At 35.4% G+C, this 72,089-nt stretch overlaps 2 protein-coding genes across 5 annotated transcripts; both read right to left on the bottom strand.

Moving 5' to 3' along the window:
• Positions 1-30,063: 30,063 nt before the first annotated feature.
• On the bottom strand, positions 30,064-51,495 carry LOC111062094 (fanconi-associated nuclease 1). Its single transcript, XM_039422096.1, has 10 exons — positions 51,362-51,495; positions 48,177-48,305; positions 43,737-43,977; positions 41,566-41,777; positions 39,020-39,129; positions 37,830-38,008; positions 36,351-36,491; positions 34,169-34,291; positions 32,069-32,180; positions 30,064-31,504 (listed from the first exon to the last, which is right to left on the bottom strand). The coding sequence occupies exons 2-10, from the start codon at positions 48,269-48,271 to the stop codon at positions 31,470-31,472; spliced, it is 1,248 nt and encodes a 415-aa protein (XP_039278030.1). The 5' UTR covers positions 48,272-48,305; positions 51,362-51,495; the 3' UTR covers positions 30,064-31,469.
• Positions 51,496-51,915: 420 nt separating this feature from the next.
• LOC120350046 (fanconi-associated nuclease 1-like) lies at positions 51,916-65,295 on the bottom strand. 4 transcript variants are annotated; one of them, XM_039422094.1, is made up of 5 exons: positions 65,138-65,295; positions 56,959-58,060; positions 56,164-56,928; positions 54,389-54,578; positions 51,916-52,010 (listed from the first exon to the last, which is right to left on the bottom strand). In XM_039422094.1, the coding sequence occupies exons 2-5, from the start codon at positions 57,932-57,934 to the stop codon at positions 51,992-51,994; spliced, it is 1,950 nt and encodes a 649-aa protein (XP_039278028.1). In that variant the 5' UTR covers positions 57,935-58,060; positions 65,138-65,295; the 3' UTR covers positions 51,916-51,991. The 4 variants fall into 4 exon arrangements, with proteins under 4 accessions (XP_039278028.1, XP_039278029.1, XP_039278026.1 ...); XM_039422095.1 differs by having other exon boundaries at positions 56,164-57,705; positions 57,754-58,060; XM_039422092.1 differs by having other exon boundaries at positions 51,918-52,010; positions 56,164-58,060.
• Between the last annotated feature and the right edge of the window lie 6,794 nt (positions 65,296-72,089).

Here is a 72,089-nt window from a genome sequence, read left to right as displayed (position 1 = left end):
CTATGTATGTGGGCTTCTTCTTGTAGAACTCAAGTCTATGGCTTTGCAAATGTAGAAGTTTATCTCTGTTTCTAGTGCTGTACCTATGATTATGTCCTAACGTCAAAATATTTCCAAGATTTTCTATCACACACATAATTTTCTCAAAGATGTAAAGACTGTAAACTGTCATTATATTTAAGTGAGCGAAATGCTCTTTAACTGATGCTATGGGGTCTAGGTGTAAAAATATTCTTATAGCTTGTTTTTGTGCTTTGAGAATTGAATCCATGTTCTGATTTGAAGTAGATCCATAAAGACTTATACCAATAGAGTGTATGTAGGCAAAATGAATAAATCATTTTCCGCGTTTCCATTTTACAAAAGGGAGACATTTTTCTAAGAGCATAATATAATCCACTCGATACCCGTGACAAAAACCTTGTGACATGTTCTGTCCAATTCAAGTTTTGATCTACTGTTAATCCCAAGAACTTGGTAGAGGTGGACTGAGAAATGACTTTGTTATTTCTTATAACATTACTAGCAAGAACCCGTGCTTCGCAAGGATCTATTTTAAAACTTGACAAAATGAAAACTTGACGTAATGAAATTTTTAACTGCTCAGGAAATATTCCGGTAATAAAAGAAGAGTTTATCAGATGTAGCAGTGGCTTCAACAAAACTTTTTGGCCTTTTAATGATGATTGGTACATCATCGTATCCTGCACTGTACTTACATTTCAACTAAGCGTCATCATAAACCTACTATGTTCCAAATTTCGTGAAAATCGTTAGAGCCGTTTTCGAGATCCGTTGAACATAAATAACCAGATATAAGAATACAGAAATTGCTCGCTTAATATAATAGGATATTGAGGATGATACCCACCATAAAATTTTTGGTTGTGCATGAGTAATGGAAAATGCGTGGATGAATTGATGAGATGATCTAACGTCCATGCCACCGATGGGATTCGAACCCACGAGCCAGGCGGTGCTAGCAGACGGAAGTTTGTTAACGCTCCTGACCACTAGACCATAAGATGAAAGTGATTATGGAAGTCAATACATTTTCCAGGTAATACAGCCGACAATAATAAATTGATGCAACCCGAAACGTTATGGAAAAACAAGGATAACAATGAATAATTAAAAGATAATAGATATCTCAGTTCATTATTACTCGTTTTAACTATATTCAATTCACTATAATTATTCATATTTACGAACTATTGAAGAATTATGCTCATGATTCTCGTTCATCGCATTATATTCTTTATCAACTCTTCTCATCCAAACGATTTGACTCTTCAGTACTTACAACATAAAATTTTGAATGCGATAAAACGATTTTCAGCTAGCTAAGTAGATAAATAATGTTTGAACCAACCAATACAAGTTCGTATATTTCAATCTTGCAGTTGGATGTTGGAAAGTGTTTCCAATTTTCGATGGTTTGGGACACGCTCCAGTAGAACGACAATACAAGGCCAGCGGTCGGAAATGTCAAAACATCAACTGCTCAATGAAAAGTGCAAAATACTCATGGGAATCTATAACGTTGAAATATAAAATATGCAGCGTTCATACTCTCAGTGGAACACATTTTTTCTCTCGTCGAACAACTTATTCGCAGCGTAATTTAATTCTGGAAAAGTCTCATGTGACTCTTTTCCAGTGTCGTCAGTCTTTGAAGAGAGCAAAAAGAATGAGAGTGGTGGGTGGAGGGGGTGGGGGTTGATGGTAGGTTAGAGGCAGCAACCCATCTCGAGAGGGCTTACATTACAACGGTATGGTGATTTTATGACTCGTTTTAATAGCTTTTAGATGCATCTCGCTCTGTGGCAGGCAGACTCCCTGAATTACGAGGTTCCCCGTCGACGTGTTTGTAGAGGTGACGGCTTTGTGGTAGTTAATTTCTGGAAAGGGAGAGAGACAGAGAGATAAACTCTTCAAAAGGGACTTGCGAAACAGGGATGTCATGCGAGAGAGACAGAGAGAATCTCTTTTCAGAGACTTGCGAAACAGGGATGTCATGCGAGAGAGACAGAGAGAGAATCTCTTTTCAGAGACTTGCGAAACAGGGATGTCATACGAGAGAGAACCCTTTTTAATGTTGCCTTCCACACGTTCTACTTTGATCATAAAAGCCACATCTAATTAAATGACCCAGTCTAGGCGGAAAACGATGGACCTAAATGTTTTATACCCACCAACTTTGAACAGACACCGAGAAAAGTTTGAGCTCTCTTCAAACTTTCCAGTCATCGAAGTGGGCTTCCTTCCGTGCAAACTGACAAATAACACACCTGAACACACCTCTTAACAAACGTGTGGAAATATGTCAACTTTTACAGATTTTGTTCAGTCTAGTTTCGCAAAAGAAACTCCACACTGCAACAATAACAGAAAAGAATGTTTTCGTACAGAAAATGATCTAGTAGTGAAGCTTCCAGTAGCAGAAGGGATCTTGGTACAGTAGAACTCCAATTATCCGAATTAATGGGGACCGGGACCCATTCGGATAATCGGAGTTTTTTTAAAAATTTCCATTGGAAAGAAAAAAGCCACGTTTTGATATTGCACTATTTTTTTATTGAATTAAATGAGAGAAACATGATATTTTCACATGTTGTCTATATAAATAAAAGCGAAATGGCACTCACTCACTGACTGACTGACTCACTCACTCACTCGCAGAACTAAAAATCTACCGGACCAAAAACGTTCAAATTTGGTAGGTATGTTCAGTTGGCTCTTTAGAGGCGCACTAAGAAATCTTTTGGCAATATTTTAACTCTAAAGGTGGTTTTTAAGGATTTAAAGTTCGTCTTTTACCATGTATATTCTTCTTATTCTCTTAATTATAATTGAAAAAAGGCCATACCATATGTTAATATAGAACTATAATCTAGAGAGAGTACCTCTTCGGAACAGTTGTTAACTGGTAACTAAATTAATAATTCCGTCAGGTTGGCATTAAGTTGAGTTGACTTTGTTAGGTTGGCACCAAGTTGAAGATTGAAATGCATTTATCGCGGAAAAATTGATTGGGCACTGCTACTTCAATCAGAGCTATTCCTGGTAATATTATATTACTAGCCGTCAGGCTCGCTTCGCTCGCCATATCCGTTTAGCCAGACGTTTAGTCTGTACCCCCGACTGGATCGTCCTAACATAATGATAAAAATGCTCAAATGAAAAGTGCAGGCGAGCGAAGCAAGCCTGCTGATCTCATTGTTGGATAATCCAGTCGGGGGTCCAGGGGGCGGAGCCCCCTGGCTAGACGGATATGGCGAGCGAAGCGAGCCTGACGGTTAGTTTTAAATATAAATAAAATGTACCTATGTACAAGGGAAGGACAATAGTGAGCGAACGCGCAAACACTGGCATCGCAGGGGGAAGGATTATAATGCACTAAGACTTTTTTTGGACAAATGTTTTTCTAAAAGTGACTCGGATGATCGGCGATTCGGATAGTCAGAGTTCGGATAATTGGAGTTCTACTGTAGTAGATCTCTCCTAACTAAAATGTTCTGATTACCGGTACGCGTAAATTTGGTGTAGTCTCCGTCTTCGACTGAGCAAATGAATTCTTTGCTTGTAACTAACCAAAGGAAAGTGTTATCTATAGGCCCACTCTATTTTGAACAGTAACTATAGTGGATCTATACTGTGATGTTTGCACAGTTTCCACAATGAATACTTTGCTAGTAACTAACCAAATAAGAGTGTTATCTATACTATATACTGAGCCGTATATATAGTGGATCTATACTATGATGTTTGCACAGTTTCAGTTTAAACAAAATATCGTTTTGAACTGGATCATATCAATATCAAGATTTGTATGTTATAAGGTTGAATTTCATCTCATGATTAATTTTGAGTTTAAGCTACTATAGCTAATCCAATTCAGTTCAATCTTTCACCAAACAAAAATGCCGAAAATAAAACAAGTTGAGACTTGGACATTGAGGACACAGTCGATGCAGATTTGTCAATTTGAATTTATTCATTCACAAGACTTATGAGAGGTGAGAAGATTGGAATTTTGCACAGTTTCAACAACACAGATGTGCTGTAATTTGACCGGAATTTTTATCTAGAGAGAAATCTTCACAAAGTTTTGGCTAGTGAAGATGCATTTTTTGAGAGACCAGTAAAATACTGAGTTGAATAGGCAAATGCTTACGGAATTAGCTCAATCAATACATAGTTTTATGTAGAGAAAAAGTGAACTGGACTAGGCCACTGATTGAAGATTTGAGCCTCACTCCGATCAAAACTAATACGTCAAAGCCACTCTGACCGCAGTTTTTTATAAAGAGAAAAATCTTCACAAAGTTATGGCTGGTGAAGATGCATTTTTTTAGAGACAAGTAAAATACTGAGTTGACTAGGCAAATGCTTACGGAACTAGCTCAATCAATACACAGTTTTATGTAGAGAAAAAGTGAACTGGACTAGGCCACTGATTGAAGATTTGAGCCTCACTCCGATCAAAACTAATTACTTCAAAGCCATTCTGACTGCAGTTTTTTATCAAGAGAAAAATCTTCAAATTTATGGCTGGTAAAGATTCTTTTGTTGAGAGATATGAACTGGACTAAACCACTGATTGACGATTTGAATCCCACTTTCGATCAAAACCTATTGCTTCAAAGCCACTCTGACCGCAGTTTTTTATCTAGAGAGAAATCTTCACAGAGTTATGGCTGGTAAAGATTCTTTTGTTGAGAGATATGAACTGGTCTAAACCACTGATTGACGATTTGAACCCCACTTTCGATCAAAACTAATTGCTTCAAAGCCACCCTGACCGCAGTTTTTTATCAAGAGAGAAATCTTCACAAAGTTATGGCTGGTGAAGATGCTTTTGTTGAGGGGGGTTGCTCAAGTGGCAAAGGGTTGGTAGGATTGCAGCAGCAGTCAGACGCACTCACATTTGTCGAGTGAAAGAAGAAAGCGTGGTGCGTTGCTGTGTGCCGCACCGTTGCCTGTTCTCTTAAATAATTGAGCAAGTCGCTCGAGTGCAAAATCGTGTTCCACACACTGGAGCAGGAAACAGGGATGAGGGTTCAAGGGACAGGGATGAGGGCAGTCCTGGACCTGACCTTATCTTCTGGATGCGTTCTCACGTACCGGTGCGTTGGTAGGACTACAACTCTACGGTAGCTTGGCACTTCCAACGGTGGCGTTTCCCACGAACCCATCAAGCGTGGCGTTTCCTATACGAACCAAAATTCAATCGTGAAATTTCCTACAAAGGACTACTACCTGTACTCTGTTACGGTTAAGAGACATATTGAGGGTCGCTTTTTCTCCAGAAGTTTTTTCTACGAAGTACTTATCTGTTACGGTTACTTGTATGTAGAAGTATCTATTACTGCTATTTTGTCTAATATTGCATCTGTATAGATGTTTATTTCTGCTACTATTCTGCGTATATAAGTGGTAGTGAGAGAGACAGAAGTAAATGAGGGTGGCTTATCTTACAAACACTAAATCATTCTTTAAATAACTGTTCTGTCACCTTTACTACCAGTGGCAGCCTCCTTTTTGAGGAATAGACTAGTTGTGATATTTAAATGAAAATAAAAAAGACGAAAACCAATACAAGCGTGGCTAACATTAAAGTACAAGTACATTAATGATACTGATATAGGCCAGTAGACTATACTATAGTGGCTAGTAGACTATTTCATAATGCTAATATTAGCTTTCCTATTGAGAGTAGAACTAGAAAATGATTTCCTAAATTGAGCTTTGGTATGTCTTGAGCTTTGGCATTAAGTTATCAAATCTCACGATCCACGGACTTCCCAACTTCAGTGACTCCATAAACATTTCAACATGGACAGGATGTTCTAAAAATACTTATGGACTTCTCAACCAACTCTCTCACACCCACCCATAGAGATGCAGAATAGTGGCAGAGAAGTAAACTCTATACAGATGCAATATTGGGCAAAAAATAACTGTAACAGATACTTCAATACACAAGTAACCGTAACAGATAGAAGTTGAGTACAGGTAGCAGTTCTTCGTAGGAAAGTACTCGATTGAATTTTAGTTCGTATGAAACGCCACACTTGATGTGTTCATAGGAGACGCCACCGTAGTAAGTGCCACGTAGCCTACTCTACTACTGTACTCCACTCCGCTCCAAAACTGTCCTTTGTACCACGTTCATGATTGACGTTGCTACCGCTCTAGTGCATCCTCTCCATACAAAACGGGCAGAAAGGTCACCGCTTCAATTCACTCTTTCCTGCATTCCTGATTGATCGGAAATAACAGAGATATGACGATTCAACGTTTCCTCGTTGAATGAGATGTGCTCTATCGACAACTGAGTAGACATGCTGAGTCTATCATTTTCGTTAGCGTGTCGATGGAAAACTCTCTACATCTTTATGAATAGAATAGAATTTAACGTTTCTCATGAACTATATAACATGTAAAAATGAGAAAAATGTACGAAATTTTCTAATAATTCTCTTCTATACCGAAAGTTATAGATTCAGCATCCAGCATTTCTACTCAAGGATAACGGTTTTAACACAAATTTTTCATCAGCTTTCTCAAGAATGGACGAATTAACCATTATCTTTGAGTAGAGATGCTGAATGCTGAATCTATAACTCTCGATATAGTAGAGTATTAATAGAAAATTCTGTACATTTTTCTCATCCATCCTTTTCAAGAAAAGACTGTGATCTTTTCAAACTTAGCCGATTCAGTATATTAGACCAGCAACTCAATATTGTACAGAGATGAACAATGAAGTATTGATAATAATTTTAAATTGATTGATTGCAGTTACATACTCATTTTTCAACAAAACTGAAATTTTATCCTTGTTTTACCTTTAATAATTCCATTCTGATAATTGGAGATGGAAAATATTGTAACATTGATAACGTAAGAGAAGTAACAACTGTAAAATCGCGTCCGTTTTTTCCATGAAGAATGTTGTAAAGAGTTTTGTCCATACTCCTCTGAACTCTGAAGCGTTGCATGTGAATTACACACACTCCAAAACTCTCATCTCTCCAATTATTATATCACTCTGGGCTTCAAATGTACGTGTTTTTTGTGCTCTCAGGTAACTTATTAGAAATAGTATTTATCTACGTATCTTTCATAATCAATTATTCTGTTGTACTTTTCTGTAAGTTGTGTAATTCTGAATTAAATAATTATTTATGAGTAATTCATCTATTGATCAATAATACACAATAATTCATCAAAATGATTGGGGGAGGACCATCAGGCACAGCCCAAAACTTTTCTCCCACCAAATTTTGACTTATACTGGTTAGAAATTATTATATACAGGCCCGACAGTAGGTTATGTATCTTCCACACATGAATTTTCATTCAGTACTTTGTAATATTCATTGATTATATAACTGGATTAGCTGGGAAGTTCCATCGGAGGTCCTCTCTTTTTCCCCTTGAACTTTGTTTGCTATTCATTTTTTCGCTTGAAATGCATCTCAATTTCGTATACCAACAAATACAACAGTCAATAATCCTCTTAAATAATCCTCAAGAACAGTAACTGATATGATAATATATGGTGATGTTGTCTCATTGGTGATGTTGTCTTGTTGGTGATGTTGTCTCATTGGTGATGTTGTCTCATTGGTGATGTTGTCATCATACATATCAATATATAGCCAATATAACCGTATTTTTCCCAAATTACCATGTATAGCCAAAATTACCATATTTAGTCACAATTACCAGATGAATGATTAATACGGTAACAATTTGTTTCAACCTATTAATTGCTCATGTCAGGCTTTTATTACATCATTATCAGACCAAAAGGGAAACTCGTTTTGTCAAGCAATCTCATCAACCGAAGTGAATTGTGAGCTATTCCCATCTTGTAAGCTGTCATCTATTTCCAGCGACTGTAATTTCATCTCAGATAGTTACATCCCATAGGAGTTGGGGCTGCCCCTCCCCGCCACTAGCATCAGCCCCCACAAAATGACCAGCATCAATCATAACGCATTTTCTATTTTCATAGCTGCAAGCAAGTTTGGGGTCATCTGAATACATGACCACGACTTGTGTATGGTATCAATTTCGTAAACTCATTAATTCACAGTTTCAGAATCGTCATCTACATAGTATTCAATTCAATTCAATCCAATTTATTTATTCCAATACAAAAACAATGTACAATATAGAACAGAATAATAATTATGGAATAATTATTTCCCCGCATGGACTGTTGATCCGTGCGCGGGGAAAGAGTACACAATCTATGCAGGTAATACAAGTGCAAAAAAAACAGTCAATAATTTATATTGATTCAAGCTTAACCTATAAATAAAAAAAAATATGTTAAATCCTGTAATGTATAAAATACAAACTGTATGAATGATGATTGATGATCATATTTCATATTGATGATATTGAAACTCTATTCACTATCAACTATTTTCGAGATGACATCTTGATCATCTAAAGACAAAATACGGATTTGAGTGCCGACATTGGAAGGATAGACTCACCAGAAAAGCCGACGAAAATAATCTCAACAATGCAAGTCTTATGGAGAAACTGATCAATGGAAATGAAGATTAGAACTAGATTCTAGATAATAGAATACATGAAATCATAAATCAGTATTTCTATATTGTTGGATCAAATACATTTTGTAACCTCATTGATTCACAATTTAAAGTTTACCTGCCGGTACATCTCTATTAAATTCTATTTATATTATTACTACTACTCATTGAATCTACGGCCCTTGAAGAGCCTTGACCTCCTCCACAAGCCTTTTTCATGAATCTGTGTCCTGTGCTCGCTGTCTCCACCTTCTGACGCCCAATGATTGAAGGTCTGCCTCCACGTTGTCCAACCATCTCCTGTGTGGTCGGCCACGCTTTCTTTGTCCCCCTGGTTGCTGATACAGAGACATACGTGCTGTACGGGTTTGCGGCATCCGTTGCACATGGCCCAACCAACCAATTCTTGCTATTTATATTATTATCAATCTCAAATCTCGACTCGTCGATTCCCTATTATATTAAGCGAGCAATTTCTGTACATATTCATATGGTTATTTACATTAATATTTATATGGTTATTTATTTATGGCCAACGGATCTTGAAAACGGCTCTAACGATTTTCACGAAATTTGGAACATAGTAGGTTTATGATATAAAAATTCGATTGCACTAGGTCTCATCCCTGGGAAAACTCGCTGAAGGTCATGAAAAGGATATTAATTATTCATCCTTGGAAAAACCCATGATAATTTCGTCGTCTGTCGATAACAGAAGATGCCTGTCTGGGAGAGAGACAGAATTATTATGTTCAGCTGTGTAATCATTCAGCTTATCTCACGAGAAATATTATCTAGAAATTTTAATCGACTTGATCGAAATAAACTTATTTGTTGACATTACATGGTATATTATTCTTAATTAGAGTTATCATAATTTTACAGTTTTAAGTGATTAGTGAGTGTTATTTTGTTATTCAATTTGGTTTGTAAACAATCTAAATAAGAACTTTTCTGTTTTCAAATGTTTGGACTAAAAATTTGGTGTGGCGCACTCACACAACTTTCCTTGCCGTTATGAGAATTGATCACCTGACGCTAGTGTTCCCGCGCATCTCAAGTCTACTTTTCAAAGATTTGAGCCAGCTGGTGACAGGGCAATAACGCTGAAGACACTCGAGGCGTGCTATCTCTTCATAGTGAATCATTTAATAGAATCAACAGTTGCCAACAGTTTGCAATTGGATAATCACATTTTCTCGAATTTCGAGCTTATTTTTAATTTTAGTTGAAAGTGTTTCTGAACATTAGTTGTAGAGATTCTCATGCTGAATCTTTTCCACTCGAAATATTCGTTTAAATTGTATCTGAAGCCTGATAATTGAGAATCTAGAATCAATCTTTGCATAGATGAGGCGGAGCTCCTGAAATTTTTACAGATATGGGACTTGTGGCAGTTGATAGAGCTTATCGATGACTATTCCAGGTATTACTTTAATCAAAATCGTTGGAGCCGTTTTCGAGAAAATCGCGAAAAACCCTGTTTTTGACAACATTTTCGCCATTTTAGCCGCCATCTTGAATCGCATTTGATCGAAATTGTTCTTGTCGGATCCTTATATTGTAAGAGCCTTACGTTCCAAATTTCAAGTCATTCCGTTAATTGGATGAGATATCGTGTACACAGACGCACATACACTCATATACACACACACACACACACACACACACACACACACACACACACACACACACACACACACACCACACACACACACACACACACACACACACACATTTTTGGACTCAGGGGACCTTGAAACGTATAGAAATTTAGAAATTCGGGTACCTCAATTTTTTACTTTCCTTGCCCTACTACCATAGGTAAGGAAAGTATTGCTTTCCAAAAAAAATTAAGGTACCCCAATTTCAAGTTTTCTATACGTTTCAAGGTCCCCTGAGTCCAAAAACATGATTTTTGGGTGTTGGTCTGTGTGTGTGTATGTGTGTATGTGTGTGTGTGTGTATGTCTGTGAACACGATAACTCCATTCCTAATTAACCGATCGACTTGAAATTCTAAACTTAAGGTCCCTATACCATGAGGACCCGACAATAAGAAATTCAATAAAATTCAATCCAAGATGGCGGAAAAAATGGCGGATAATTACTAAAAAACCATGTTTTTCACGTTTTTCTCGAAAATGGCTCTAACGATTTTCTTCAAATTCATATCATGGATAGCTATTTATAAGCCCTATCAACTAGCATAAGTCTCATTTCTGGGAAAATTCCATGAGCTCCGTAATATTCTTGAGAAAAATGGCGGATAATGACCAAAAACCAGGTTTTTCACGGTTTTCTCTAAAACGGCTCTAACGATTTTCTTCAAATTCAAGCTATGCGTAGTCCTATCAAATGACATGAGTTTTTTCCTTGGAAAATTGCAGGAACTCCGTGATATTCTTGAGAAAAATGGCGGAAAATTACTAAAAAACCATGTTTTTCACGATTTTTTCAAAATAACTTGACCGATTTTTTTCAAATTCATACTCTGTATAGTTATTTATCAGCTCTATTAACTGGCATGAGTCTCCTTTCTGGGAAACTAATGGGGGGTCCACCCCATCCTTGAGAAATGGACTTTGTAACCTCCTTCTCGTGCATGAGGTAGGTAAGTAGAGCAGTTCATAAAAAGAACACATAGTCGAGATATTTCATCTGTAGAACAGCTGTTTTGACGACTTTAAAAAAATGACGACTAAAAAAATCATTGAATTTCACAATTTACACAAAGGAAAAAGTACTCTGAAAACAATTATATATACACATATACAAAAGTCTGATCGTAGTTTCGAATATGAGCAAGGAAAGTTGTGTGAGTGTACCACACCAGATTTTTTCGGAAAGCAATACTTTCCTTACCTATAGTAATAGGGCAAGGAAAGTAAAAATTGGACCTGAATCAAAAGTATGTAACATAACCTACTTTTTGGACTATTTATAGTAAATAAATCAAAATTCGGGGAAGAAACAGTTTTGGGCTGTGCCTGTTAGTCCTTCCCCAATCATTTTAAAGAATTGTGTTCTGTTTATCAAAAGTCAATAAATAAATAACGAGCGAAGCTCCGTGCCCCGATATTGTTTCTTATTGGAGGAGAAGGTGAATGGATAAAATCATTGCTACTCAGTTATTCGTATATTTATAATCAATCTTGTTTTCAAGACTCTGATGTGTTCTCTAACTTATTTTGAGGGGGATTTTCCGAGACAAAAATCCGTATTGGCTGTGAATTTTTTTAATTTGCAGCTTTAATGTAATAAAGACTCATGATTAACATCAAGCAATGTTGACTTGTGGTTTCAGAGGACTGCCGATGTAATTTTAATGAAATCCTCATAAATTACAATCCGATTATTCTTTTGTTAAGCGCCGACTCAGAATTCAAAAGCCATTTCTTCTTCATTAAATACTCACTTTATTTTCGCCGTTATTACTTAGCTAGTTGGTCTCATTCACCGCTTTTGCAAATCCGCTTACGATGGAGGGTTAATCTTCTATGCCCTAACGAGCTAGGCATTACATTCAAGATAAGCCAAATCATACCTGCCAGGAGGATCAGGTTGTTAGGGCGGCCGAAGGACAGAGTTATCACTGCGAGAATATGAATGAAGGTTGAGATGAAAACGGTTTTCAATTAATTATATTTGAACTTATGAACGCGCTCAGTTTAGTCTACAGTTGGATGAAAAGGATCTATCAAGTCAAGTTTTGTGGTCGACTCTCGCAAGGCCTTAAGATTACTAAAGTAATTAACAAAATTAATGTTAGTTTGAAAGGAAGGTGAAGTGAAGATATCTCTCTTTCTCTCGCCGCCTAGAATAATGAAGAGATAGGTCACTCTGTGAACAGGTCTGGGCCCGCAATATATACGAACTAGATATTGTGTTGGTAATAGATAGGGCGTTCGAAAGATGAGAAGATCGCAGGAATCATGTGACTGCTTTCTCGGCGAAGGGGAGCATTAATCTGCCAAGGTAGAATTTCAAATGGACAAGTAATTTGATTTTCAGATTAGCGCGCCTGGTTGAGCCATGGAAACCGCGTACTCCTTCACCTCCTCCTCCTCCAAACATCCCCTCCTCCTCCCTCATCCCTCCACCTCACTAGTCCCCTGTCCTGATTGCTCTCCTGATAATTATTCAATTTGGATGTAACAGCAGTGGATAATCAATGAGCTGCATATGTGACACACACACCTCCATCCACGATTAAAATACAACCAGCCATTAATTATTATTAACTACGATAATTGTATTCTTGCAAAAAGCCTAGACATATCAGATGATCTTATGAGAGAAATGATAAATTTTCATTAATATACCTTGTATCAACACATTTCAGACACACAATTAATCTTTAGATAAAATTCGAGAGGAATACCTTTATCCTTAATATTGGAGCACTTATTTCCATAAAATCAAATGAATTAAGGGATCACTTCATGCAAATCTTCTTCAGACTTTGATGAATTCGCGGCGCAGAGAAATGGAGGGAGATCAGCCAATTGCAGTGATGGATCGAGTCATAGGTGGAAGCGTAGTTGTCAATTTGTCGAATAGAGTCAGTCGAGTCTGTGATTGCAGAGAGGAAACTTCCTAAGTTTAACATGAGAGCTTGAATACTCACTGGAAATTAGAGAACGCTGGCCGGTACATAACGGCAACATAGCCGCTGTTGTATCCCTGCCGCTGTATGCCTTCTCTGCTGCGCATGTCCATCCCAAGTCGGAAGTTAATTTGAACAAAGTTATAGTAGTCTACTTCTTGAAACGATTATGTTAATTCACTTACTTTGACAATGAGATCATCCAGCTGGGTTGTTATCCTTGGGTTGTCAAAGTAAATACATTTTGAAAACAGATTTTTTTAGAAAATTAACTGTGAAGAACATTACAAACGAATAGTCAAGTAAAAGAGAACAAAGAATAGACGGGGTAGAGATCATTTCCTATTCGCTGCAATGTGCTGTTGGTCTCCAATTTATCAAATTTCAGGTGAATTAATAATCGCGATTCGTGATGAAATTCAAAATAAAATAATTTTACTTTTTGTGTACCTAGTTGAGAAGTTGATATTGTGGTAATTATTCATATTAAATGAAAAGACTAAGACATTGTCAAAACCACAGATTTATTGATAGTTAGAAAGACCGGTTTCGGTTGTTACACCACTGTCAACCTCTGATAAACTGAGACTAAAGTTTAGTATAGACTAAAACTAAAGCTTATCAGAGAGTGACAATGGTGTAACAACCGAAACCGGTCTTTCTAGCTATCAATAAATCTGTGGTTTTGACAATTTCTCAGTCTTCTTATTTAATGAATAATTTTACACTCATTTCCTTCAATCATACCATTTTGAGAAGCTAGGAAGATAATTATGTGGTAATGGTAGTCCCATTGGAAGGATAACTCCTTGGAAGCGTTTTTCAGACGAGACGGAAGGGCAGGAAGCTCTCTGATTGGCTGATTGTCCAGAATAGCCAATCGGAGAGTTTCCAGCCCTGTCGACTCGTCGGAAAAACGCTTCGTGTTGCTTGGTCCTTTATTCCACTGACGGAAATTTGAAGAGATCTAGAATCAGCCATCGAAGCCTCAAATAATTGAATAAACTGGATTTTGAATGATCTATAATAACAATAATAGATTTAATAACTATTAGAATTATTTTACAAACTTATCATCATTTCGCCGTTACCTATGAACAAGCTACGGACTTTTCTTCATTTTTTTATTCTTTATTGATTCATACAATAAGGACATTATTTAAATGATAGGGAGAGAAAAATAAGGTAACCTTGCGCTATTCCTCTCCCAAATTTCGATAAGGTTACACATAGTCCGAAATAGGTTAAGTCTTGTAGTTGTTCACTCCACAAAATGTTCAGTCCTTTTATAATAATATATTTACAAAGTAGATTTTATAGATTTAGATGCTTCAAAACCAAACATTAAAGAAGTATTTCACATTATCATCACTGAAATAGGAAATAGTCACTTATTAAAGAAATAGTTTTGAAGGACCAAGAAAAAACAAACTTTTGTGAAGATTGCTCTCAGGAACACAAGTATTCTAATTTCATCGTATGTACATATTTTATAATATTTTTTATAGACTTCCTACCTTATATCAGTTTAGAAGATATTATCAAATTCGACTACATTGAACCTATTTAATAGGCCTCCTACACTCCACTCCCATATTGCATTATACCTTGTACCTATTCCTTGATCTGATTTACTTGAACCATAATTATTATCTTCTTATTGTGCCTGTCCGCTACGAACGTGGGTGATAAACATGGCGATTTTCACTTTATCCACGGCAATACGAAATATTTCTACAGAGCTTTTCCCACACCAGGATCGGATGTTGTTTAGCCAAGAAATTCTTCATCTACCAGGGTCCTCTCTTCCAAAAATATTTTCTTGGAGAATCACCTGTACCTAATAGAAAATATCTTACGTCGTTTCTCATTACATGTCCCAGATACTGGATCTTTTTGCATTTGATGGTGGTGATTATCTCAATGCCTTTCCCCATACTCATTAGAACCTCAATGTTTGCTACGTGATCAGTCCACGGTATCCTCAAAATCCTTCTGTATGCCCACATCTCGAATGAAACAAGTCTTTTACTAATAGCTTCATTCAGAGTCCAGGACTCTGCACCATATAATAGGACTGTAAACACATAACACCTTAGCTTTTTTATCTTTGTTTCTAGGGAGAAATTCTTGCTCTTGAAGATGGAGCCCATTCTATTGAAAGCTGATCTGGCCTTTCCCATTCTTGATTTTATTTCCTCAGTAATATCCCATTTTTCATTTATTATGGTTCCCAGGTAGCTATACTTCTTTACTCTTTCCACTGGTGCTTGATTGCCATATAAGTGACCTCCATTTATGTTATTCTTGCTTATGATCATCAGTTTTGTCTTCTTCACATTGATGTCCAGACCATATTCATTACTACATGCCGTTATTTTGTCCATCATGAATTGCAAATCTTCATTATCAGAGAAAACGGTCGTGTCATCTGCATAACGGATATTATTGAGTCTTATTCCGTTAATCAAAATTCCTTTCTCAATTTCATCCAAAGCCTCACTGGATTTTTTTTCTGAGTACAAATTAAATATGATGGGTGATAATATACAACACTGTCTCACCCATTATTTCAATCTGTCTTTTATTAACTTTAATGTATTTCATTATTAAATAAATAAACAAAACAAACCTGAAAACTTTACTGTGAAACACACGTTTTTACTCCATAAAACTTCAACAATTAACTTCATTAAATGTAAGCCTTTCACAAAATTTTCCCCTGTTCAGCCCCCCCCCCCCCAAATAAAATTCTAGATCCGCCACTGGTCCCAATGGAAGGATTTTGGGAGTTGGGATTTGGGACTTTGGAACTCCTTGGAAGCGATTTTCAGACGAATCGGAAGGGCAGGAAGCTCTCGGATTGGCTGATTGTTCAGAATAGCCAATCAGAGAGCTTCCACCCCTGTCGACTCGTCGGAAAAACGCTTCGTGTTGCTTGACCCTTTGAGTCGTATTTTTTATTCCACTGACGGAAAATTGAAGAGATATAGAATCAGTCATCGAAATAATTGGATAAATTAGTCTCAAAAAATTTGATAGACTAGATTTTGAATAATCTATAATTTTACAAACTTATCATCATTTCTTCCGTTACCGATGAACAAGCCACGGACTTTTCTTTATTATTTCATTCTTCATTGATTCATACAATAAGTACATTATTAAAATGAGAGGAAGAGAAAGAATAAGGTAACCTTGTGCTATTCCTCTCCCAAATTTTGATAAGGTTACTCATAGTCCGAAATAGGTTGAGTCTTGTTGTTCACTCCACAAAATGTTCAGTCCTTATAATTATATCTACAAAGTAGATTTTTAAATTTAGATGCTTCAAAACCAAACATGAAAGAAATATTTCACATTATTATCACTGAAATAAAAAATAGTCACATATTAAAGAAAAAGTTTTGAAGGACCAAGAAAAAACAAACTTGTGAGGATTGCCCTCTTAGGAAAAAGTATGCCTTTTTCATCGCATGCACATTATTTTATAATAATTTTATAGACTACCCACCTTATATCAGTTCAGAAGATATTATCGAATTCTACTACATTAAACCTATCTAATATAGGCCTACTTCACTCCACTCCCATATTGCTTTAAACCTTGTACCTATTCCTTGATCTGATTTTTTTAAATTAACTTCCTAATTACTATCCTTAACAGAACATTAATATTTATCTACTAATTTCATAATTTAGTTTGTATTATAAATTTTCACTAATTCCAATATAAAAACCTTAATCCTATATCAATGAATGAAGTTTGTAAATAGTAATTATAACACGCAACAAGCAACTAATTACTTATACCCCAACACATATAATTTATAGTGGGGTGTATTTAGGCATTGAATTATCTATTCCTATAATAAATTAATCAATGCATAAAACTTCATTGTTTTAATTGTATTATATGTTATAGTATTCTAATTTGTATTGTGATTGTTTTTGATTAATAAACTTTGATTTGATTTGATTTACTTGAACCATATACAGTATGAAGTGAAAATCTTAAACTAGCAGACTATTAGCGCATGCTCCACTTTTAATAGTTTTTACTCATAATACTGTATCAAACTCCTCTCAGAAGAATGATTGGAATCCATTGAATTATACGAAACTCAAATATTTACATTCTTCATTCCAGCAAAAGGAGGAATTTCAAAACAATCAATTGCAGTGTAATTTATCGGCTGATCAGATAAAATAAAGTGAATTGGATCCAAATAAAATCAATATAATGAATACAAGCCTGACACACATTTCATTTGCGCGAGAAGACTATACTCTGACGGTGAACCAACAGGAAGGAAGTCAATAAAATCTGCCACAATATATTCATTGATTTTATGCTTCAGAAATTAATTAATTCCCGGAATAATAATCACCGGCATGAAACCGGGCGATATGCAAATAGCAAATATGCCTTCCTTGCATTTTATTGAAAAAGTGCGAGGTCAAATCAATACGTACACAGCTTTGAACTTTGCAGTTGCTGCATGCATTGGATTCCATCGATATTGATTTTACTTATTCATTACCAGTCCTGTATAATAATGAAAGCGGACACAACAAAAGGAGTTGAATGCATTCTCATATATAGTATTGTTCATTTCATAATTTATACAAGTATGTACTTTCATGAGAGGGTTATTTTTGAAATGGCTTATTCAATAATGTACGTCCATAAAATTTCAACGCGATGAGTTTTAGTTTTGCTGTTTACAGTACGGTACATTCAGCTTTGACATTTTATACATCTCAGTTACATTCTCATGTTACATCATCTCTAAACGTGACAACATATCTGATTAGCTCTAGATAGACAGATAAATAGATAAATGTATTTTATTTGCACTTTATAACATTACAGTACCTACAAGTGTTGTAGGCGAAGTTGAGTCAATAAGAGCCCAATAATCCACTTAACCCACAAATAGCTCTAGTGAGTTTGGAGAGGTTTTTGAGACAATGGGTCGATTGAATAAATAAATAAATGAATAAAGAATAAATGAATAAAAACCAGAATCTGGTGACTAGCACCTATATAGTAATTTTCACTTTCCTTGCCCTATTACAATAGGTAAGGAAAGTATTGCTTTACGAGAAAAATTAAGGTACCCCAATTTCTAAATTTCTATAAGTTTCAAGGTCCCCTGAGTCCAAAAAAGTGTTTTTTGGGTATTGGTCTGTATGTGTGTGTTTGTGTGTGTGTGTGTGTGTGTGTGTGTGTGTGTGTATGAGTGTATGTGTGTTTGTGTACACGATATCTCATCTCCCAATCAACGGAATGACTTGAAATTTGGAACTTGACGTTCTTACACTATAAAGATCAGACACGAACAATTTCGATCAAATGCAATTCAAGATTGCGGCTAAAATTGCGAAAATGTTGTCAAAAACAGGGTTTTTCACGATTTTCTCGAAAATGGCTCCAGCGATTTAAATCAATATATATCAATTTATACCTAAAATAGACATTAATAAGCTATATATCAACTACCACAAGTCCCATATCTGTAAAAATTTCAGGAGCTCCATCTATGCAAAGTATGATTTTAGATTTCCAATTATCAGGTCTCAGATATAATTTAAACGAAAAATTTGGAGTGGGAAAGATTGGCATGAAAATCTCTTCAATTAACGTCCAGTAACATTTTCACCTAAAATTTAAAATAAGCTTGAAGTTTGAGAAAATGTGATTATTCAATTGCAAACTGTTGGCACCTGTTGATTCTATTAAATCATTCACTATAAAGAGATAGCATATCTCGTGTGTATCCAGCGTTATTGTCCTGTCACCAGCTGGCTCAGATCTTACAATAGTAGACTTGAGATCGCGTGAACACTAGCGTCAGGTGATCAATTTTCATAACGGCAAGGAAAGTTGTGTGAGTGCGCCACACCAGATTTTTAGTTCCAGCTATACAAATAATAATAATTAATATCGGGGCATCGAGCTTCGCTCGTTATTTTTATTTATTGATAAACAGAACACAATTCACTAAAATGATCGTGTTTATATTTCACAGCTGGCTATACATCATCTTATAAATTTCGGGGATGCGATATGTTGATTTTTTACATACTCACTTTTTTACTATCCACAGCTGTTTCAGCCAAGGATGAATATTATCCTTTTAATGTCGTTCAGCGAGTTTTCTCAAGAATGAGACCTAGTGCAATCGAATCTTCATAACATAAACCTACTATGTTCCAAATTTCATGAAAATCGTTTTCGAGATCCGTTAAACATAGATAACCAGATATAAAAATAACCAGTTATAATAATAACTAGATATATAAATACATAAATTGCTCGCTTAATATAATAGGACTCAAATCCATTACATCAGACTCAAATCTAAGCATTTGCTTGAAAATTACTTAGAACTAGCGATTGCTAGCTTTTATTCAATCGACCTAATATCAAAATGACTATATAGCGTAGAGGTTCAGACCACGGTATATTGAAGAAGTAGTAGTTCTTCTAACTACCGTGGTTCAGACTATAAGCAAGCTTAGAAGTAGAGCACGCGAATTTTGAAGCATAAAACACATACATACAACCAGACATATATTTTATGAGAATCATGATAAATTATGTATCATAACATATCCAAGACTGTATGAATCCACTGTTAGTTCCCACAGCTTTAGAGCTTTGAAACTGGTTTCATCCAAATTTTTATTAATCTTTGTTCAAAACAAGCGTTCGCTCGTTTGGTCTGAACCCCCAGTCTAATAAATAAATTTAAGATTATCGTCTGTTGGGAAAGAAGACCCCGTCGTTACAAAAATATGATGTTTTCAGTCCGGTATCTGGGAGCAAAAACGCTCAACGTGGAAAATCGTTCTTCAAATGATGGCTTTTCTCATGGAAAAGGGTGGAAATCGAAAAGGGACGGCCACGACTTTTTGAAGAGAGAAGGAAAAAAGGTTGGAAGATGACTTCTGACAATGTGATAATAGCGGCAGTGGAGCATTCTATAACGTTTTTGGAGGTTTTCAGATGGCTTCCACATTCAAATATATAATATTTCTTACTTACTGGCAATAACGTTTTATCATTCCTCGATACCTTGTGATTTATTATCAAATGGAACTGTGAGTGCGGATTACCTTCGCAGGCCGCCAAAACTCACCATGAATCGTTTCCAAAGTGTCAACCCCAATAAATCCCAGTAGAATCTAGATTTCTCCACAATTAATCACTGACTTCTGTCTATTATCTATGAATATTCTCTGTAAAAAAATTCTCAAAACTGAGTGTAACTTTCACAGAATTCCTAAGATTATTTATCAATATCGGGCACCGAGCTTCGCTCGTTATTTATTTATTGATAAACAGAACACAATTCTTTGAAATGATTGGGTAAGGACTAACAGGCACAGCCCAAAACTGTTCCTTCCCCGAATTTTTATTTATACACTATACATAGTCCAAAAAGTAGGTTACGTTTCATACACTTGAATTCAGGTCCAATTTTCAGTCCAAAAAATGGAAAACAGAAAAGTTTCAATTTAGATTGTCTACATCCAACCAAATTGAATAACAAAATAACACTCACTAATCACTTAAAACTGTAAAATAATAATCAACTTTTAATTAATTATCATCTATGATCAAAGATGAATAATTTTATCTTTCAAACCCTTAGGGTTTCTTTATCTTTTTGGTCGTGTTAATATATTTTACAGCTGGCTATACGTCAGCTTATGAATTCCGGGGATGAGATATTTTGATTTTCCACAGACGCACTCGCTCACTCACTTTTTTATTATCCAGTCGACGAAAGTCTCAGCTGTTTTTCCAAGGATGAATTTTCCTTTTAATGTCGTTCAGCGAGTTTTCCCAGGGATGAGACCTAGTGCAATCGAGTTTTTATATCATAAACCTACTATTTTCCAAATTTCGTGAAAATCGTTAGAGCCGTTTTCGAGATCCGTTGGACATGAATAACCACATAAATAACCAAATATATACAGAAATTGCTCGCTTAATATAAAAGGATTTGGTAACTTTGTGTTATCAACAATAGAATAAGGTAATCATTTTTCAGAATCGTGAGTCAGATAAGACACAAAAATCGAAACAGCTCTTGGGTAGGAAGCTACTGGTAACCGCACTTATTTTATTGTTTCTTCATTTTTTGTCTCTTCTTAATAATTATTGTGTCTAGGCCGGGTGTTCTAGATTGTTGTGATCTGTGAAGTGATTCTCAGGCGAGACTTGACCAATAATTGATCATTATTTTGGTCCTTGATCTTCAAGTGGGATTCGAAACACTACTGCTACTCTGAAACAAAATTCTCCTCAGATTCGAGCCTATAAATTTGCTCTTCAAGTCAAATTTAGAAGTTTTGATTTACGTAAATGAATGGAGCTTGCAGCTTATCTTCTTCATCTTCGTCTTCTAGCGTTCATCAACCCAAGATGCTTAAGTGGTAGAACCCAACCGAAAATCCAGGTTCCTTTGTATCCATAATCCTCTATATTATACATCCTTACCCCCCCCCCACCTAGCCTTAATATCCTTCCACTTGTACCTTTCATATTTTTCACTTCCCTGTAGATTCTGCAGATTAAATTCATTAATATCACCCATCATTTTCATTTTCAGCATGCACTTTCACAAATATGTTACTATTTACTATTATTGTAATTAATTTTTTATCACATAAGTGTTATTTTGTTTATTATTATCAGTGTTTGCCATAGGTGTTGACGGACCTGGCAATGTAATATCTATTAAATAAATATAAAATATATCTTCTTCTTCTTTTTCTTCCTCCTTTTCTTCCTCTTCTTCTTCCTCCTTTTCTTCTTTTTCTCCTGCCTTCTTCTTCTTCTCCTCTTCTTTGTCTTCTAAACCATTAACGGAAATTATAATAAGAGTTGAGAAAACACTATGGAATACCGAAAAAGATCATAGTGAAATTACCGTATGTAATTTTATAATCAGAAAAAATAGGTTCCTACCTTTCGAAGGTTATTATCAATATTATCAAAGTCGAAACATGTTATATCATCCAATTATTACGGAGGCGGTGGGTTTGCCTCATGGCAAGGTTGGAGAAGTTTGACATTTAACGCTACATTTGGTGTAACGACGTGAATCCAATTCGAGCCATTAGTTCGCATCTCCACTTTCGGCGTCGTTTGAACAACTTTTATAGCATTTTCTGCTCGATGACATTTCTCGCTTCCTGGAGCTGTTTGGCAGTATTATTCTGTATACTTATTAGTCCAGGAAATGAATGCTCGATAGAGGGAAAAGTTTGGAAGACATTTTTTGACCCGCAGTTCTGTTTAAGGTAGTAAGAAGGTAAATATATCAAAAGTCCCCACCCCTACCCCTTGTGCTAAGGGGGTAGGGGTGGTTCAAAGATACATTTTTTTGGTTTCTCGCATATAACACGAAAACTATGTATCTCACGGACATAGCTGTTATTTTATATAAGACATAATTTCCTACAATATAGTAAGTTTTTTTACTTAAATATGTGTAACGCTAGTTCGCCTTCATGGAGCACATTGGGTAACGCTAAATGGACTAGCATATAATGGCGGTCAGACAAACTTATGTTCTCCTGACCAAAAACCACATAAATAACCAAATATATACAGAAATTGCTCGCTTAATATAAAAGGATTTGGTAACTTTGTGTTATCAAGAATAGAATAAGGTAATCATTTTCCAGAATCGTGAGACAGATAAGACACAAAAATCGAAACAGCTCTTGAGTAGGTAGCTACTGGTAACCGCACTTATTTTATTGTTTCTTCATTTTTTGTCTCTTCTTAATAATTGTGTCTAGGCCGTGTGTTCTAGATTGTTGTGATCTGTGAAGTTATTCTCAGGAGACTTGACCAGTAAATTGATCATTATTTTGATCCTCGATCTTCAAGTGGGATTCGAAACACTATTGCTACTCTGAAACAAAATTCTCCTCAGATTCGAGCCTATAAATTTGCTCTTCAAGTCAAATTTAGAAGTTTGGATTTACGTAACTGAATGGAACTTGCTGCTTATCTTCTTCATCTTCGTCTTCTAGCGTTCATCAACCCAAGATGCTTAAGTGGTAGAACCCAACCGAAAATCCAGGTTCCTTTGTATCCATAATCCTCTATATTATACATCCTTACCCCCCCCCCACCTAGCCTTAATATCCTTCCACTTGTACCTTTCATATTTTTCACTTCCCTGTAGATTCTGCAGATTAAATTCATTAATATCACCCATCATTTTCATTTTCAGCATGCACTTTCACAAATATGTTACTATTTACTATTATTGTAATTAATTTTTTATCACATAAGTGTTATTTTGTTTATTATTATCAGTGTTTGCCATAGGTGTTGACGGACCTGGCAATGTAATATCTATTAAATAAATATAAAATATATCTTCTTCTTCTTTTTCTTCCTCCTTTTCTTCCTCTTCTTCTTCCTCCTTTTCTTCTTTTTCTCCTGCCTTCTTCTTCTTCTCCTCTTCTTTGTCTTCTAAACCATTAACGGAAATTATAATAAGAGTTGAGAAAACACTATGGAATACCGAAAAAGATCATAGTGAAATTACCGTATGTAATTTTATAATCAGAAAAAATAGGTTCCTACCTTTCGAAGGTTATTATCAATATTATCAAAGTCGAAACATGTTATATCATCCAATTATTACGGAGGCGGTGGGTTTGCCTCATGGCAAGGTTGGAGAAGTTTGACATTTAACGCTACATTGGTGTAACGACGTGAATCCAATTCGAGCCATTAGTTCGCATCTCCACTTTCGGCGTCGTTTGAACAACTTTTATAGCATTTTCTGCTCGATGACATTTCTCGCTTCCTGGAGCTGTTTGGCAGTATTATTCTGTATACTTATTAGTCCAGGAAATGAATGCTCGATAGAGGGAAAAGTTTGGAAGACATTTTTTGACCCGCAGTTCTGTTTAAGGTAGTAAGAAGGTAAATATATCAAAAGTCCCCACCCCTACCCCTTGTGCTAAGGGGGTAGGGGTGGTTCAAAGATACATTTTTTTGGTTTCTCGCATATAACACGAAAACTATGTATCTCACGGACATAGCTGTTATTTTATATAAGACATAATTTCCTACAATATAGTAAGTTTTTTTACTTAAATATGTGTAACGCTAGTTCGCCTTCATGGAGCACATTGGGTAACGCTAAATGGACTAGCATATAATGGCGGTCAGACAAACTTATGTTCTCCTGACCAAAAACCACACAACATTTTGAAGAGAGAAGGAAAAAAGGTTGGAAGATGACTTCTGACAATGTGATAATAGCGGCAGTGGAGCATTCTATAACGTTTTTGGAGGTTTTCAGATGGCTTCCACATTCAAATATATAATATTTCTTACTTACTGGCAATAACGTTTTATCATTCCTCGATACCTTGTGATTTATTATCAAATGGAACTGTGAGTGCGGATTACCTTCGCAGGCCGCCAAAACTCACCATGAATCGTTTCCAAAGTGTCACACTCAATAAATCCCAGTAGAATCCAGATTTCTCCACAATTAAACACTGACTTCTGTCTATTATCTATGAATATTCTCTGTAAAAAATCTCAAAACGGAGTGTAACTTTCACATAATTCCTAAGATTATTCATCAATATCGGGGCACCGAGCCTCACTCGTTATTTATTGATAAACAGAACACAATTTTTTAAAAAGATTGGGTAAGGACTAACAGGCACAGCCCAAAACTGTTCCTTCCCCGAATTTTTATTTATACACTATACATAGTCCAAAAAGTAGGTTACGTTTCATACACTTGAATTCAGGTCCAATTTTCAGTCCAAAAAATGGAAAACAGAAAAGTTTCAATTTAGATTGTCTACATCCAACCAAATTGAATAACAAAATAACACTCACTAATCACTTAAAACTGTAAAATAATAATCAACTTTTAATTAATTATCATCTATGATCAAAGATGAATAATTTTATCTTTCAAACCCTTAGGGTTTCTTTATCTTTTTGGTCGTGTTAATATATTTTACAGCTGGCTATACGTCAGCTTATGAATTCCGGGGATGAGATATTTTGATTTTCCACAGACGCACTCGCTCACTCACTTTTTTATTATCCAGTCGACGAAAGTCTCAGCTGTTTTTCCAAGGATGAATTTTCCTTTTAATGTCGTTCAGCGAGTTTTCCCAGGGATGAGACCTAGTGCAATCGAGTTTTTATATCATAAACCTACTATTTTCCAAATTTCGTGAAAATCGTTAGAGCCGTTTTCGAGATCCGTTGGACATGAATAACCACATAAATAACCAAATATATACAGAAATTGCTCGCTTAATATAAAAGGATTTGGTAACTTTGTGTTATCAAGAATAGAATAAGGTAATCATTTTCCAGAATCGTGAGACAGATAAGACACAAAAATCGAAACAGCTCTTGAGTAGGTAGCTACTGGTAACCGCACTTATTTTATTTGTTTCTTCATTTTTTTGTCTCTTCTTAATAATTGTGTCTAGGCCGGGTGTTCTAGATTGTTGTGATCTGTGAAGCTATTCTCAGGAGACTTGACCAGTAAATTGATCATTATTTTGACCCTTGATCTTCAAGTGGGATTCGAAACACTACTGCTACTCTGAAACAAAATTCTCCTCAGATTCGAGCCTATAAATTTGCTCTTCAAGTCAAATTTAGAAGTTTTGATTTACGTAAATGAATGGAGCTTGCAGCTTATCTTCTTCATCTTCGTCTTCTAGCGTTCATCAACCCAAGATGCTTAAGTGGTAGAACCCAACCGAAAATCCAGGTTCCTTTGTATCCATAATCCTCTATATTATACATCCTTACCCCCCCCCACCTAGCCTTAATATCCTTCCACTTGTACCTTTCATATTTTTCACTTCCCTGTAGATTCTGCAGATTAAATTCATTAATATCACCCATCATTTTCATTTTCAGCATGCACTTTCACAATATGTTACTATTTACTATTATTGTAATTAATTTTTTATCACATAAGTGTTATTTTGTTTATTATTATCAGTGTTTGCCATAGGTGTTGACGGACCTGGCAATGTAATATCTATTAAATAAATATAAAATATATCTTCTTCTTCTTTTTCTTCCTCCTTTTCTTCCTCTTCTTCTTCCTCCTTTTCTTCTTTTTCTCCTGCCTTCTTCTTCTTCTCCTCTTCTTTGTCTTCTAAACCATTAACGGAAATTATAATAAGAGTTGAGAAAACACTATGGAATACCGAAAAAGATCATAGTGAAATTACCGTATGTAATTTTATAATCAGAAAAAATAGGTTCCTACCTTTCGAAGGTATTATCAATATTATCAAAGTCGAAACATGTTATATCATCCAATTATTACGGAGGCGGTGGGTTTGCCTCATGGCAAGGTTGGAGAAGTTTGACATTTAACGCTACATTGGTGTAACGACGTGAATCCAATTCGAGCCATTAGTTCGCATCTCCACTTTCGGCGTCGTTTGAACAACTTTTATAGCATTTTCTGCTCGATGACATTTCTCGCTTCCTGGAGCTGTTTGGCAGTATTATTCTGTATACTTATTAGTCCAGGAAATGAATGCTCGATAGAGGGAAAAGTTTGGAAGACATTTTTTGACCCGCAGTTCTGTTTAAGGTAGTAAGAAGGTAAATATATCATTGTCATCATTGACTGCACCCTTAGCATCAGGAGCAGCTGAGTCAAACCCCGTCACATGACCAGTGGCGTGATCGTCTTTTCAGACTCTCATTGGTCAGGAAGCTCTTTTCCTCGGCCTCCTAATTTTCAGCGACCCGTGCAGCTTCAAGAAGACCTGAGAAAGAAGCAGTTGTTCGGTGAACGGGTTCGTGTACGGCTGCGTTCCGAGCGGCGCTCCTAATAGTGGTGTACTAGAGGTTAATATTCTATTCTGTATTTTAGTGAATGGAATATTGTATGTCGAATTGCCGACTGTATTTGAAGGTGGATTCTCCTGGGGGATTTTCTTTCTTGTTAGCTATTTATCCTAAATTCGTATCACTGGGGGTGAACGAGTTATCCTTGGTTTTGAAACCTGTAAGGGATCTCAAGTTTGTGCTACAAATAGTTGAGTGGGGAATTTAGCTAGGCTCTTATAGCGTTATTTTTGAGTACTTAATTTATAAGTCTCGACTCTGTCGCTTCACGACGTTTTAATTAACTTATAATACGGGAAGTGGGGATCGGTTCGCTATTCTCCGTATCAGTATCCACGTCATTTCAGGTAATTGTATGTCAGGACTGGTAGTCCGTATATTTTTCCTTCTCTGTAGTAAGGTGGCCTTTAGTTTAAAGAGTAATTTTTCTCCATTGAGTTTTTATTCTTGTAGGGAAATCCCTGTCCTTTTTAAGAATAGTTTTTCTCAATGAATTTTTATTCTTGTAGGGAAATCCCTGTCCTTTTTAAGAATAGTTTTTCTCAATTAATTTTATCCTTGTAGAGAGATTATTATCATTTATGGTAAATTTCCTTGCTTAGTTTTCATACTATAGAGTGGCCCTGTATTTTAAATTCGCTTAGCAGTTTCTGACTTGCTGTAATTCCAAGTAGGAAAATTCCAATCATTTCCTAGAGAACTCAGGTACAGCTTGAGTTCGTCCTTGTCGAAGTTGGTAGACTGCGACGTCCTTTCTCTTTCTTCTCTTCACTTTCCCTATTCTAAAATCCTTCTAGCTCTCAGGTACAGCTGAGGACTTCCTCGCCGAAGTTTCTAGACTGCGGCATCCTTTCTCTTTCTTTCTCTTAATTCTTCCTGTGTTAAAATCCTTCCTGATCTCAGTTCCAGATTCGAGATCGTCCTAGTCGCGGGTTTTCAGACCCGCGAATCTTTCTAAAATTCTTAGAAACCTGTCTTCTTTAATAGCAAATATTATTTGCTGGCTTTACCTGTGGAAAATTCACGAATTTTCCATGATCTCAGTTGCAAATTAGAGATCGATCTTGTGGTAGTCCTTAGACTGGCAATTACTTGGAAAAGTCTATTGAAATCTTTTCCTGAATTAGGAGTCTCTGACTCGATACTTTCCTTGTGGAAAATCCTGGAAAAATCCTTTCCTAACCTGACAACGACAGACTGTTGTCTTCCCGATATTATTCTACAGACCGTGTCTGTGAAAAATCTTTTCTATCCTCTCATAATAGTCGACATACTGACTATTAATTTAAAAGCGTTTCGGACGATTGAGAGTGCCCTTAAGGGCAGTCACAGATTGGCCCTTAATAACCGGCGCGCAGTCATCAGATTAGCGCGGAAATCCTGTTTAGCAGTTTCAGAATTGCTGAAAATCCTTTCGCAGCTGCAGGCTCGCGATTCAGAAATCCGACACCCGAAACCTTATCCTCTAAACTTTAATTACCACATAATTGAAATTGATATACTGTATTTAGATAGCAGGTCCAGCTTGCTGAGAGCTAGAGCGCAATTCTCAGATTGCGGATTATTGAGCAGATATTTATTTGCTGTAGAGAATAATAATCTTATTATTGATTCTCTGTTCCCTATACCCTATACCGTATACCTCATACCCTGCACCCTATTCTCTATAGCTTACACCCTATACCGTGCCCTATTTAACCACATCTCAAATACTACTAATAACTCCATAGTTCCGCCATACCGTTACTCCATAGCCCTCACCTTAAACCCCATAGAAAAACCACATCCCGGGCTTGCAGGTACAGCTTGCTCGCCGTCAATTCGCAGTTGGTTCAGATTGCGTACTACCTTTATAAATAGAATTATTGGTAGGGATCTGATAGTCAGATCCGTCTCCTTGTATAGGGTTATCTTAATCTCCCTTAACACCCACTCTGTATTCCAAAGGCCGAGGGCCGAATCAGCCAGCAACGGCACGGACAAACACTCTTCCCCTGAAATTAAAAATCTCGCGAAAGAAGCAGAGGGTAAAGAATCAGGATAGAGGGAGAAGTGTAGGTCCGGTATCTCCACCAGTCAGTACGGCTACTGACCCCGACCCATATCCGACTGTAGCTAGTCCGCGTTGTAGCAATACTTCGCAATTATTAGGAAACCTAGAGGGTGGAATAGGTCATGCTAATAAGGAATACTTTAATAACGCACTCAAAGACATGATTTTACAAATTTTATTAAGTTGGATTTTATCACAAACATTAGATAATTTTGTTTTTGAAAACTATAAACTAAGTTGCAAGCTACAGTACTATATTTCTCCTAAAATAATATAAAATATAAGGAATACTTTAATAACGCACTCAAAGACATGATTTTACAAATGTTATTAAGTTGGATTTTATCACAAAAAATTGATAACTTCTATTTTAAAAACTTTAATAAAATCATACAGAAAGATTTAATAGATGATAAAGAGGTTTGTGATGCTATAAAATCTAGTCTACGTTTTCAAACAATATACTTTTTTATTAAAGTCTTCATAAAAAGTAGTTTATAAATACTGAAATTTAGAATTTTCAAAGTCTTCTATAATAAATCACAATAAAAATACGTTCTCACTTAATGTAAGACAATCATGTAAAAATACAGAGCTTTAGCAAAATTATAAGTACTGTACGATATTTCTCATACCTCAATATTTAAAATAATTTATAAAAAAATATTTCAAGCGCAATAATTGGCATTCATCTAAATTTCTAAAGAATTATAAGTCCTAATACTTCTAAATGAATTGCTTTCATAAATTGAATTGGAAAATAGATTATACTCGTAGAATAGAAATACTTTTTAGCTGGAGTCAGCAATATAATTTTTAAAACGAAACATAAGTTTGGAAAAGTCATATTATCTTATACTCTTATGGAGTATTATGGCAGTGATAGGGATACGGATGCGGAGCTTGCTGGGACATGCTTGCTGCGACAGTTGATCAGCACCTGTGTATTATTCTTGACCGCATTAATAAGGATGGATAACGGTCCGGTGTTAAATTGATGTTCTTCAAATTTTTCCAACTCTTCACGAGTCATTTCAGACTTGGGTTTGGGAACAGCTGCAGGAGTAGCCATTGTTAGATGAAATTTCAATAACCAAACAAATTGTAACAACAACGTATGTCGGCGTCAGAACAAAAGCCTTGCTGTTAGGACATATTGCTGAGGCATAGCGACCTCCTTGTGACGGCAATGGAAGGGGCTGTGCTGGGAGTGAGGGAGGGTGCAGGGGTGGAGGAGAGTGAAGATGGGGGATGATGTCAGGGAGGAGGGAAAATTCTTCATTCATGCTGAAGAGAATCGCACAAGACAGAGAAGAGTGGAGAAGGAGAAATCATGTATGGATCTGCCCTAGGGCAAAACACTGATGATGATGATGATGATGATGATGATGATAGAGCATTCAAGTGATTGAACCTGAACTATAAATAAATTACAGAAACTTTAGCATGCATTTAAATTTGGGAGTCATTAAAGTTCATAGAATATTTCAAACATAATCTGGTAACATGACAAAAACAGTGCCTCATGAGCTCTATCTTTTTAATTATTGATTTTTTAACAATGAGAATCTTCATTCTCATCAAGAATTTACGAATCATTTTCATAAAAAGGTAACCGTGTATCTTTAAATATTTTAAAGATATTAATAAAAGGGTACTAAAAGTTTTTATATTGTTTTTAAAGGTAACCTTGTTATATTCATTTCTTCTTCAATGTACGATAACACTGAAAAAGCACTACTCGAATCCTACATGCGAATCAAATACCAAATATTGAAAATATGTACCTAAAATTGAGAAAATGAAATATCTACCTAATATTGAAAATAATTATCCTACACGCAAATCAAATAACGAATATTTAAAATATTGAAAGTGAAATGTAATCAAATATTGAAATCGATTGGTTACGATACCGAATTTATTCATTCCAATATAGTGGAATTAATTTTAATACGGTAATTGATCTATGGTAAAATTTCAGTTTCCTGTGGGGTAGCCTATAAATTGGGATAATGGCATTCCAGATAAAAAATGTAAGAATTCATTCATAATACACACCCTCATCTCCTTAACAAAGCGTATTTTAGCACAAATCCATTCATTTCTTAATAATAGGGAGAATTTTCCCATAATTATTGATTGATAAGGATATGGTAGCAAACCTTATTGCACAACACATTTGCATAATACATAATTACTATGCCTTTCTAGGAATATAGAACTTACATAGCCAAAAACTCTATCACTAAATTCAGTAAATATAGACTATATTGGTTTCAGTTTTTGGGAAATTTGTAGAGGATTCCGTGAATTTGGCGTGTTATGAGTTTAATCTTGCAGAACATGATGCAATCTCTGGAAATAGAAGAATAAAACATACTACAAAAAAATAACTAACAGATCTTGGTATTTGCTAGGAATCAATGAAAAGCTAACTTGAATGAATCGAAACCAAAAAAGACTAGAAACTATTAAAACAGATTGGATCTAATAATACATTGAATGTTGTTACTGTGGACATCCTATAGAAACACGACGTTTGACAGATGCATGGACTAATCATCAGTTCATCTTTAGCTGAACTAAATCAGCTAACAATAACAATAAAACAAACAATAACAACAAAAACAACAATAACAAACACATTAGTTCAGCTGAAGATGTGGTAGGTGTTACCAAGAAACCTGGTTCTGTAATATGAATTAATTTTCGAGTAAATTAAAGTGGTGCATTGATGTTCTCCTTCAAGTCTTATAAGTTGGTAATATTTACAGAAGAGAACCATTATGGTATAAATTCAACATTAGCCACTCATAAGCCTAGAGAGCTTATGTGGGCATGATTCTCAGCAAAAAAATTAATAAGTTGTGAAAATATAACATATTAATAACATAAGTGAAGGATTTTCTGTTAACCCACCTCTCACATGGCAAATACGTGAATTCCCTCCAAATTCCTCAATTTTTGTCAACCAGAACTCCTGGTGTTTGGCCAGAGTGTCCGAAGGACTTTTCACTTCTACAAAAATGCACTGAAACAAAATCGATATTGTATTATGTATTCTGTTGTATGTATTATTTCATAAACAAAATAAAAACAGAAAATGTAGCACTCAAATAATATAAACTTATCAGTTGAGGTAAAACGTTTATTTTCTGGATACAATTTTCTGGATTTTCAGTGTCAATGCAGTTTTATTATCACCTTTCACCTGTTTGTCAAGTCACCTGTTCAAAGATTAAAGGGTTTTGCCATAGCCACCTCTTAATACAAGGAAGGCCCCGGCCTACGATATTGCAACGTCGCAGCGTAGGCCTAGAATCTCATACATGATTGGTGAAAAAGATTTAAAAAAATACCAGCTGATCTTTTTATATTGCGACGTTGCAATATCGTAGGCCGGGGCCTTGTATTAGAGGTGGCTATGGTTTTGCTCAGACTCCAATTCAATAACCTGCATAGACTAGGCTGAGTAGACAAATCACAAAATAATAAAATAGGGCTATGTGTGACCCCAAACATCCATCTCAGCATTATCATCTCAGCCACTTTTATTTTATGTTCTTGCCTCTTTCAAACAGACCAGGTTTCGGCGCCATACAACATAGCTGGTTTCACCACCGATCTGTACGCCTTCCTTCATTTACTGTACAAGTAAAAAATTATATATTTGTTAATACAGTTGAACATCTGCAAAATGTTATCCATTGGAGTACATTTATACTAGTATCAAGTTTCATACGGCATTTTGCAACATATTGCAAATAGAGGGGACAAAATTGAAAGAATAGCAGTCAACCTTCAGAATTACATAAATTAGCATATACAAGATGCGCCAGAGAAACTTACTTATTTGAAAGGTCAATAAAACAAAAGTACTTTACATATTGTTTCAATATTTTTTTATATGAGAATACAATTTTTCAATTTTTTTTCATGCAGTATTGAAAATGACATCAGATCAATGGCGACCTCCATTGCGCATACACTGATAAAGTCGATTTTTTGAAATTTCGTTGCAGTATATCAATCAGTATGTTGGCAACGGCGTCACGAATGTTGTTTGTTGTTCTTGAGATGTCCTATGGTCTGTGGTCGATCGACATAAAACAGAGATTTCAAATAAACACACAAAAAAATCGCATTGAGGAACCGCATGTGGAAATGAGCCTTGTCAAATGACCGCGTCTTCAGGCAGGCTGTCAATCAGCATATCACATGCATTTTGACGGGCAACAAAATCGCGTTCAGTCAATTCTTGAACAACAGCCAATTTATAGAGATGAAGTCGAAGGTCTTCATGGAAAATTCGTCGAACAGTGGAGTCAGAAATTGCCATAGCAGCTGTGTGTTTGTAAGCCGACCGCCGGGGAGAACGCACAACTGACTGCCTCACTCTTTCAATATTTTCTGCAGTTCTGATGGTTCGTTTGAGTCCATTTCTGGGTTTAGCGACACTTCAACACTCCTGAAATAAGTTGACCCTCGACAGAATCGAATTATGGCCAGGAACGAGTCTGTGGGGAGGAATTTCAAATCGAGCGCGGAAGGTGATCGACCATTAGAAAAGAAGCTCTTAACTGTGAAGGCCCGCTGCTCTCTAGACCGGAGCATGATGGCTATTTACTTGAGGGAGGATAAATTTGACAACTTCCTCCTCCAGATACACCCCCTCCTGCCCCTCTGCACGACCAATTCAAAGCACGGGATTTTTTTTAAATAAGTAATTTTCTCTGACATAATTTGTATAATAACTATAAGTAATATAGAAGAATGATTCTTAAAATGTATTGTACAGTGAATGGCTACCTTCATAATTTATTATAAATGGCTACCTACATTATTTAGACTGTTGTATAAATTAGAATATTGAAACCGTTTTGGGCTTAAGTCTGCGGTACTTTTGTGTAAGTTGTCAATTTTGACAATTTTGTTAGAAAGGCAATAAAATCACTATCCTGACATGTTTTGTGTGATGAATACGAGCAAATAATGTATTGTTTTTGAGTATAGTAATACCTGTTTATTAGTCCTGTGCCACAATGTACAGTCAGGGAATCCTGATGAATATGTTCCAAAGTCTTTAAGAAGCCATTCTGCTACTGATGCAATAAATTTTGTTGATAAACACATCAGGAATGCCTTTAACAAAATAAAATAACACTGCATTATTGATCTAAACTAAATACCTGAGAGTAAGAGCGAATAATTCTCAAACTACTATAATATTGTAATACTAATTATCATATGTAATGTACTGAATTATCATATAGATGTTCATATGTTTAAATGTTTATATATTTGTATTTCACCGGATTTCGAAAACGGCTCTAACGATTCTCACGAAATTTGGAACATAGTAGGTTTATAATATAAAGATTCGATTGCACTAGGTCTCATCCCTAGGAAAACTCGCTGAACGACATCAAAAGGATAATTCATCCTTGGAAAAACAGCTGAGACTTTCGTCGTCTGTGGATGATGGAAGTGAGTGAGCGAGTGCGTCTGTGGAAAATCAAAATATCTCATCCCCGAAATTCATAAGCTGACGAATAGCCAGCTGTAAAATATAAACATGACCTGAAAGATGAACAAACCTTAATGGTTTGAAAGGTCAAATTAAATTATTCATAAATTAATGAAAAAAAATCATATTCAAAATAAAAACATATTTTCGCAATGTTTTCAAATTCATCATAATTTTCAAAGTATATCATTATTTTACAATTTCAAGTGATTAGTGAGTGTTATTTTGTAATTCAATTTAGTCTGTAAACAATCTAAATTTGAACTTTTCTGTTTTCAAATGTTTGGACTGAAAATTGGACCTGAATTCAAGAGCATGGAACATGACCTATTTTTTGAACTATTTATCGTGTATAAATCAAAATTCGGGGAAGAAACAGTTTTGGGCTGTGCCTGTTAGTACTTCCTCAATCATTTTAATGAATTGTGTTCTGTTTATCAATAAATGAATCGGTGCCCCGATATTGTTTTGTTAATAAGAGCTGGTTACGTAGATATAAGTTTATATGTTGAGCCACTGCCATCTAGATTTACAAATTTAGGTGGTAGTGGTTGAGCGCTTTTGAGTTTAGCATTAAAGAATTCAAATTTGGTTTGCTACTACTTCTATGACCAGCTTCTATAGTGAGGTCCACGTTACAATGGCAGTGGGGAAAGATAGGAGAACAGCGTTGCCGATTCTCTATACAGGATAGCTGATACCGGTATATCTGATTTAATATCAACTGTTCATTCTTGTTTAAAATAATCAATTATATTCTATTCGCAAAGAAAAATATTTCTCCATGATTTAATAATACATTTTCATAATTGAGATAAAATATTTTGTTAGTTAATAATATTTTCTACATTGTTAAAAACTATATGACAACGTTAAGGAGCTAGAAAAGGATAGTGTTGTCAGCTTTTCCGAATCATAGAGAAGGATGGAAACACCAATGTTAATCAAAAACTGTCATTATAACGTGGACCTTACTAAAGCTGCATTTCATATCCTCCTTCATTGAGTTCTATCATAGAGAAACAATAGCATGAGTAGATATCCCATGGTATAGGGCGTTTATGTCGCAACTTTTACTGTTATCTCAAGCCGATAGTTCATGTAATTCTTTCCCGTGAAGCTGTGTGACACTGGTAGTCTCTCATATTGTGCCGTTCATACACTCTCACCCCAACAAAACAGTAAAAATCGACAATAATCAACAGTAATCGGCTTGAGATAACAGTAAAAGTTGCGACATAAAAGCCCTATACCATGGGATATCTACTTACGCTATTATTTCTCTATGGTTCTATGTACACCGTCAAAACTGATAATCTGATAATCTCACACTTGCGCACAAGAAATCTTCCTTTTGCCGGTGTTTTTGCCTCACCTACTGTACTCATGAGAGCATAAATCAAATCTTCTTTCAATAATAATTATCTATAATATTAAGAATAAGGATATCATTTCGTTATCATTTCTAATTGAATAAATTAACAGCTCCTTAATTGTTATGTAAGTTATATATTTTAGTTGAGTGCAGTAGCTTATATTTATTTTTTGTGAAGCTTTTTTATATTTTGATTTAGACGAATAAATAAATTCATTTGAAAAAAATTAGCAGCTCTGAATCTAATAAAAAGTTTATCATTGAACTAAGGCTTACAAGAGAAAATAAAGACCACTCACCTCAATATTCATCAGGTTCTCAGATTTTATCCATTTCCAAATACTTTTATTGAACGATTCACCGCCATGGTTTGTAAAGCATTTCACAACTCTGGCATTGACTCCACTCCAATCTGATGTTTCTATCTCTTTCAATCTTTGCTGAAAAAAAAAGCAATCGATCATCAACTAATTCAATTATACATTTTCATCGTATTCGAGTGAATATTTCAAAGGCCATTGATAACAATATTATAGAAAAATTATTGGTAATTACTTATGATGTATAAAATATCTTGTATAATCTCTTTGAACAAGACTGGGATAAATTTCATTCTACAGATAGAAATTACTGAGATATTGCAATTATTTAAATATTATCTATCCTATTATATTAAGCGAGCAATTTCTGTATTTATATATCTGGTTATTTATGTTTAATGGATCTCGAAAACGGCTCTAACGATTTTCACGAAATTGCACTAGATCTCATCCTTGGGAAAACTCGCTGAACGACATTAAAAGGATAATTCAGCCTTGGCTGAAACAGCTGTGGATAGTAAAAAAGTGAGTGAGCATGTGAAAAATCAAAATATCGCATCCCCGAAATTCATAAGATGACATATAGCCAGCTGTGAAATAATTATGAACTCGATCATTTTAGAGAATTGTGTTCTGTTTAGCAATAAATAAAAATAACGAGCGAAGCTCGGTGCCCCCGATATTTTATATAAATTTAATAAAAATAATCAATAATTATTAATTTAAATTCTATTTTATCTTTGGTAATTATTTTTTTATACTATTAGAATCTTTGGTGTTAGTTCTACGTTCTCTGTAGTATTTAATTTAATAATTTTTGATATTCCCCACTTTTATAAAATACGCCATCACACATGAAAGAACACATTTAACAGGAAAATATGCACAAGAAATAATTCTTGGATAGTCACGAAATGAGTTGAAACCAATTTAGAAATAATATTAAGTCTCTTTCTTCTTCAGTTAGAATCCGAAATCTCATATTTTCCGAATGCGCGTTTAAATTAACCTATTCTTTATAACCAGAAACTTGAAACTCAATAATATGTTAGTGCATAATAATTAATTCAAACATCCAATGAGAGCTATAGGACTAAGGACTAAGGATATAAGGACTAAGGACTAAGGAAATAGAGCTAGGGGCTTCTGCTACTGCGAATATTGACCGAAGAACTAAATAGCAGAAGGAATTTAAAATAATCAAAATGTCCAAAAATTGTGTCCTTCTGCTCTTTAGTTGTTCGGTCAATATTCGCAGTAGCAGAAGTCCTTAGTCCTTAGTTCTATTTATATAGCTTTCATTTGATATTTAAAATAATTATTATAGGCTACAGTAATAATATTCCAGCAGTTTGTTAACTGTAATTTCTAATAAAACCTTCCAATTCAGTAATATAATTCATATGTCTTGAGATATATCAAATAGACCAGAAATAATATGTGGGCATAAAAGGCTACCTTTATAGCAGACTGTCTTCTTAAATAGAATTGTCGGCTTCCCCAATCCAAGGGCCTCATTTGGCATTTGCTCACAAAAACACTCATTTCATCGTTTTCAAGAGTGGGACTGCTAAAGATGATATCCCAGAAACATGCGAAAATTATGTTTTTCAAAAGACTTCCTTCATCATGCACACCTGCAAATTATTAGCACTGATAAAAATAGAAGTTTGTTGACAAAATGAAAAATTATTTTCAAAATCAAATTGAGAACAATTAATGAATTTCAAAGAGTAGCTAAAAGGGATAGAATAGCACATTCCTTTCAGAAACAGAATATCTGAGAAAGTTTTCTTAACCAACTTCAAGCAATGGGAACACTCACTGAACGCTTGCTGAACCAACTTCAACTAGTAGTATCATATTGAATGTGTTTATGAGCAAGTGCAAGCTTGGTTATGTATGACCAAGCTTGCAGATGAGAAACAAAACCTGGAAAGAGCAATAGGACCACTCACACTGAACGCGTGCACTTGCTGGATGCGTTCAAGTTACGTATCAATGGCATTCAATGGCAAGTTTCAAAGGCATTTCTCAAATTTTGTTTTTCGGCTCATGCATGACCACGCGTGCACTTGCACATATACGCATTCAATGTGATACTCCCTTAATATTAAATTAGTATTTTTCTACCTTTATTCAATAATCAATTTTTCCAAGCTTATATTACAGGGTTGCATAACCGATACCATAACATAGCTGACTGTTAAAACAGTTTAATTCGAAGTTTGACACTTCGAAACTGATTTGGACATCCACAACCAAGAATTAGTATTTATTCAGTATTTTGGCCAAGAACAGATCCTCCAACGTTTTGAATATCCACATTCTGGATTGTGGATGTAATGTATATCCACATGTGGATGTGGATGTTAACGTATACCTTTTTCCTATTTAGTTTATCACTGTGAAATGTTAAATTTTTGTAATAAATCATGTAATAACGACGTAAATGAGATAAACAATTGAAAAGTGAACAAAGATAAATTCAATTTTAAGCTACAATGTCCTTTGATGCATCCTTTAGGCAGAGGACCATGTAACTAAAACAATGCAATTATAAAAATAAATCATTACCATTATTATTAGCCTACTTTCATTTTAGAATCAGGTTATTCAATTTAAGTTTGGAAGATAACTGAACTTACCATACCAACCATCCTTCTTGAAGTGATTTACAACTAACTCTTCAACAGACTGGTACAACGTACAGTCCTCAGTTTCGGTAACGTATACCTTTTTCCTATTTGGTTTGTCACTGTGAAATGTTAAATTTTTGTAAGAAACTACGTAATAACGACGTAAATCAACAATATAAACAATGAAAACTGAATAAGTTAATGCTCAATCTATGTTTAGATGTTTGAGTTTCTTCCATGGTTTCAAATTTCCTCAAATAACTCAATATTATATCGTTTCTAGTGGTAATTGAGTGAAATATTTCTAATATATTTATATTTTTAATTATTTCTTTGATATGTGAATATTTCCTATTTTAGTGATAATAATGTGAAATTTTTCTTCTATGTTTGGTTTTGAAGCATCTAAATATAAAAATCTACTTTGTGAAAATAATTAAGAGCTGAACATTTTGTGAACAACTACACGACTTAACCTATTTCGGACTATGTGTACCAGTAACCTTATCTAAATTTTTTGATTGATTGATTGATTGAGTACTTTATTTATGTAGATTACAATATACTGGCTTATACACTTATATACAATAGCTTACAATACAGCAAAATTATAGATGAATTTACATAATATAGACTAAGAAAATAATTATTGAACTGTATATATGAAAAAGTAATTTGTAATATAATAACTATAGATATTATATTGTTATGCATCTACATAAATTGGCGGAGCTTTGGACATATAAATGTCCATTCTTCGGAAAGAATATTAAAAATATCCTCCCCACTAACTCTCTACCAAAACGTTAATTTAATTAATTAAACTAAGGATTTATTTATTAATGGAAATATTGTGAAAGTTTTAATTAATTTAAATATTTAGGAGAAAAAAACAGAAAATTGATAGAGTAAAATAATTATATAGGTAGATAAGATCAAATTATTGATTAATAAAATGAAGTAGGCTGAAAGTAGATCAGGGTAATTAACTTTAAGTAATATACAGCAGTAGCAGTGGATAATTAAAATAACATGAGTTTATATAATATATATACAATTCATTCTATAACAGGTTTGGGAGAGGAATAGCACAAAGTTACCTTTTTTCTCTCCCTATCATTTTTGATGATGTACTTGTTGTATGAATCAATAAAGACTCAATATCAATATATCAATTTTAAGCCATTTTAATTCAAAATTATAGTTTCCAGGTTTATTTTGAACCAACATTGTACATGAATTGTACGTGAAAAACTAACCTTATCTTGGACTGTGTCATCATCTAAATTTGGAAGAAACATAGCACAAGGATTGCCTTATTATTCTATCTAACAATGTTATTGCATCAGTGTCACTTGCATCGTGAATGGATAAAACAAATTAGGTTCTTCATTGGGTTTCTGAGAGCCTTCATATAAATGTAAGTTATATCGTGAGAGCCTGCAACAGTCATCTACTTATAGGTAGTATTCCAGTAGGCGTCACAGCTCTCTGTTCCCACAAGTGATGATGCCTTTTCTTCAGTAGCCTACAGCTCAGACCATCATAGCGAAAGGTACTCCGTAATTATCTTCAAGTTCTAATTCAAATGTATATTGGATTATTTAAAGTTCGTAATTATGTTTGCCAATAGATATTTTTTTTATAAAGAGATTCTACAAGGCTTAAAACTCATCTTGTATGTATTTCAAATAAATAAATGAATAGACAGTTATAGATGGCACGAAAATAAGAGCTGAACAATAAACATACTTATATCCCAACAGAAACTGTGGAAGACACCGGAAGTGACAAAGAAAAGTATCTATATAGACTATTATATGGAGAATTGAAATTTATGTAGTGTTTAATATTTCATATATTAAATGAATAGACAGATAGAGATGGCACGAAAATAAGAGCTGAACAATAAACATACTTATATCCCAACAGAAACTGTGGAAGACACCGGAAGTGACAAAGAAAAGTATCTATATAGACTATTATATGGAGAATTGAAATTTATGTAGTGTTTAATATTTCATATATTAAATGAATAGACAGATAGAGATGGCACGAAAATAAGAGCTGAACAATAAACATACTTATATCCCAACAGAAACTGTGGAAGACACCGGAAGTGACAAAGAATAGTACCTATATAGACTATTATATGGAGAAATGAAATTTATGTAGTGTTTAATATATGAAATTCATAAAAATTTCACTGAATCTATAATCATTGTCAATTCATCAAATAATTCAATATGAAATGGCATGGATTTAACATTGATATGAGTTTTCGAGAACTGGAGAAGAGAACTGCGTTGAGGTTTAGCTTGTGAGTGAACGAGTTACTCGTTACAAATATGAACATATATTCCATATATAGCTAGTAAATATATGATAGCTATATACTATCCTTGGGAAGTGACAGCCTAGGCCACTATTGACAGTAAACCCCATATACGATTCGAAAGCATGCTCCAGTCACTGAGTAAATATTTCATATTTATCACAACTATTATAGTATGCAAGTCGTCATTCCAGAGTTAAAACTTAATAAATAAGCATACCTTGGGGTCGATTTAGCAGATACAGTCATTGTCTCAATACTGTTACAATTGAACAAAATTTGTTGAATATGATAAACAGCTGAAAGCTTTGATTTGATTTGTTCAGGTACTGCCTTCTGTGTCAACAATGGCTTCATTTGAGCCAGTAGAGTGAACTGAATTACATGCGAAATTAATTCATCCTCTCCTGCTTTTTGGAATGTGGAAAGAGCCTGAAAATGAGAGAAAATTAGGTAGAATTTATCATGATAAAAAATCATGCTACTCAAATAACTTAAATCAGAATAATTATATACCGAGGCTCAGTTACATCTGACTTGATGATGAATACGGTGTCATAGAGATTTTGAAATAATTGACCGAGCGAAGTGAGGTCTAAGATTTAAGTCGACGGTTTGGCATTTCTCTTAATGTTAAAATGTTTATATGTTTATATGTTGCGCATTTACGGCGAAACACGATAATAGATTCTCATGAAATTTGACAGGTAGCCTATGTTCCTTTTTTAATTGCGCGTCGACGTATATACAAGGTTTTTGGAAATTTTGCATTTCAAGGATAATATAAAAGGAAAAAGGAGCCTCCTTCATACGCCAATATTAGAGTAAAAATCAGACTAGGCTATAGAATTATTCATCATAAATCAGCTGACAAGTGATTACACAGATGTGTGGAGAAGCCAGTCTATTGCTGTATTTCCATAAGGTCTATAGTTTCAATCAGGTACTTGTGGATGAGAATACTGCGTGAGGTCTACTGTTCACATAACTACTAGTATCAATAGAGCTTTAAATGCTTTGAAAATATACTAAATTGAAATTGGATTCGATAATATTATTGGATTACTGTCACTAGCGGGCTAGGTTTATCCTTTTGCTGGTGATGCCAAGCTATTTTGAAAACTATAAAATTTGAGTATTATTATTTATTTCTTAACTTCATATTCATCATCATATAATTTACTTCCTTTCATTATTTGTAAAAATTGTTTTTCATGGCAAATTAATTTTATTTTGAATCAGTAATGTAGTAGAAGATTATCTCTGTAAAGGAGATAGCCAGTGATTGACTTTATTGAATGTCAACAAAAACTGAAAAGCTTTTTTAGATTTTCTACAAATAGGCCCGGTTGCACAAAAGCCGGTGAAATTTTAATCGTGATTAATTTCACGAGAACCAATCAGAGAAGGCGTTCTTAAAAAGACGGCTTCTCTTATTAGTTCTCGTGGAATTAATCACGGTTATATTTTAACCGGCTTTTGTGCAACCGGCACAGAGAGGGTTATTTTTGCACAGTGAAATGATAAAAAAATGAGTTTGTCAATCAGGGTGTGGGAGGAAAAGTTGATTTGGTCATTGAGAATATTGTTTGGCTGTTGTTTGGTGTACTTGTATATTTTAAACTGTTCCAGTACATCTAATTTTCTGTTTTTGTGGGAATAGTGGAGTATTTCAATGTTGTTGTTTATGTCAGGGTGTGTGTGGTCAGTGGAGATAATGTGTCCTGCAAAGGTAAAATGGGAGGAAGGGTGGGTAATGGCTCTTGTGTGTTCTTTGAATCTATTGGAATTTCTGGCTTTTTTCCCCTATGTAAGATTTGCTACAATCTGCACAATTTTACAATTTAGTTTATAAACCCCTGGTCTTTTGTATTGTTGCTGAGGGGTGTTGCGTGGGGCGTGGGGACACAGGGTTTTTTTTCGATAAACTCATTTAAATCCTCCTCCATCAACTGCCAAAACTCCCCTCCACATCCACCCTGACCAAATACATAACCATAAATATGGTTACCTCATAACCATAAATACTTTAGTTTCTGTTTGGCTTGAGAATGTGCAACACCAGCACGAAACGCGTCGCCACACCAAGGAATGTGAGTGTTTTTTCACTAAGAAGTTATATAAGAATACAATAGTAATAATTCCAGTAAAAACAAGATGGATAACCAACAACGAATAAAAAATCACATTCACTTCCGAAACCATACAATGACATTGAATAACTATAATATCAAGGCGATATGGTAAGAGAAGAGCAGAACTGCAGAATCGTTACTTCTATTACCAATAGTTTCCTAATTGATCGATTTTGAGAGTCGAGGAACGCAGTAAATTGGAGCAAATCTTTTTGAGATATTAATTAAATTATACTTAATAAGTTATAAAAAATACCTTTGAGAAATCCTTTCTTTGGCGATAAATTCTTATCAAAGCATCGTAAACTTGACCTCTCTTTTTGGATAGGAAATGTTTTTCTTCTAACAACTTTTCCAAAAATGCAACTGCTTGGCCCATCCTTCTGTTATCAGTTTTGTCCTTTTTTAATACATTGATGTTGTTGAATACGATTCCAGCATATACGTTAGCTGCTGTAAATTTCATTAGATAGTCTGGTGTTTTTGCCATGATACATCTGAAAAATAAAACAAAATTGAATGACTCTGTTAAATTTAGACTTGTTATTAAGACAGTCGTTTTTCATCAATAAAAAGTATGATTTTTTGACTAGAAGTTTTTCAAATTGATCAAAAAATATAGTATTATTCTCTATTTGCTATAAAAAATAAGAAACAAGCGCATACATCAAAATATATACCATCTTTCCTAAAATATATATATTTCCTAATAAATCGATTTTTGAGAGTCGATGAAAATATATACAATCATTCTCTACTCACTCAAAAAACTTATTCAATTTAGTCGCACCATAGAGAAACAATAGCATAAGTAGATATCCCATGGTATAGGGTGTTTATGCCGTAACTTTTTCTGTTATCTAAAGCCGATAGTCCACGTAGTTCTTTCCCATAAAGCTATGTGACGCTGGCAGTCTCTCATATTGTGCCGTTCATACAATTTCACCCGGCCAAAACAGTAAAAATCTATAATAATCGACAGTAATCGGCTTGAGATAACAGTAAAAGTTGCGACATAAACGCCCTATACCATGGGATATCTACTTACGCTATTATTTATCTATGGTCGCACTTAGTTGAAGAGGTGACCGCTTATAGGCCAACATCATACACACTCATCAATTACATGTTTGAGAAAAAAAAACTTCTCACAGTTTCGGATATTCACCTAGGACGTCTTATCATTTATACATCATTCCTATCGATGCCCAAGTCTAGGGCTCATTTAGCTTAATTCAAACAAAATTAATAAATAGAGGCTTTGATTATGCAATGTTTAACCTACATTCGCTACACTTTAGGGGTAAAAGAGAGGAGACGGGGCCGCGCTACCTGTGCACTGGGCTGTTGTTCCAAAAAGGTGCATCCTCTAACTCTCGACTAGCATACTTCATTGTCCTCTGATTCCGCTTCATTACTCTCATTAGTAGCCATTAGTGGCCCCGTGTGCTTTCTTAAAGGCAATTCTAGCTTGTAGCACCAACTTATCTATTCATTACTTTGCACCTTACTTACATCTGTTACTTGTATTTTCTGCAATTATTATTGAATGTAAATTAGTGTTCAAGTACTTGTAATTATTATTGTATTATTCCCAATGGTTCATTTTATGAAACTAAACTTCCTCACAAGTTGTATACAGACTAACTTGAGTTTCATACAATACGATACTTATTGAACGTATTTAATTGATGCGATTTTTTGGCGTCCTTTCAAATGAAGGGGTTAGAATACAAGGGGTCCAAGTTAAATATTGTTAGTTTCGAGAAAATTGAGTCTAAAGTTTACCTACATTAATTAATTCTTCATTCATAAAATGAATATAGAAATGATATTCACCTATTCAGTATACTTTTACCAAATCAAACGTACAGTTTCATGACAAGACATTGTCTCAAATTGCTTTCCTTTCTCAGTTATCAGCTAAATAGTGATAAGAAGTATCACTTGTACCCCTTGTTTACCAAACAAAAAACTCTATTGCCTAGCTACACATAAATCTATCAAATTTGCCAGCAATTGAACAATGATTAATGACCTCATTGCAATATTATCCGATTTGCTAATTGGTTCTTGAGGTATCTTTGCTTGGTAACATGGTTTAATCAAGGTTGAATTTAATTTGGAGGATACGAGCAACCGTTGCTAATAAACAAGGGATCCAAGCACTACCTCCGTAATCATGTAATAATAATAATGATAATAATAATAATAGAAAATCATGTGATAATGTTTACGGAGGTAGTGATCCAAGTCACTTGGACCCCTTGTTTAATCAAATAAACAGCTGTTTGAAAATATAGTTGAAAAATTTCACACCAGATGTCAGCACCGATAAGACTTACGCTTATACCTCTTGTATACTAGATTTTTACCACTTTTAGCTATCGATTACTGTAGCTAACTCAAAAAAATGAAAAATGTCACTTGGACCCCTTGTATTCTGACCCCTCAAATTCTATTAGATTGAACACAGCTTAATAAGATGAATTATAGTGATGACTTATATAGATTGAACACAACATAATTATGATGTGTATTATGTGTTTGTCAAGTCCCATTCAATCTCGTATAATTTATAAGGACGGCAAACAAATATGTACGTCCAAAAATCGATGTAAACTTTACTTATACACCACGTACGTTTGACTAAATTTGTACTTATCTTCGATAGTAATGTGTGTGTTTATTCCAATCACTATATGCTACCACTGGTTTACAGCTGAAAGTGCCTTCAGGTAACCACACAACCACACTGGTCCACCAATATATTCCTCGCAATGGAAACCTTAACAATAGACCACGAAAATATCGAAATTCAATAAAAATAGGCTTCCACTGAAGGGTCTCTAGAACTTCTACCTGTCCATCCATTGTTTTCGGCGGCCACGTCTCATTTCTTTAACCTCACTTTAGAACCAACGTTGTGACGATTCAGATAACTGTGATAAATATTATTCATGTTGATTCTAAAAACCTGAAAACCTAAAATTCATGTTGACCTGAAAAAACGCTTCGTATGGCTTGGCCCTAAATGTCTTGAGACATTCCCTGTAATAATTAGAGCAGCGTCATAAGTAGCCGAGGAAGAATGTCTCAAGACATTTAGGGCCAAGCCATACAAAGCGTTTTTTCAGGTGTTTTTAGAGTCGGCAGGTTCGCGACTCTCCGATTCGCTGATAATCAGCTTATTCTCGAACGCCAATCCAATCTCGAACGCCAACGCCTGCAAAAACGCTTCATATGGCATGACCCTCAGTTTCAACGCAACTCATCAATATTCCAAATGTGAATTTCTCGATCCATTATGGACTACAATGTGAATACTATTTTTCCACTTTTTTAACGACATTGCCAATATAATTATGTTACTTTCGCAAACTTAGCTAGGAATAACTGATTAGTAGATTGATGAGAAAACTCAACCACTCACAATCAATTTGTGACTGAAGACTCACCTGTTACTTTCAGAGCTCAGACACTGCTCAAATTTGATCCTAGCACAATCGATCAATTCCAATAAATGCTCATGGTCGGGTTTGTTGTCAGCCATAACTTTAGACAGCAACTGTAAAGATTTTTCATACCTGAAACATGATAGAAAAGTTTTATTCAGAAGAGCTAGCAGGCAACCGTTGCTCCGCAAGGGTATAATTAACAATTTAACAAACTGAAAACTTAGACGTACTGAAGACGTACGTCAGACGTACTGAAATCTTGTCTCCATCCTTGTCTTTCCTGTGCCTTCCTCCTCACTTCTCTCCACTCCACGCCTCTCTCTTCCGCCATCTTTCGAACGCCATCCTCCCATCTCTTCCTCGGTCTTCCTCTCCCACAACCTTGCACTCCTAGACCCTCCTTGGCAGTCTGTCAGTCAACATCCTCATCACATGTCCCAGCCACCTCAACTGTGCGGCTTCAATCGTTTGCTTCAGAGGTTTGGAATTTAGGCTGTCCCTGATGTTTTGGTTCCTTATCCTATCCCGTCTTGTTTTCCCCGCTACCCTCCACAACTACCTCATCTCTTGGGCCTGCAGCTGACTCTGGCTTCTTTCGGAGAGCGTCCATGTTTCGCAAGAGGCGGAAATGAAAACATTGATTATGTACGAAAAATAACATCTATTAAATGCTGTACGTTTTTGTTCAAATCGAGGCTTCTGTAATCATTAGTGAATGATACATTAGCATAAGGTCATTATAATTGGCCGGTTTGGTGCGTTGATGCTCTCATTTCATTACTCCTATTTCATTCACAGTTTCATTATTACTTCTCTTTTTTATAAAAAGTCTCATCACAATGTTTTGTAATAGGACACCTTCATAGTTTATTTATTACCTATTTCATCTACCCTCATTGTATTTTATTATTAAGTTCAATTTTTCATGGTATACTTTCATGATAAGTTACATTCCACATGAATGCAAATAACAACTTTAGTTTGCTAATGTGATCTAGTATAGTGTTAATGGCTCAATATGTACAATATTATTTTCTTCAATATTATTTGTAATTGATTAATACTGATGCGGAACTGTAGATAATTATTTATTTTTCAAGTTTCATTTAATTTTATACTGTCCATTTTTGTAAATGTTACCATAGGCAGCAGCCTTGTAACAATTATCAATAAATATATTATCTTATTAGTAGATTGATGAGAAATCACTCACAATCAATTTGTGACTGAAGACTCACCTGTTACTTTCAGAGCTCAGACACTGCTCAAATTTGATCCTAGCACAATCGATCAATTCCAATAAATGCTCATGGTCGGGTTTGTTGTCAGCCATAACTTTAGACAGCAACTGTAAAGATTTTTCATACCTGAAACACGATAGAAAAGTTTTATTCGGAATAACTAGCAGGCAAGAATCTAATTAAAAAATCAACAAACTGAAAACTTGACGTACTGAAATCTTAAAATATTTAAAATAGGCCTAAAACCATCCTCGGTAAATTAAGTATCAATATGCAAAATTTCAAGTTAATCAATTGGGACGTGATAATGCGTCATTCGTGAATTTCCAATCCCGTACGTGTATAGGCCAGTTCTTTCCCTTATTATATAGGGTTTGGCAGGGAGGTATGGATGATTTTAAATAACAGTTACACACTCATTTATAAACGAGACTCGAAATTTATTATTTTAGTGTGTACCTTGGATGTTGCCATTATAAAAATGAAAGAGGAAAAAATTAAAACATTGATCAAGTACGAAAAATAGCATCTGTTAAATGCTGTCCGTTATTGTCCATACACTCCTGTAGACGTTGTGAGAAGTGTCCATACTCCTCTGAAGCATTGCATAAGTGGTACCGCTTGAATTTCTTGTGTTGTTTCACTCAGGGCTTCAAGGGTTCGTGGTTTGTTTATGTATACACGTGATTCTAGGTAGCCCCATAAAACTAATTATTAGCCCTTACGTTTTTCGAAAAAACGGTCAAACCGTCACTATCGATACGAATCGTTACCTAACGATGATACGTGAATTTTTTCTGCCACAATTGAGAAGACGACGTATCAACGTCAATACTGTATGGTTTCAACAAGATGGGGCGACATGCCATACATTGAGAGCATCTATGGAATTTCTAAGGCAGACCTTCCCTGGACGCCTCAGTTCGTTGCGTGGAGATGTGGAGGGGCCTCCTCGGTCACCGGACCTGTAACCTTGTGACTATTTTTTATGGGTCTACCTAGCCTCACGTCCTAAATGCACGTGTATACATGAACAAACCACGAACCTTTGAAGCCCTGAGTGAAAAGATAACAAAATAAATTCAAGCGGCACCACGTGCAATGCTTCAGAGGATTATGGATAACTTTTCACAACGTCTACAGGAGTGTATGGACAAAAACGGACGGCATTTAACAGATGCTATTTTTTGTACATAATCAATGTTTCAATTTTTTCCTCTTTAATTTTTATAATGAAAAAAAAAACAAGGTACATACTAAAAAAATAAATTTTGAGTTTCGTTTAAAAATGAGTGTGTAACTGTCATTTCAAATCATCCATACCTCCCTGCCCAACCCTATATTATAAATAGATTATCATTTTCAAGAACTGTGATGATAAACAACCCTAGCAGAAATTGGTCATCAACCATGATATAATAAAGGTTTCTCGTTACTCATGATCCTTCACTCTACGTTTATTAAAAATTATAATTGTTCAAGAATTGAGATGATAATCAATCATAGTAACAAACAAAAATCTGGTGTGGCGCACTCACACAACTATCCTTGCCGTTATGAAAATTTCGGCAAAAACCACCTCGTGTGTCACCGGCGTAAGTGTCGAGTTTTTGAAACTATTTAAATTGATCAGCTGACGAGATCAATTATTCTGCTATCTCTTCCAGTGTATGATTCAATAGAATCATTAAGTTTGCATTTGAATAATTAAATTTTCTCGAATTTCGAGCTTATTTTTATTAAAATTCAAAATATATTAAAAAAGCAACATCCAAGGTACACACAAAAAAAAATTTGAGTTTCGTTTAAAAATGAGTGTGTAACTGTCATTTCAAATCATCCATACCTCCCTGCCCAACTCTATATTATAAATAAACAATTTTCAAGAACTGTGATGATAGACAACTCTAGCAGAAATTGGTCATCAACCATGATATAATAAAGGTTTCTCGTTACTCATGATCCTTCACTCTACTTTTATTAAAAATTATAATTTTTCAAGAATTGTGATGATAATCAACCAATATCGGGAACCGAGCTTCGCTCTGGAGTACCAAAGCATAAAAAAAATTATTACGAGAGAAGAAATTATAATAACATTCATACAAAAATGTTCTATCTAATAACAGTAAATTGAGATTAATTCCCAGAGGAATATAAAAATTTTCCTCACAAAGGCCCAGTTGCACAAAAGCCGGATAAATTTTAATCCTGATTAACTTCACGTGAACCAAATCAGAGAAGACCATTTCAAGAAGATGGATCCACTGGAATTAATCAGGATTGAAAATAACCAGTCTTTTTTGCAACCGGCACTAAGTACCTGATTGAATGATTACAAAAGTTCAACTGCTGAGTCATAATTTTGACACAGTCCCACACACATGAACTCGCTCACTCACTTCAATCACCAACAGACGACGAAATAATTATTATAAGCTGTTTTTCCAAGGATGAATAATAATTATCCTTTTAATGTCATTTAGCGAGTTTTCCCAGGGATGAAACCTAGTGCAATCGAATTTTTATATTATAAACCTACTATGTTCTGAATTTCGTGAGAATCGTTAGAGCCGTTTTCGAGATCCGGTGAAATACAAACATATAAACATCTAAACATCCAAACATATGAACAGAAGTTGCTCGTTTAATAGTATAGGATAGCAACAAACAAAAATCTGGTGTGGCGCACTAACACAACTTTCCTTGCCGTTATGTAAATTTCGGCGAAAACCACCTCGTGTGTCGCCGGCGTAAGTGTCGAGTTTTTGAAACTATTTAAATTGATCAGCTGACGAGATCAATTCAATTCTGCTATCTCTTCCAGTGTATGATTCAATAGAATCATTAAGTTTGCATTTGAATAATCACATTTTCTCGAATTTCGAGCTTATTTTAAAATTCGAAATTGTTCGTGTCGGATCCTTATAGTGAAGGAACCTTAAAATTCAAATTTCAAGTCATTCCGTTAATTGGGAGATGAGATATCGTGTACACAGACATACATACACTCATGCAGATCAATCCACAAAAACCACTTTTGAATTCAGGGGACCTTGAAATTTATAGAAATTTAGAAATTGGAGTACCTTAATTTTTTTTAAAGCAATACTTTCCTTACGTAAGGTAATAGGACAAGGAAAGTAAAAAAGCAGTCAACTATTGTCATTAAGCGTACTTACTCTTCAAAGTTCTCCCTATTGTGCCAGACAACTGCATGTTTAACAACGAATTTCGGGTAATTGTCGACTTCAAAATAGGTTTTGACAATGTCTTGGACCAGTTTTTCCTCAACTTCTCTAGTGTAGGAGCATAATTTTATAACATTGTTTTCATAAAAGTAACTCTTATAAGTCCCATAGATTGTAATATTGAAAATGACAATTTAACAATGTTGATGAGTGTGGGTAAACAACCAGGACAAATGATAAAAATGGAAAATATATACAATAAGCAATACTTTCCTCACCTATGGTAGGCAAGGAAATGGCTAAGGTAGGCAAGGAAACCAAGGTAGGTATGGAAGGCAAGGAAAGTTAAAATGGGTAGGATAATAGTAAGAATAGAAAAACTGGAAATGATTCCTACCATGGTTACGAAAAAATGGCATATTAGTGAACAAGAATCTGTAGCTGTTGTTAAATAATTACATTCTTTGAACATCACCTCTAGATATCGTGAGATTAATAAATAAACATTTTGTACTTTCTTCTTTTTTATTCAGACTGATACGTTCATTTAGTGTAACTTATACCTGTATCTTTAATTTTTCTTCTTGTTATCTTCAAATTCCACATTTGATGATCTAGATTCTAGAAGCTCATTTCTCCGCTGGTTTTCCATGAGAAAAAATAGATAAATCATATTATTAGAGTATGAAATGATAAATCGTCAGAGAAACAACTACTTATGCTAATTTGAAGTAACTAATCGTGGATGATGGATATTAGCATAGCCAACTTTAATACAAGGCCCTGGCCTACGATATTGCAACGTCGCAGTAGTCGCCTAGAATCTAAAGGTGCGTACAGATTTATGCGCCGCGAACATGAGCAATTCACTTTTAATCAGCTGATGCCAAGCTTTTTATAACTGTATCTTACCGTTTCTGTAAAAATACAGATATAGTCAGCTGATTAAAAGTGAATTGCTCATGTTCGCGGCGCGTATATCTGTGCGCACCTTAATACATGATTAGTGAAAAAGATCAGCTGGTATTTTTTAAATCTTTTTATCAATCATGTATTAGATTCCAGGCCTACACTGCGACGTTGCAATATCGTAGGCCAGGGCCTTGTATTAGAGGTGGCTATGATATTAGTGATTATAAGAAAAGGGGAAATATCAGGGGCCTATTTCACAAAGGTACAAGTATTGTTACCAACCATGGTTACGAACAAGTACTTGTAGTTACAAGTTTACAAGTACTCACGTTTCACAAAAAAATTATGATCTACAAGTTTACAATTTTACAAGTCTACAAGTACTTCAATAGTAAACATAACCTATTTTCATGATGATTTCCTTTTTCATCCTTTATAAAGGTTACTTGTACTTTTCAATAATTACTTTGAAAATATTTGAAAGCAATATAATGTTTTTTGTACAGTCTAGCCTACTTCATTTATTGCTGAATTTGTAACCTACACACTATATGTACTCTGTATATATATAGTAGATGTACTATATATAATGTATACTATATATACTGTGTATATAGTACACATAACCTATGAGATAACACATTAATAACTATTTTGGAAATTATTAAATTTGATTTCCAGATGCATATATTTCCAAAATAATCAATTTTAGAGGGATATAGGGCATTTTTGATTATTAGAAATATTTATTGAATATTTAAAATCATTTTAATGATCACTTGTAAATCCTTTACATAGCTTTCCACCTCGGTAGAAATTTCATAGTTACGAACAAGTAATTTTGACAAAAATTGTTGGCTACAATGAAAATCTTTGTGAAACACTTGTTCGTAACAAGCAAATCACTTGTAAACTTGTAGAAATTCATTGTAACTACAAGTTTACAATTCTGCTTTTGTGAAACGCTAGTAATCAGCTGTTCTCCAAAACCATGGTTGGCAACAAGACTTGTAACCTACCTTGTAAAAACCTTGTGAAACGGGCCCCAGATACTGAGTAGGTATGGACACTCAAAGTTCATGATGTAAAAACAATTAATTTGGACAAAGAGAAATAATGATCATGAAGCTATTCAAGTGATAAAGAAAATTGGTGAAGTAATATTCATGTTATTAGATTCATGCTTTTGAAAATTAGGTTCTAGTTATTGTTGACCTACTAGGAACATGGCTTGTCATAATGGACAATGTAAATTTCTTCATAACTAAATAATGCCACATCAAAATCAATTTCACTACCACTTTTATATATTCAGCCAATCGTGTCACACAATTTATGAAGATTTGAATCGTACAGGTATTATATTGGATTTTAGAAAGAAGTTTAATACTAGGAACATGACTTGTCAGAGTGGACAATGTCAATTTCCTCATTAATAGGATTTATTATTAATAATTAATTATTTATTATTAATTAATTATAATAATTTAATTTCCTCATTAATAAAATTTATTAATGAGGAAATTGACATTATTTGATAATTCTTTAATCTATTTCTCTATCACTGTACAGTAGAACTCCAACTATCCGAGTTAATGGGGACCGGGACCCATTCGGATAATCAAATATTCGGAGTTTTTTTTAAATTGCCATTGGAGAGAAAAAAGCTACGTGTTGATATTGCACTATTTATTTATTGAATTAAATGAAAGAAACATGATATTTTCACATGTTTTAGATATAAATAAAATATACTATGTACAAGTTTGGAGATAAAAATCATTGTTTTTTAAACATCTCCGTCAATGTAAGATGTTTTGCGGTCTTCATCCGTTTTCGGGCAGCCAGGTCACGCAATAGTGAGCGAACGCGCAAACACTGGCTTCGCGGGGGGAAGAATAATAGCGCACTTGGACTTTTTTAGACAAATTTTTTTTCTGGAAGTGATTCGGATAATCGGCGATTTGGATAGTCGGAGTTCGGATAATTGGAGTTCTACTGTAAATTAAGCCAATTGTGTCAATTTATGAAGATTCGTGTTGTACATGTATTATATTGGATTTTAGAAAATAGTTGTAATGGAATAGGAATAATGTTTGTGCTTACGCTTTTCTAATCAGGAAGTGTGAATCATTTTTTCCATCGAGTGTTGACTGTTTATCGGACATTTTAGTCAGGTTCAGAATTAGAGAACATTTATTCCCTTGATCTCCAACTCGAAATGAACGGCACAACTTTCTCAACTCAGGATTAGTCAACAATTCCAGAAGTATGTAAATATCTTCTTCATTGTAGTCTGGAACAAAATATACTTTAGAAACATATTGTTCATAATTTCTTTCAAAATAGCAATGTGAATAGCAAATAGTAGAGTTCCTTATATAGAAATTCAAACAGAGACAAGGTAATGGAACACAAACAATATCTATAGATAAGATAAACGAACGCGCAACTCACTTTTTAAAAAGATTTATTTAATGAATAAAACACATACATAATGGCAGCATGACTATTGGTAACGGAATGACACGAGAAATAATCTTACAGAGGTTTAAATACTAGTACAAAGTGCTTACTCTACAGTTCCTAAATCTATTGTCTTTTATATATATAACTTATGACCATTGTACAATGTTAGTACATTGAAAGTGGAGCATATGTAATCTGCAACATAGTACCATAGAGAAACAATATCATAAATAGATATCCCATGGTATAGGGCGTTTATGTCGCAACTTTTACTGTTATCTCAAGCCGATTACTGTCGATTTTTACTTTTTTGACCGGGTAAGTGTGTATGAACGGCACAATATGAGAGACTAACAGCGTCATAAAGCTTCACGGGAAAGAACTACGTGGACTATCGGCTTGAGATAACAGTAAAAGTTGCGACATAAACGCCCTATACCATGGGATATCTACTTACGCTATTGTTTCTCTATGATAATACCTTATAGCTTATAAGTAGGTTTGTTGTTTGTGTGTAATACTATAAAACACAAGTGTACAAATAATATTCCAGTGAAGGAATTGAGTTGATTTCCAATAAAATTAAAATAGCTCAGTTGTATTTCAAATAATTCCATTAGCGTGCGTGTTTTGCAGAAAGAATTTCTAATAGAACTGCAAGAAGAGTATTTAATGATACTTTTACTGAGCTGTAAACTACTTTAATTCATAATAGAAATAATTATCAATTCTCCAAAAAATCTTGAAGAATGTCAAAGATTAATGTTTCTCAAGAAGAAATTTTCATTTTATTACTTTAGACAAGAACTTAAAATTGACAAGAACTTAAAATTTTATAAAAATTCATTATGAAGAAAAAATCACAGCCTTAGTTGCTAATTCATTATTTTTATGACAAAGTTATTACAACTAAAATTATATAATAATGTATATTTTTAATGATCAGAAAATAAAATCCTCATAATTCAGCTTTATTGACAAATGGAACCAAATCAATCTTATCAAACCAGGTCTAGTAATTTCAGTGTTAGGATATGATCACATTGGATGTGTATATGTGCAAGTGCGCGAGTGGTCATGCATGTCGAAGCGCGCAGATGAGAAGCACAATCTGGAGAGAGCAATAGGAACACTCACACTGAACGCGTGCACTTGCTGGTTGCGTTCAGTGTGAGCAGCTACAGACGAGTCACAACGTGTTTCAATGGCTATTTCCAGATTTTGTTTCTCAGTTCATGCCTGATCTGACTTGCACTTGCACATGAACGCATCCAATGTGATCATACCCTAAGGCAAGCTGAAGTGAAATTTTATGATCAGTAAAATTGTATTTTATTACAGATAAGAATAGTTACTAAATGATTTGCGTGCTACAAATAGGCATTCAAAGTTGTTGAATAAATTGAACTTACCACTGCTCAATAGGCCGAATTCTTCAAGTTTCTTCAAATCATTGTCCAACGATGAATTGAGCTCATCATAATTGATTTTTGACCTCCTTATCCAACTATGCTTTCTAACTAGCAATCTGAAGTAGAGACATTTAGCAGAAATGTTCAGATCTTCAACAGACTTCAAGAACAGAATTTCATCCTCGGTAAACAAATATCGCTCTACTGGCAGAATAACTTTTTGAATGTGTTGAAGGCAATCTTCAAAAATCTTCAGGTGAGCACTCGTATGTAATGGAAATATTTTACTATCATCAGAATTTCTCGATGGTGAATCCACACTATTCCTCCGGCCGATTGCCTCTTTCAGTTCTGTACCAACCTTGGATTCGGGTTTACTTTGAGGGAAATATTCACTGATAAGTTTTTGTGAACCACAAAAATTGTTAGTTTTACTGCTATTACTGGTAACTGTCGACGATCCTTTGGATTTAGTTTTGGAAGATGAGGAAGGAGAACTATTTTGATTATCTTTGATGAGTTTCCTCTTAGCACTGGATCCAAAATACTTCTTAGGAGATTTGACTATGTGCGGAGAGTATTTTTCCTTTTTTGTTGGACTAGTAGCATCAGGAGGTTGCGGTTTCCTCTTCTTTGGTGTGGAGGTTAGCTGATCCTCGTCTATAATTTTCTCCAAATCATCAACGAGGTCAGAAAAACTCTGTTCCAGTTCTTCGCATTCCCACTTTATTGGGAATTCTTCCAAGTTCGAAACATCAGCTTTGTTTGAGTTTGACTCAGTTTGTGGTGTTCTCATTAAGTCACTGCTCTTTTCTATTTCAACTGCTTCATCCGAGATGATTATTGCCTTATTCTCTGATACTTTGAGATCAGAGTTATTGTGAGTACTATCATTGAGACTATCTTCGATGATTGCACTGATCAGTTCAGGTGAATTCAGTTCAGTATTGAATGAACTATCACATGATGAGCTTAAACTATGTACGTTCCTTTGTGTCTTGTTTTCTGTCGATGGAATTCCATATCCACTTGGTCCAGCAAGGTTTTCTGAGGAAACATTTCTCAGAATACTTTCATCGAACTCATAGGAACTTGAACAGTGTACTTCCGAGAAGGAAATTTCTTCTGTTCCAGATTCATTCGATTGTGTTACTGCTACCACAGAACTTTCCTTCTCTTCGTATGAAACATTTTTTATAATACTTTCATCAAGGTCACGCAAGGTACTTTGCTCCTTGCCGGGAGATCCAACTGCCCCAGAAACATCAGAGCTTTCTTTCCGTGATCTCTCGAGCTCGGCTGCGAGGTCACCATCCGTCTCCCTCAATGATCTATCCAATATATCCCATATTTTTTTCCTTATTTCAAGCTCGACTTCCGTGTTTTCACCATCAAGTTTATCGGTTGGAGATTTCTGTCTAACTGTTTTCCTTCTTTTCTTCGTGCTATTTGATTCAGTTGATGAATTAATGTCACTTGGAGATGTCTGTCTGTTTAGTTTCTTTCTTATCATCTTATTGTCGATTAGAGATTTTTGTCTATTTAGTTTCTTTCTTATCTTCTTATTGTCGATTAGAGATTTTTGTCTATTTAGTTTCTGTCTTATGTGCGTGCTATTCGATTCAGTTGATAAATTATCATCATTTATTTTGTTTTCAGATAAATTGACATCTAGCTTGGATTTGCTGATCCTCAGCCTCTGACTGGTTGCCTTCTTTCTTTTTTTGAAGTGATCTGTTATGGAAGGAGGTGATTGGGATGATGCTTCCATTTCGATGATTTCGTATTGACTATTTTACAATATTATTGATTGCCATGGACTGTAGGATTTTGTTGAATGCCTGCGATTTACTCCCCAATGCCTCACCACAAATTCATTGTATTGCAATCCGTAACTCTGAAAAAGAAAAAAAAACTAATATTACTAAAATTTTAAATTTGCCTGCATGTTTATTCAAAGTAGCTTTTTCCAAGTAGCATCAGCAAACATTCTACGGTCTGCCAGTAAAGTAGCAATTGAATATTCATTATTCCCTTGAAAATATGATAACAAAACCAATGATAATAGGCTAATTATCATTTCCAATTATTGGAAGTCTACAATTTACTATAAAGTCCCCTTGAGGTCTTCTAAGCATGCATATGAATAAGAGGATTCTCAAAACGTTATATGAATAAAACGATTATTAAAACATTTCATATAAGTTATTTTTTCTACAACTGCGCGTAAAGAAAGAATTTACATACTCAATTCTCCTCGTAAAACAGCTTATTTCTGAGGAGAATCTACTTTTTCGCTCGCTAACCATCTGCGCATGCGCAGTTGATTTTCTTTACGCTCGCTAATCATTCGCGCATGCGCAGAAGAGTTTCTTTACGCTCGCTAATCAGCTGATAATAAGCAGCTCGCCAAAAGACAAACCACTCTCGGTCAGATCTTAACCTAAAAAGTCGGTAATTGGTCCGATGATACAGTTATGATGGATATCAGTGTAGACGAATTATTATAAACTCCACCAGATATAAGTGATTTAACAGGTTTGTGCAGTTGTAGAAAAAATTTTGTATGTAATTCGCGCGTAAAACTTATTTTTCGCTCTTGCAAAATTAACACGCTCAAACACCTAACTCATCAATTTGGCAGACACTAGCATAAGAAAACTTGTTCGCTAGTGCCGGTTGCAACAAACAAAAATCTGGTGTGGTGCACTCACACAACTTTCCTTGCCGTTATGAGAATTGATCACCTGACGCTAGTGTTCCCGCGCATCTCAAGTCTACTTATAAACAAACTAGCCGTCAGGCTCGCTTCGCTCGCCATATCCATCTAGCCAGGGGGCTCCGCCCCCTGGACCATCGTCTGGATCGTTCAGGAATGAGAACAGCAGGCTCGCTTCGCTCGCCTGCATTTTTCATTTAAGCATTTTTATCATATGTTAGGAGAATCCAGTCGGGGGTCCAGACTAAACGTCTTGCTAAACGGATATGACGAGCGAAGGGAGCCTGACGGCTAGTAATATAATATTCCCAGGATTGAAGTAGCAGTGCCCAATCAATTTTTCCGCGATAAATGCATTTAAATCTTCAACTTGGTGCCAACCTAACAAAGTCAACTCAACCTGACAAAATTATTAATTTAGTTGCCAGTTAACAACTGTTTCGAAGAGGTACTTTATCTAGATTATAGTTCTATAGTAACATATGATATGGAAATTTCAATTATAATTAAGAGATTGGGAGAAGAAGAATATACATGCTAAAAGACGAACTTTAAACCCTTAAAAACAACCCTTAGAGTTAAAATATTGCCAAAAGATTTCATAGTGCGCCTCTAAAGGGCCAACTGAACATACCTACCACATTTGAACGTTTTTGGTCCGGTAGATTTTTAGTTATGCGAGTGAGTGAGTGAGTGAGTGAGTGAGTCAGTCAGTCAGTCAGTGAGTGCCATTTCGCTTTTATATATATAGATATCTGAGTCAGCTGGTGACAGGACAATAACGCTGGAGACATACGAGGTCTGCTATCTCTTCATAGTGAATCATTTAATAGAATCAACAGTTTGCAAATTGGATAATCTCATTTTCTCGCATTTCGAGCTTATTTTCAATTTTAGGTGAAACTGTTACTAAACATTAATTGTAGAGATTCTCATGCTCAATCTTTTCCACTTGAATTTTTTTGTTAAAATTGTATCTGAAGCCTGATAATTGAGAATCTATCTTCATTGATGGGGCGGAGCTCCTGAAATTTTTACAGATATGGGACTTATGGCAGTTGATAGAGCTTATCGATGACTATTTTAGGTATGAATTTGATCAAAATCGTTGGAGCCGTTTCCGAGAAAATCACGAAAAACCCTGTTTTTGACAACATTTTCGCCATTTTAGCCGCAATCTTGAATTGCATTTGATCGAAATTGTTCGTGTCGGATCCTTATAGTGAAAGGACCTTAAGTTCCAAATTTCAAGTCATTCCGTTAATTGGGAGATGAGATATCGAGTACACAGAAGCACATACACTCATACACACAAACACACACACACACACACACACACACACACACACACACACATACAGACCAATACCCAAAAACCACTTTTTCGGACTCGGGGGACCTTGAAACGTATAGAAATTTAGAAATTGGGGTACCTTAATTTTTTTCGGAAAGCAATTCTTTCCTTACCTATGGTAATAGGGCAAGGAAAGTAAAATAGGTAACCAAAAATAAATACAAAAGACAGCAAGACAGTGCTGGCCCATCTTCAACTAACAGCATACCAAAACAATAAATCCAAAATTAACAATCCATATTGTAGGTACTCAACAAAATTAAATAAACTCTAATTTGAAAAAGTAATTATCCTTTATCCAGTTGTTAACCAGAATTTTCTTTTTCTTGTTATTTAGATTATATCTGTTAAACACAAACTCCCCCGGTACTATATTAATTAATCTTGTGCTGATATAAATCAATTGCCTTCGAACTATTTTCAAGTTAGCCGGATAGGTCCAATACCTATTTAAGGTTCCAGGACGAAGGGCATAAGGATTATCCTGAACAACAAAAGAACCTTCATATTTATTTATATATTTAAGAAGCCTGAATATATATAGTTGTCTCACAGTTTTTACTTCTAATTCCTTAAAAATTAGCTCCGTGCTGTAAATTCTTGGCTTCATTAAAAGTGTTTTTATAATTAGTTTTTGTGCTACAAAAATTTGATTCAGATGTGAATCTAATGCACCTCCCCATATGGTTATCCCATAGCTCAGAATTGACTCAACAAACGCATAATAAACAGTCTTTATATAATTCATATCAAGTATCCTTCTTAGTTGGTAAAATTTATAAGATATATATTTTAGTTTTTTACTAATAAAATCTATATGACTATCCCACCTAAAGCATTCATCAATCATCACACCCAAGTATTTGACACTTGTTCTCTTTTTATGGGCACACAATTACAGTTATCTCCATTCACATAATAGTTACTGTTCGAATGTATTCTGAGACTGAGATTCCCATCTGGTTTGCCAATACTATTTGCGGAGAATGTCAAGTACTTGGTTTTGCCTACATTTAAACTTAAGGTATTTACATCCATCCATTTTTTAACGATAGCCATATCCTTCTCTGCTTCTTCAAAAGTGCGGTACCAACTATTCCCTGAGAATATCACAGCAGTGTCATCGGCGAATGACACAATCTAACCGTTACGTAGTTTTAACTTCAGCAGATCATTTACATACAAAATGAAGAATAACGGCGATAACACCGTACCCTGAGGCAGACCAAAAGATGTCAATTTTTCAATGTTACCTTGATATACCTGATATCTATCCTGTAAATAGCTCCTAATAAGACATAGTGGTAGTCCTCTTATTCCATACCTGCCAAGTTTCAAAAATAAATTTTCGTGAGGGATAAATCTAAAAAAACTGTGAGTGTTTTCCTATTATCATTCAAGCTCTGTGATATTTCTCTTGTAAAATATATTAATGCATCTTCGGTGCTTCTATCAGACTGAAAACCATATTGATTTTTGTCTATTATGTTATTTTTAAAAATAAATTTTATGAGCTGGTCCTTTATTATTTTCTCAAATATTTTTGTAATATTTTATTTTTCATCAAAATTTGGGAACAGAATAGTTTTGGGCTATGCCTGTTGTTCTATCCCGATCATATTCATATGATGTAAAATTATATCAACGAATAAATAAATAAATAAATTAGAGAGCAGACTTATAGGTCGATAATTTATTGGGTTGCAAGGATCACCCTGTTTTAGAATAGGATTGATTATAGCTACTTGAGTGTGTTTGGGAATTTCCCTGTTTCAAAGCATTTGTTTATGATAACTGAAAACGGATCCGCAATCAAATGAGCTATCTCTTTAAGAGTCGAGCTATTTATCTTATCATTTCCTGGGCAAGAGATATTTTTCAATATCTTCATTATCTTAATAACGTCAGTTGGAACAACTGGGTGGAAGTACAAAGAGTCCAAACAGTTGTTTTCATCATCTAGGAACTCAAGCTCTCTATTATCACTGTTTTTCGGTATTTGTTGAGCATGACTTTTACCCACATTTACGAAATATTTGTTCAAAACTTTTGCACTGATATCAATGTTATCATTCTTTTCCTTTCTATTATCAATTGCGTCGTTTATATATTGCCAAAGCTTCCGTTTATTTCCCTTATTTTGATCTATTTTTATTTTGTAATAGTTTGCTTTGGCTGAAGTAATGGTATTATTTAATATGTTTCTATAGGTTTTATAGTTATTTTTTAGTTGAATATTAAAGGGTTCCTTCATCATTTTTTATGCATTTTATCCCTTATTTTGATAGATTTTGTTAGACCAATAAGTTATCCAGGGTTTCAATGGTTTATCCCTATGTGATACAGTTAAAGTACGTGTTGAGTCTTCAATATTCATCTGTAATTTAGCAATGAAATTCTCCATCATCAAATCTACATTATTATTATCCACTACATCCCAAACTTCGCCTGCTAACTTTTCCCTTAATATTTCATAGTTTATATTTTTTTTGTGTAAGCTTACCTTTGGAAATATTATATTTTATTGACCTTCCGTAACCAAGATGTAATGTCACAGAATAGTGATCCGTGATGTTTGTTTTAAGTATATTACCATTTATAGTTTTAATATTTTTGTTTATATTTCTGAAAAAGAAATGGTCTAGACACGACTCTGAGTTATGTGAAATGTTTATATATTCTTGAACAATAGGGGTGTTAAGTTTGAGGTTTATATTAATATCCCCGGCCAAACAAAAACTCATATCATTAGGTATCTTGCTCAAATGATCATCTAGACTTAAAACTAGGTATCTAGACTTAGACATAAATAGCTATTTTGAAATGTATGAATTCAGGGCTCAGGGCTACATTCTTGTATTTATAAAATATAATTATAATATCCTTTAAAATTAATAATTATTATTTTATCAATTAAAATTAATAATTTTTTTTTAATTTTGAAGGGTAATATAATTATATTTTATAAATAAGTTATTATAAGCCTAAACGGTATCAGAGTTATACAATCATCATATCTCACTCACCCAGATTGAATCTCTTGAAAATATGATGAGCTAACAAAAACTAATGATAATTGGAAGTAATAATAATAATATCGAGTGACCTGGCTGGCTCAGGTCTGGTGTCAGAGTTTTCAGGTCGCAGCTGATCAATTTCAGGGCCTCTGACATGACCTAACGACTGCTTTTTAGGCAGCCGGGACCGACGGCTTAACGTGTCCATCCGAAACACGGGAGTGGCCCGAGATAAATATCTTGCCCGGGCCGGGATTTGAACCCGGGCCTCTGAATCATAAAGCCAGCATCTGATCCACTCGACTACGGCCACTCCTAATTGGAAGTTTCTAATTATAAAAATGTCCCTTGAGATCTGAAAACATTTTCCCGGACTTGGGTTTGAGCAACACGATAGGCCTATGATGCCCCAAAAGAAACCACTTTGAGTTATCTCTTCAGCAAGGCAGAAGACTCTTTGTTGAACTGGGCATCGTTACGGAATTCAACTAGTAGCCTACTTACTATCTAGTATGCTGCACATCAAGGACATCGAGGAGCTCAAGGCTAATATTTTTATTATTGCTGATAATGTCCACATGAGCTTTTTTTGCTTGTGCGTGGGTAAGTGTCATGAGATGATCAAACATCCATGCCTAATGGAAGGGATTCGAACCCGCGACCAGGTAACACTAGCAGACTGAAGGGTGTAACGCCTTAGTCAACTCGACCATCTGACCGGATAATATTCAAGCACACACACATTACAAGGAGGAGATTTGAAATTGACGTACCGCGCTGCAGAACCAACAAGAGAACGGACTACTTTTCCACCTTTGCACTACGCCTGTATGTTTGTTTGAAGAACCTGCAGGCTATTGCTTTTAGAAACAAAGTTGAGATCTGGCTGGAGATTAAGCATTTCTACCCAGTGAAAGAATATTATTTTTTCTTGAGCGCAAAGATAATATCGTTTAGTTTGCCATCTTTTTGCCCTTTTTTATGCCAATCCAGTTTACTGGTTATTTTTGTAGAAGGAGGAATTAGCCTAATGGCTAGCCCTCACATGTTAGCCCAGTCGCTGGCCCAGCCTGCAATTCCTTACGAAGGCCAATAAAGGCTAGCGCTGGCAAACCACCAAGGCACACACTGGCGCTGGTCGACACTGGCCTTCATTGGGCCAACATGTGGCATCGGCATGACAATTGAGTGAACTTGACATGGTCCCATGGAGGTCAAAGAGAATTATTCTTGTCGTCGTGCCTTATAACAGTTCAAGTGTATTGTTCTAGAATTACTTCACTAGTAGACATGCCTATAGTGAGTTCAACAATAAAATAACATTATTTGATCAACATTTGTGTTGCTAACCTTGTCTATGATTCGACAAAGCAAACAGCGTTATCCTTCTCTATCTCTGCAACGTTGCCAGATCGTCTTTCAAAGATGTAGAAATATAATATATTAACCAAGAAAATTTTCAACTTTAAATATCAACATGTAATATTAAATCATTGAAGAATATTTTGTTCCTTGACGAATAAAATATTTTTGATTATTGTAACAAGAGTTATTATTACATCAAATAAACTGGTATATTGGTGGGCAGTGGAAAGGCAGAGAATCGACAACGCTCTTCTAGCCTAACCTTCTCTACTGTCATTAAAAACGTTGACCTCGCTATAATATGCAGTATGTACACGCCATAAGCAAGAGCAAATCACTTTATTATTATTAGTTCGTTATTTCTGAAATAAAATTACACCACTAAAACTGTTTCATATATCTGCAAAGGATAAAGTTAACCTTCTAAATTTATAACCTCAAAAGTTAGCTAGAAAAGTTTTGCTTGTCGCTAAAATCTGAAATACAAAAAAATATAATTTTCCTTAGTTAGGTACTTACATAAGGTAACTTGAATGTCTCTTACTCAGTCAAAAATGTTCAATCAAAAGTTTAACTAATAAAAAATATTTAAAAAGGACCCCACCGTCAAACACAGTTTGACAAATAAAAGACAAAAACAAAATCAACGGAAACAAACTTTCGAACATCGAGAATATTGAGATCGAATTTTGCAAATATCGATGTTATCTGGATTGATATAACAAGTTTGAAAAGTCACACTTGCTCGATTACGGAGCAGAAATGCATAGTTGTCTGATAACTTATATGAGTTATCAATATTTTGATAATGTTGCTTATTGAACTCAGTCCAATTATTTATTTATAACTTGGCAAGGCAAAGGAAGAGTTCAGCAACTCTTCTTGGAGGAAGAGACTGATTCACTGCACCAATCAAGCTGTTTCTCAATGAAGGGAAACCCCAGGAATTGATATGCACTCTTGATAGCACAAATCTGAATTAAATACTTGTTGGATTTGGCATTTATAGTGGGCTAACTCAAAGTTGATATGGGTGTCACACATTCTTGGAGTGTGTAAGAAGCTGTCAAGAGTGATTTGTTTCTTCAGAAGACAGAGGGCTTCTGAAAATAGAGAATTTGTTAATGATATACTCTACTAGCTTTTGCTAGTTGCCAACAGGCTCTACAGGTCGGCTGTTGCTAGTGAAGTGAAGGACAATAATATTATACTCATCTATCTCAGACTTAAGAGGATTTACCAACAATAGGTGAAGAGGGCTAAGAATTCGAGTAGGCCTACTGGAGATCTGATGAGGCAAGCCTCTAATCCCTGTATGGCTGCTTGGAACATTATCTACAGTGCAAGTAAAAAACAGCCTGTTATGATACTCACTTACTTGATACTACTTGATCTCGTTGCTAAGGACTGAGTTCTCCAGGTAGGCAGTGTTGGAAATCTCTGATTACAGTAGAATAACCTTCTTGGTCATTCACGCTGTGTAGGTGCTGGACTCCCAATAAGAGGACCCTCAAAATAATCCTTCAGTGAGTAGAGTGGCTTTTCCAGGAGTTTATTTTCCACTGTGGTATAAAACCAATAAGAGTTTCATGTTTCCTGTACTTGTCCAGGAAGGCTGTTAGAAAATATTATTGCCTGGGAAGGAAAGCTATTGTAGTTCCCTGTTCCCTGCAAGTCGGCTCCAGAGCACCTCCAGTCTAGTGGCATGTCGCATATTGTGACTGTGTATATCACACCTTTTTTGTAACTGCTCCAGATTCCTCCTGATTCAGCAGCGAACGCAACACAATCGTATTGACTGTACACCGTGAGTATCCCAAGATCCCTAAATATTTGCCTGCAGTGATCCCTGAACTGGAAAAAGTCACAATCCTCAGAGCCTTCTTTTTTTGCAGTAGCAGCACATCGTGGACAGCTGGTGCGTGTCCCCACAGGAGCAATCCATGGATGAAATAGCTGTGAAACAGTGAATGATATGCCATGACAAGACTGCTCTGATCCACCACATATCTCAGCTTATGGAGGAGGTACAGCACTCTGGACAATTCTCCTGCATATTTGGTTCATATGATTATTCTATCTCAATTTCTCATCCAACCAGAATCCTAAAAGTTTTGCTGGATCTGATACAACTGGTTGTCTTTTCAATGAGCAAACCAAAATGTCTGTTTTCACCTCATTTAGTTTGAGCTTGTTGGCAAGAAACCACAACTCAGCTTCTTCTATGAGTCTGGCAGACTTCTCCTTTGTCTGTTCCACAGTGACACCTATGGCAATCAAGGTGGTGTCATCTGCAAAAAGCACTGCCCCCTGACTGCTTGATGAGTCATTCATGAGTAATATGATCAACAGGGGGCCCAAAACCGAGATCTGTAGTACTCCATGCTCAACACTTTCCAGTCTTGATCTATCACCTCTCAGCTAGACCACCTGTTTTCTACTCTCCAGATAGGATGTCACTGTCCTAAGAACCATGCGCCACCAAGACCATAAGCTTTTCAATCAATATGCTGTGAAGTACGCAATCAAAGGCCTTGCTGAGGTCACACAATGTGAGAGCAAGGGATTTGCTATCCTCAAAACTTCTCTGGATTTTTCTTGTTAAAGCCAGAAGAGCACTAGTTGTGGATCATTCATTTCTAAATCCATGTTGTGATGGAAACAGCAGGCCATTTTCCTCAAAAAAGTTGGTCTTCTGCATTTTTATCTCTCTCTCGATCACCTTTGAAGATACAGGCACAATGGAGATCGGCCTGAAGTTTTCTGGATCACTGTTCTTCTGTAAAATCTGACAAAGCATTTTATTGGAACGGTTCCACTTGTTACTCGTTCCGTTACTACGTAGACATCATGTCATCATTTTGTCCGTCCGCGCTGTCCGGTGACGTCACAGTCACGGTTCTACAGCACTGCTCTAATCAAGTTGGTTTCCTATATTATTCGTTGTGTTATTTGTCGTTTCAATTTTAATATTTGTACTATTCGATTTTTTGGAATTCATTTTGTCTTTAGGCATCTTACTTTCTAGATATTTGCTACTTTTTCACCAAACGTTTGTAAACGTGTTATGTATGTGGCTGATATTTCCGTTTTCCTTTTTGTTGCTTGAGCGTCGGTCTGTCTTCTTGTCTTTCAATGGAGTCTAGTCAGTGAGTGCACATCTCGCTCCCGGTCTAAACTTTTCATCCAAATTCATCTAGTTTACAGAACGTTTTTAAAAGTGAATTATTCTTTCAAATTAATTCGTTTATTCTATTCTTCAATTGTGATTCAATTATTCATCGATTTCTTCGCATATTTACACTGATAAACTTTGTCAAGTTCACAACCTCGTGTGGGCGTCAATTGCCATTCTTCTAACGATTGGCTTCACCTCTTGAAACTCAAACTTTCAAGTTCATCATCTCTACCGTTTGGAAATCAATCTAAAAATTCCACAACTTGAAGGTCGGATTATTCGATTGGAATTCTACATGCTCCAGCTCACATTTCCACTGGGGGATTTGCCTGCTGTGGTGGACGCTTCCATTCTTGTCATCGCATGGCCAGATCACATCGTCGCTTGCTGATGTCCTGTTCCTTTGGGTATTGCGGATTCCTTGCCTGTCTGCCTGGCTGCATCTCCTCTTCAAAATGTTATTCAGGTTACGTAAATCGTTCTATTCAATTTTCATTTACGCATGTATTACATAATTGATCTATTGATGTCTATCTTGACATTCAATTCACTGAGGCCACCGACGCCTATCAATTATTCTGTTGATGTCTATCTTGACATTCAAATCACTGAAGGCCCATGCCGCCTATATAATTGTACTCAATATTAACAACTATTTCATTGTATTTGACAGCTACCCTTGGCTTTACAAGTGATATTTAAGGCACCGACGCCTATTAATTGTTCTATTGATGTCTATCTTGACATTCAATTCACTGAGGCCACTGACACCTATTAATTATTCTGTTGATGTCTATCTTGACATTCAATTCACTGAGGCCACCGACGCCTATTAATTGTTCTATTGATGTCTATCTTGACATTCAATTCACTGAGGCCACCGACGCCTATTAATTATTCTGTTGATGTCTATCTTGACATTCAAATCACTGAAGGCCTATGCCGCCTATATAATTGTACTCAATATTAACAACTATTTCATTGTATTTGACAGCTACCCTTGGCTTTACAAGTGATATTTTAAGGCCACTGAAAATCACTGAAGGCCTATGCTGCCTATATAATTGTACTCAATATTAACAGCTATTTCATTGTATTTGACAGCTACCCTTGGCTTTACAAGTGATATTTTAAGGCCACTGACGCCTATTAATTGTTTTATTGATGTCTATCTTGACATTCAATTCACTGAGGCCACCGACGCCTATTAATTGTTCTATTGATGTCTAACTTGACATTTAATTTACTGAAGGCCTATGCCGCCTATATTAATGTATTCTATTTGTTGAGCACTATCCACAGCTTATTGTCATTTATTATTATTCCTTTTGTAAATCATTAAGATTGAATTTTGCAGCAGTAGCTTTTTCATTATAGCACTCAATTTATATTCGTAATTCAGGTATCATTAATAATACCTTTTCGATTATTGTCAGGCTTCAATGGTCATTAATGTCATTGACCTAATTTCATTTGAATTTTGTATTTCTCTAACGTTTTTTATCACATGTTGTAATTATCCCAAGATTTTTCGACTCAATCTATTTACAATTGTTTTTGTATGTGGCCATCTGCCTATTATTATTTTATTATTATTAAATCTTATCTTGTTGACTCATTTGGTCTTTTATTGGCGTACTTACCACACTTCAAGCTATCAGTATTTTTATGCACAGAATTCAAAGATTTATTTGTAGGTATTAATACCAACTATCATTCACAGTCCACTGCCCTGACTTTGGATTCTGTCATCTTCTCTTTCTTGTGAATTGGCACTGTTCTTGCTGTCTTGAGACAGCCTGTAAACCTTCCCACCACAAAACAGCTGTTAATAGCTGCAGTCATTGGTTCATCTATTTGTCTTACTGTTGCCTTTAGCACAAGGGTTGACAGTCCATAGATATCCTGAGACCTGGAGTTTTTTCAGGCCTGAAACAATGTTGGTCACATGGTGAGCCCTCACCGGTTTCCATTGAATCATCCGCTGTTGCACTTGTCCTACATTGTTGATGGGATTTGAACCACAGTCAGGCAACTCCTGCAGAATGTTTTCTGCCACACTAACAAAGTAGTTGTTGAAGTCATCTGTATTGAGGGGTGATTCCATTTGAGGTTTCTTAGGACAATGGGTATTTATGATGTCCCTGATTTCTTTGCAGTTGTTATCAGCAGACATGACAATCTCTGACATGTACTATTTTTTCCAGGTCAACCTGAATCCTGTACTCTTTTCCTTTGCTTTAGATACTGGTTGAACCAGTGGTTTTTATCCTCAGGTGACACTGCTGTCCTGTGCTTATGATGAAGCAGTATGACCAGGTTCTTCACCTGGGCTAGAGTTTTATCCAACCATGGTCTACTTGCAGCTTGAGTTCCTCTTCTGCTGTTTCTTTAATCCTTTCTTATTGTCCTTGGAAATATTTTGTTGAATTTTTATGGCAAAGAATGCTAGTCCAGATGACTTCAATGATTTTCCGTAGACTCTATAGACTTGATTGTAGACCATTTTCCTGGATCTCCTGCTGATGCTGGCAATGAATCAGGATCTCACTACAGGTTTTTGAATTATTGAAATGATTTATAATAGCTTCAGGTCCAGGTTATAAGGTGTGTGGGAAGTGATGGTTACAACATGGTTGTCAATTCTCTGTTTCCACTGGCATCTATGATAGATAATCATTGTGATCCAAGCCTTTTCAGTGTGTTTGATATTATATTGACTTATTCTTGTCAATAATGATCAATTCCATCTCAAACATGATAATATATCTTCTTCATCAGTGAAATAAATCTTCCCACGATGTGGTTACCTTCAATATACAGTAATTGACTTCAAATTTAACCTTACAATTCCAACTGAATCTAACTGATGTTGGAGAGAGGGCCGGCTGCGCCCTAACTCCTTCTTCCAGGTTAAAATAAAGGCAGCCTATTTCCAATTCAATTCCAATTCCTCCTTCTACATCCATGACCAGGGAACTGGATAGATGGCGTCGAATGGTAAGATGACAGGTCAAACTATATTGTCCTTGTGAGCATTAAAATACTCATTGACTGAGTAGAATGGGTTCCTCTTCAGCCAGATCTCAACTCGGTTTTTAAAAGCAATACCCTGCAGGTTCTTCACACCAGCAGGCAGGTCATTGTATAGGCGCAGTGCACATATTGGGAAGGAGTCTTTTCTCTTGTAGGTTCTGCAGCGAGGTATGTCAATGTCAAGTCTCCTCCTTGTAGCGTGCACATGACGATCAGCCCTCAGCACATGACTGCCCTCGGTGTCCTTAACATGCAACAGACTCAACAGTATGTACTGGTTGAAGACTGTAAGGATGCCCAGGTCAATGAAGATAGGCCTACAGTGATCACGATGCCCTGCTGAGGTGATCACTCGAAGTGCTTTCTTCTGGAGCATCAGCACACTCTTGCAGCCCGCTGCATGCCCCCACAGCAGGAGTCCATACAGCAGATGGGAATGGAAAAGGGCAAAGTATACCATCACCATATCTTTTCTGCTGAGAAGGGCTCTGAGTCTACGCAGCAAGTAGATTACTCGTGCCAGCCTGGTGCAAACTCCATCAATATGGCCTGCCCATGTCAATTTTGAGTCAATGACAAATCCCAGGAGTTTCACCACTGATTTATGGGCAGAGTCAGCAAGGCTGCGAAGTCCACAAACCAGTTGCTGAGTCTTCCCCTCATTCAAGCAGTCTGTTTCTCTCAAACCACTGCTTGGCATCATCAAAAACTTGCTGAGCCTGCAAACCAGCTTGTTCAACCGTCCGCCCCCTAGAGTAAATTGTGGTGTCATCCGCAAACATCAGCACCGGTCCAAGAAGCCCAAGATCATTGATCATGACCAGGAAGAGTAGTGGGCCCATCACCGATCCCTGTGGCACACCATGATCCACCTGCATAGGCTGTGAGAGAGCACCTCCAATGGATATGATCTGCTTCCTTCCAGTCAAGTAGGATCTGAGGGTCACAAGCACCTCACCACCCAGTCCATACCCAGCAAGCTTCTCAAGAAGAATTCCATGAGGCACGCAATCAAATGCCTTACTCAGATCAGCAAGGACCAGGTGAACAAGATCTCTCTCCTCAAAGGCTTTAACAATAAAATCAATCATCTCTGAGACAGCTGTAAACGTAGACCTTCCACTTCTAAAGCCATGCTGTGCGTCAGAAAAAAGATTATTTCTCTCGAAGTGGGACACAAGTTGCTCCTTCATTAGGACCTCAAACACCTTACCCAATACAGGAATGATTGATATAGGTCTATAGTTGTTCATAGAC

Source organism: Nilaparvata lugens, chromosome 2 (genome assembly GCF_014356525.2).
Source record: "Nilaparvata lugens isolate BPH chromosome 2, ASM1435652v1, whole genome shotgun sequence".
In the NCBI taxonomy this organism is placed as follows: Eukaryota; Metazoa; Arthropoda; class Insecta; order Hemiptera; family Delphacidae; genus Nilaparvata; species Nilaparvata lugens.
Note: the sequence above shows the minus strand (reverse complement) of the source record. Positions and strands in the feature narration are given on the sequence as shown.

Excerpts from the sequence above, each read along its gene's own strand:
- LOC111062094 (XM_039422096.1), bottom strand. The coding sequence starts at position 48,271 with ATGGCTGACAACAAACCCGACCATGAGCATTTATTGGAATTGATCGAT. Across the intron at positions 39,130-41,565 it reads TCTGCTAAATCGACCCCAAG|TGACAAACCAAATAGGAAAA; the intron begins GTATGCTTATTT and ends AACATTTCACAG. Across the intron at positions 31,505-32,068 it reads ACGTATTTGCCATGTGAGAG|AGATTGCATCATGTTCTGCA; the intron begins GTGGGTTAACAG and ends TTCTATTTCCAG.
- LOC120350046 (XM_039422092.1), bottom strand. The coding sequence starts at position 57,934 with ATGGAAGCATCATCCCAATCACCTCCTTCCATAACAGATCACTTCAAA. Across the intron at positions 54,579-56,163 it reads ATTCGGCCTATTGAGCAGTG|ACTACAATGAAGAAGATATT; the intron begins GTAAGTTCAATT and ends ATTTTGTTCCAG.